General features: G+C 47.0%; 3 protein-coding genes and 1 long non-coding RNA gene across 7 annotated transcripts; 2 read left to right on the top strand and 2 right to left on the bottom strand.

The window, feature by feature from the left end:
• The first annotated feature begins 15047 nt into the window (after nt 1-15047).
• Nucleotides 15048-16829, top strand: LOC120695634 (zinc-finger homeodomain protein 9-like). Its single transcript, XM_039978829.1, has one exon. It carries the CDS (start codon nt 15309-15311, stop codon nt 16350-16352), a length of 1044 nt encoding a protein of 347 aa, XP_039834763.1. The 5' UTR covers nt 15048-15308; the 3' UTR covers nt 16353-16829.
• Nucleotides 16830-25241: 8412 nt separating this feature from the next.
• Nucleotides 25242-27160, top strand: LOC120695633 (vegetative cell wall protein gp1-like). The gene is made up of 2 exons (XM_039978828.1): nt 25242-25714; nt 26935-27160. Exons 1-2 carry the CDS (start codon nt 25249-25251, stop codon nt 27078-27080), a joined length of 612 nt encoding a protein of 203 aa, XP_039834762.1. The 5' UTR covers nt 25242-25248; the 3' UTR covers nt 27081-27160.
• An 11106-nt stretch (nt 27161-38266) lies between these two features.
• On the bottom strand, nt 38267-43196 carry LOC120695341 (zinc-finger homeodomain protein 1-like). Its single transcript, XM_039978617.1, has 4 exons — nt 42969-43196; nt 39883-40267; nt 38994-39055; nt 38267-38621 (listed from the first exon to the last, which is right to left on the bottom strand). The coding sequence occupies exons 1-4, from the start codon at nt 43194-43196 to the stop codon at nt 38529-38531; spliced, it is 768 nt and encodes a 255-aa protein (XP_039834551.1). The 3' UTR covers nt 38267-38528.
• A 411-nt stretch (nt 43197-43607) lies between these two features.
• Nucleotides 43608-45809, bottom strand: LOC120679443. Of its 4 annotated transcripts, none has more exons than XR_005677201.1 (3): nt 45657-45809; nt 44507-44581; nt 43608-43864 (listed from the first exon to the last, which is right to left on the bottom strand). It is a non-coding gene; the product is annotated as an uncharacterized LOC120679443 (long non-coding RNA). The 4 variants fall into 4 exon arrangements; XR_005677203.1 differs by having other exon boundaries at nt 45691-45809; XR_005677199.1 differs by having other exon boundaries at nt 43730-43772; nt 43865-44581; nt 45691-45809.
• Nucleotides 45810-56311: the final 10502 nt, after the last annotated feature.

Below are 56311 nucleotides of genomic sequence, written 5' to 3'. Positions count from 1 at the left end.
GAATAAATGGGTTTGTCATCTTGGAATCCTGCAAAATTCCTCACTCCATAGGAATTTTGGAGGAAACTAATGAAACTCAAGCTTTAACCCCTTTTAAAGTTCTTCTGATTCATGTATGTTCATGTGCTGCATCCAAATGTACGTTCTATTAGAAATTTTGTGTGTTTCTCAATTCCGCAGTATTGCAAGTGACACGGAACTGCATTCATACTATTTTCTTATTTCAACATTTTTGGAATCCTAGATTCGGAGAAGTGCATCATAACGTGTAACCCAAAATTCCCTTACAACAATAATATTTGTTTCGGGAATGCTTTTGCTCAGTAATGTATCTTTAATGGATAAATAAAATCCGAAAACAACCCATAAAAATAATAAAATAATTTCTTAATATCTAGGTTCTAACAAAAATCATGCCGCCTACGATTTCTTATGTGCCATGGCCTTTGAATGGCCAAAATGTAGAAGGTATAGGTTGGGATTCAAACATAGACATTTAAAATGACACTCGTAATCTTGAATAATGCAGTATAATCAATGTACATCAGTAACATATCATCATACAAACTCCGTTGCTAGAGAATGATTTGTTAAAGTTTGCGACAACAACATAAGAATTATCTATAAATGCATACATAGCCCCCTTAAGATGCGAATGAATGTTTGAATAGACGGTCAAACAAAAACAGCATTTGGTCATGGATTACTCTACAATTAAAGAATGTCTGCTTCTTAGCTACTACGGTTCGAGTGTGATGATATTCAAGAAATTAATGTCATTCATTTAATTCTTGTCATTGTGTGATGACATTGGACTATTATAGTTGGTGACAGCTACATAACAGCCGCATGCAGTGAGCCCCAAAAATGACGGAGCGGAAGGTTAGGCGATTGAGGGGCGATCTGGTCGTCGACGTCGAGATCTAACTGCGGTGGTGATCGGTGTATGGCCGGCGTTCATCGCTGGGCCTTCCCCCGGGGGTCATCCTTGGGACTACCGGAACGTGTTCCCGGCTGGGGATGCTCGGGTCTGGATCGGAGTGTTTGTGCCAGGTTCCCGAGAGGTGGTGGTGGTGGTGGCAGTGACACTTCTTGATTTTCTCCTCGGTTCTGGCTCACTTCTTGCTCATCCTGGGGAGGGTTCTGTCCATCCGGCTGCACTCCCATATCAGCGACTGGAGGGATCCGGTTGTGGGAGGCCCTCATGACGCTCCGGGAAACCATCTGCAGATCGAGTGGATTGGGACTAAGATTAGGTGATGTTTAAGTTGTTTAATTCGTATTTTTGAAAAGTCAGAATCTTCTTTCTGCCGAAAAGCACACAAACAACAAGCACACACATAAAACAAATAACAAGCACAAACAACTTTATTACTACAAGGGAGGGTACAACACGGGGCAAGACCAAACGCGTACTACACGTCCGGGTACACAACTTCCAAAGAAAGAGGGGCACAGATCTACTTCGGACCACACGGCTTCACCCCTTGACGGTTGCTAGCACTTTAGGCAAACTCATCGGCTTGAGTGGGTTCCTCCCTCGGAAGGGAACTCACGTCTTCCGGGGGAATGAGTGGTCCTTGCTCGTCGTCCTCTAGATCACCATTTTCCCGGGGTTGCGTCGTGGCTTCTCTTACGGCGGCGGCCGTAGACCTTCCATGGTTTTCGGGTGGGGCTTGTGGGTTTCCAAAGAGTGGTCCCCATCCTATGACGGGCGTTCCGAGCAGAACATGGTCTTCTCCTATTGCCGGGACTGGGGTTCCACTACTAGCCCATTCTTGCATACGCTGGTCCCGGGCTTGCCTGAGGCTCTCCTAAGCAACTGCTTCACTGCTGACTACGGCTGCGGCTCTTGCCTCGGCTTGGACTGCTCGGATCTGTTGCAGTCTTACCGCGAGCTCTGCTTGCTCGGCTCGATGGGTCTGTTCCCTCAGCAAGTTGGCTTGTTCGTCAAAGAGCTGATCCAAGGAGGCTAGGTAGGTAGCCACTTGGTACAGGAGAACTTCTTCATGGCGGCGCCGTTCCAGGCTTCTCATTCGAGCTTCCCAAACTGGAGTTCTGATGGCTGGTGGAAAGAACCTCATTGGTGTGGGGGCGAGGTGTCTTTCAAAAATCCGGCACAGGTATCGGAGTGCTTTCCTGACGGCTAGGGGATAGGTGTCCTGGTGCCTAAACCCGGTAGCGGTCACTCGCCATGACTGGATGTCGGGGTAGCAGTCACTTCTGGCGATGACTAGGATCACCCTGCAGCGGAGAGTGCCATAATGCTCGTACTCTCTGTTGTAGTACCTTGGGCGTTCCGTGACTCCAAGGCTTTCCAGGGAGTTGATCAAGAGGCTAGGGAAGCCAGGTGCAGCTTGGCAGTCGCCCTGGGTCCATCCTTCCTCAGCCATCTGAAAACAAAGATAGGGTAAAGAACTTGCACAAATATTTGAGGTACACAAAAAGGGGGGTAGATGATATTTATTATGGCAATATGGTGGGGTACAACTCCATGGTTACACGATTATTAGGGCAAAGGCTCTAGCATGGGGTGCTACTCCTATCATGGAGACTCTTTCTCGATCCTAAGAGGGCGCTTCTTCAGTGAAAGATATTGTCCCATCATGTCGTCTTCGGTCTGAGTACCTTTGTCCCAGTGAGTTTCTTCGGGTTCTTCTTCTTCGGTCTGAATGCCTACATCCCATTGAGCCTCTTCGGGTTCTTCTTCTTCTTCTTCCTCTATCCATCCACCTATTCCTCTACGAGCCTCGTACTCTCGCATTCGGGCTTGGAGGGTGGCTAGGGAATTCTCGGCGCGTGTGGCTCTTGCCTGTTGCTCTTCCAGTTCTTCCTCTTTCTCTTCCATTTGGACTTGGAGAGCGGCTAGATAATACTTGACATGTACGGTTCTTGTCCGTTGTTCATCCAGCTCTTGAGTTGCCTTCTCTGCTCTATGGACTTGTTGCTTCAGTTGTGCCGCTTGTTCGCGGTAGAGCTCATCCAGGCCGGTGAGATAGATGGATAGGTGAGAGACCATGTCTTCTAGGTCTTCTTCTTCTCTTCCAAGTTCTCTCATCCGGGCAATCCATGTGCGTTCTCTTCCTTCAGTCGGCGGGAAAAATCCCATAGGAGTCCGCTAGAGGTGATGCCTGTAGATCACGCGTAAACGTCGTAGGGCTTTACGGGCGGCTTTTCGATAGGTGTCCGGGAAGCGAAAACCAGTTGTGGAGATGAACCAAGGATCCACATCTGGGTAGCGGGTGCTTCTTGCCACGAAGATCATCAGGTCGCACCGAAGAGTACCCTTGGAATCGTACTCCCGGTAGAGAAACTCTGGCGAGTCCATAACTCCGATGCGTTCCAGGCTGAGTATCAACAACTTAGGAAGGCCGGGCTCTGTGAAACAGACTCCGCCGATCCATCCATTATCAGCCATCTGGAACAGGGCAAGAACCAGCGGTGAGTGTTTATGTGAAGAAAAGGTTAAGGAAGGAATAATCCTAGTGTGAATGGCCTACAACAGGGTTTCGCTCCTAGGGTCACGTCCTACGGCCAACCTATGGCTCTGATACCACCTGAAGCGTCCCCTCATAAGAGAGAACTTAAATGTGATACAAACATCAGTCCTAGGAGGCTGATGCCACATTTATTACATCAGATGGTTCATTACCATACAAACCTCCGAGGAGGACACTCGATATAGATGATAATAAAAAGTAACCAAGCTACGACATAACACCAGACCGCAACCCACATGGGGTCTAGCTCGGGCTCAGAGTACTGTGTCAGTGAAAACATCTCGGACAGGGCCGGTTCCACAGGCAAGGTTGGGTGTAGAACGATAACCCTACTCGGCGTCGTCTGGTACGAAGTCTGTGTCTTCTTCTGTAAAAAGTAAGAATGGGGTGAGTACAAACGTACTCAGCAAGTCCAACCACACCCACGGAGGGGGTTATATCAGAATAATATGCACAGGTAAATCAAGGGTAAGGTTACGGTTTAATTTGCGGAAAGCTAAGTTTTATGCAGGGGTTTGTTTAATTAAAACATTTCAGAAATCAGTTTTTATATTGAGTAACACGGAGTTCAAGTTTTAAACTGCTACCGGACTCACCGTCCGTCGTAGCACACGGCACAACTGCCGGACATACTTCCAAAACAACTCACACCAGCCCATCCCAATGAAACACTAGTTATGTGACCACACCGTAACTCGCCCAGTACCGTGGGCACGGCTATTCGAATAGCTTTTTAACTCTGCAGAGGTGTGCAACTTTACCCACAAGCGGGTACCACAACACAAGCACCGAAGTGTCGGTGTAGATCCCGACATAGCCATTACCCACCTTAGCTAAACCTGACTAGCCATCACGGGATGCACCAAGGGGTCATCGACCGTTCACTTAGGTATAACCAGGCATAAGTCACTCTGGGCTTATCCCTTCTCCTTAGTCACCCGTTTCTCTCAGCTCTCTTGATGGCTATCAAATTAACTAGTGGGATTTATGCTAAGCCGTTGCCCATTCAACGGTCGAGTGGTTTGCACGAGAGTGGAGTTAGGTGAGATGACACACCAACTCGGTCCTTAGACACGACAAGATGGATATCTCCCTTCTTTGCCCTGCCACATTGGCACGAGCACACCAAATGGCAAATCCGTAGAAATGCCATCCATCCCGTCCAACTTTCTTTACAAAAGCACCACATTTATCCCATCCCACATACGCACACATTTTCTTTATAAAATGAATCATATTATGAGTAAAGTCCTAAGCGTTCTAATATCGATTAACGTCCAAGCAAAATCAGACATTAATCTAGGTGGTCAAGAAATGGTCATCACAAATCAAGAGGTGGCTATCCAACCGTGTTTTCATGCAAGTAAAACTTATGCAATTTATAAAACAGGCCATTGGGTTGTGTTTATAAAAACTAGGACAGAAACATGCATCAAATGATGGGATTGAACTTGCCGTCTTCGTAGCCTTCGGGGAGGTCCTGTCCTTCGGGCTCGGAGTCGCGGAACTGGTCCTCGTTCACCGGCTCGCGATACTGCTCGTCAACGGGCTCTCCTTCGTTCTCACCGTGATCTACAGCGCACACAAAGAAGCACACCATCAATACACGGAAGATAAAGATCTATCGTTGAGCTCAAATCGGGAATACATAAGATGTAGGGTTCGAAGTAATGTTTTTGGGTGGGTCCCTAATGGCATGGTCAAAACTATGTTATGAGAGGCGTGGTAAAGTTTTAGGTTGATCCGAGGTCGTTTGGTGCATGAAATAATAGGTCAAAGGGTTAATTAGGGGGTCCGAGGGTTCATTTGCAAATCATTTTTGAAATGGAAAGGACTTGGTTGTAATTACTGGGAAAGCTTGGGTCATTCAAGAAAAGGGTAGGGTCCTAATTTTTATTAAGTTTATATTGTGGAGGGTTTGCTTGGAAATATAATAAAGGCTAGGGCTTTATTAGTAAAAGGCCAAGGGCAGGGGGGTTCTTTAGCAAATAGCAAAATGGGGAGGGGGCCATGGGCAAATATGCCCTCTCTTCCTCCTCCTTCCACGCTGGGAAATAGGGGAGGCCGCCCAGGGCGTCGGCGGCGCTCGGGCGGCGGCCCTGGGCCTCGGGGGACGGCCGGAGTGAGGGAGAAAAGAGGGAGGGCGACGTGGGAGATTGATTCCCTCCCTTGATTTGGGAAAATGGTGGCCTGTAGGGGCGGTTCCACGGCGGCGGGTGGCGGTAGGCGGTGGCGAGCTTGGGGGCGGCGCCACGGAGCGCGGCGGCGGCCGGGAAGTGAGGGGAAAACGGAGAGGGGATTGAGGAGGCTCGTGTGCCCTACCTGGCTTGGGCTAGAGCGCAGCGGGGTGGGGTGCTCTGCGATGGCCTGAGTTTGGGGCGGCGGCAATGGCAGGTGGTGGCGCCAGAGGAGCAGGGGCGGCGATGGTGGTTCGTGGTGGCCAAGGGCGGCGTGGAGGCCTCTTTATAGCCCAAGCAAGGCGGTGGGGGTTTGGCGGAACGCGGCGGAGGCCGGCAGGCAGTGCGACCGCGTTAATGGCGTCGCGACGCGGCGGCGCTAGCGGCGAGGCGCACAGCGGCGATGTGATGGCACAGGCAGCAGTGGCGAGCACAGGGGGGGTAGTGGTATGCGCGTTGGCGTGCGGCAGCCCGGCGTCAACCCGAACAGTGGCGAGCCTGCTGCTGAGGCGACGGCGGCGTTGAAACACGCGCGACAAGGCGGGCTCGGCCGGCGAGGAGGCTGCAGCGAGGTGGGACTCGGCGGTGAGCGGTATGGCGTGGTGCCGGCGGTACTGTGTGGCGTCAACGGCGGTGTGCGCGGGACTGGTGGCGTGGTGCGGTCGGTGCCGTGGTGAGCCCGGGCATGGCGCGTCCTGGTGCGTTGCGGCGCGGCGGGCGCGTGCGGGGAGGAGGAGGAAGGCCGGGCCGGGCGTACCGCGTGCGCGCGCAGCGACGTTCGCGCGGTGGGGCAGGCGAGCTGGTGCGTGCGAGCGCGGCCGGAGCGAGGCGCGTGCAGGAGCGGGGTCCAAGGGGAGGCGTGCTCGGGTGGAAGGCGTGGCCGGGTGGAGCAGGAGGCAAAGGGGGCCGGGTCAAGTGCGCTCGGCAGGGAAGAAAGGAAGGAGAGAGGAAAGGAGGAGAAATGAAAAGAAAATGGCAGGAAGAAAAGAAAAAAAGGGAAAGGAGAGAAAGAAAGAGAGAGAGAGATTCGCGCCGAGATCACGGCGTCGATTGCGGAGCCGATCGGTCGCGTTCCACGGTCACCCGCGTGTGCTGACGAGGCCACAGGGAAAGGGGTCGAGATGCTGGAGATCGGACAATTGGAACAGGGAAAGATTCCGGAAATTAGGGCGGACTTTGAGCTCAACGATGGAACACTTGGTTTTGAAAATAATTATCGCACGATTTAAGTTAGCGGTTTTTTGGGATGTTACACCCATCATCCTTGAGTCCGATTGCCTGGCGGTCGTCAACTACCTGTCCAAGCCCTTGTCCCAGCGCTCGCCCTCGTGCTTCATTATCATAGAGGCGGTGGAGGTAGCAAGCAGAATCCCCGGGGTGGTTTTTCGTCATATTGGAAGAGCTTGTAATAAACTAGCGCATGAATTAGCCCAGCTAGCTAAGAGGCTAAACCATAGTGCAGTTTGGCGTGAGCGCTGTCCTGTCAGCGTCGAGCACATTGTTGCTCAGGATGTAAACATTCAAGTTATTCAGTAAAGCTCTTCCTTTTCGCAAAAAAAAAACAGCCTCATGCACACGGTGACGCTGTAAATTAATTGTACCTCATACCAACACTCAAAAAATAATGATGTCACAATTGACAAAGCTTGACTAGAACTTTAGACTAGATGGGAACAGGTAAACCATGATCAATTTGATTTTTCGCATATGCAAAATGGAGAGATAAAAATAACCTTGGAGGGCAAAATTAAAGAAGACTAGGAGCAATGTGTCGCACATGATGAATATTTTCTCTACGGTCATGGTCAAAAAAAAAACAGAGACATCGGTCGTGCTTTTCCTCCACGGTCACACTAGCGTTGATTGTTAACCCCAGAGGGTCTGTATGAACAGCGAATCAACTGTGTGGACAAATCCAAGTCTGTATGTCGTCATCATCTATCTCTGAAGAAAATATCAGTGTTAGATATCTAGGCAATTTTCGGTATATTTTAATTCCAAATATTAACATCAATTTCATGATATAGATGAGTGATAATGTGTGTACAAGATATATGCATGTGTTCATGTTATTCTCACTAATAAGCATGAACAAAGAATTAAACCAGAGTAGGTTTAGTAAGTACCCCAAGGCGGGACCAGTGCCGGAGGCACCGGTTGCGCCGTTACCAGCTGGAATAGACATGCTATTCGACTGGTCTTGCTCGAAGTAGCCGAACTATGTCGATGCAGGAAGATGTTCGCAGTGCAGTCCCACGAACGGTTACGCCGGGAAGTAGACGAAGTAGTCGTTCGCACAAGCGATTACGCCGGGAAGTAGACGAAGGAGTCGTTCAGGGAGCGAGCAGTCGCGTCAAGACGCTCCCCAAAAACCTAATTGCCCGCGTCCCGTGCAGGACCTTCAGCGAGCAGAGGTTCCGGAGGCCCTGCTCTCGCTAGACCTGTGCGCGCAGTGCTAGCGGTAGGGAAGGCAGAAAGCAGCTGAGGGAGAAGGGAGAGGTCTCCTGAAGAGGAGTACCTGGATGAGTGCTTGAGATGAGTGAGGATGAGAGAAGAGGGTGCTGGTTTATATAGGCACGATATGCCTCAGGTTCAACGAATCTGGACATCATGAATGGCTTTGATGAGTGGCAGTTAATGTGCCTCAGGTTCAACGAACTTGGACGTCGTAAAGAGCCTTCAATGTCCGGTCATTAGTGACGACATTAACCCTCGGTCTTAATACTCTTTACTGCAAAACATCCTTCTCATCTCAGCACATCACGTCGCACCGCACCGCACCACACCGGCACCTGCACGCCACGTCCGGCCGCGCACGCGCGGCCACGGTCCGGCCCGGCCCGGCCCGGCCCGGCTCGGCGAGGCGAGCGAGCGCGCGCGCGCGTGTGGTTCACCGTCCTCCTCTTACCGGCTTCACAAGTGGTGTACACGAAGTCCACCTTTTAAGTCGGTTGAGATCCTCCTCAATTCCCGGTACGGAATTAAGCATTGATTCCCTAGCATTAATAGTGGGCTTTAAATTCTTTTAATGCTTTAGAAGTAATGGGCCAAGCCCATTACTCCAACAATCCCCACCAAAAAATTCAAACCACACTAGAAATACCCTCATTCCCTCATTGATATACTAGTATTCGACAGAGACTGTTAAGTTGAACTTCCATCTAGGACAAAGGCTACACTTATTCACAACTGTGCAATGGACTATGCCTTGAATTGCCAGTTTTGTGCAAACAAGTTTGACCAGAGCCCTACACTGGTACTAGGCTGCAAAAGCATCCCCGCGGTTTGGAGCTTATAAGTCATACTCCAGGCCCTTCATGAGTTTCTAGAGAATACCCAATTCTCATAGACCATGACCAGTGGTCAAACTCATATAGGTGTGTTCCTTTCAGATGTTCTGTAGGACAACATCTTTGTTTCAAAAAAACAACTCATTTGTTTAAAAGAAACCACCTGGCACACATTAAGGTATAGACCAACCTGCCATATAGATTAGAAGAGAAATGCACCTTATACACGGAATGAGCCCATTTCACAAAGGTTCTCTTCTCACAGTCAAACTTTAGTTTGTTTCACGATCCTAATTCACGGGATCTCCGATCACATAGGACAGGTTTCCACTATAGAATGACTCACGTGGGTCTCAAGCCCAATTCCATAGATGCATTGTCTATCACATTTCGTGAAAGACCCTTTGTAAACTGATCTGCCAGATTTTTAGCCGTCTGAACATAGTCCAGGGCTATAACTCCGGAGTTTCTCAATTTTCTGACAGATTTCAACCGCCTTTTCACATGTCTAGATGACTTCATGTTATCCTTTGAACTATTCACCTTGACAATTACCGTTTGATTGTCACAGTTCATTAGGATTGCCGGTAACGGTTTTTCAACTATCGGCAAGTCCATAAGGAGCTCACAAAGCCACTCAGCCTCAACAGAGGCGGTATCTAATGCTGTGAGTTCTGCTTCCATAGTTGACCTCGTTAAGATGGTCTGCTTGCAAGACTTCCAGGAAACAGCTCAACCACCAAGTGTAAACACATATCCACTTGTGGCCTTTATCTCATCAGCATCAGAAATCCAATTTGAATCACTATACCCTTCTAGTACCCTTGGGTACCCGGTGTAGTGAATTCCATAGTTCATTGTCCCCTTCAGATAGCGCATTACTCTTTCAAGAGCCTTCCAATGATCATCTCCCGGGTTTGAAACAAACCAGCTCAGTTTGCTTATAGCAAATGAGATGTCAGGTCTTGTAGCGCTCGCTAAATACATTAATGAACCAATGATCTGAGAATATCTCAGCTGATCTCGCATTATCCTTTTGTTCTTTCTAAGAATTAAACTGGCATCATATGGTGTTCAGACAGGTTTATAGTCGCTATAACCAAAGCGACTTAACATCTTCTCCACATAGTGAAACTGTGTAAGAATCACCCCACCATTGATCTCTTTTACCAGTTTTATATTAAGGATAACATCAGCTTCTCCCAGATCCTTCATCTCAAAATTTTGAGATAAAAACTCTTTGACTTCCTTAATCACATTAAGGCTAGTGCCAAAGATCAGTATGTCATCCACATACAAGCACAAAATCACTACTTCAGCCCCACCATAGCGATAGTACACACATCTGTCAGCTTCGTTCACAACAAAGCCGGCAGAGGTCAAAGTTCTATCAAACTTTTCATGCCACTGCTTAGGCGCTTGCTTGAGACCATATAAAGATTTTAACAACTTACAAACCATTCCTTCTTGACCCTTTGATACAAACCCATCCGGCTGATCCATATATATCTCCTCTTCTAACTCTCCATTGAGGAAAGCCGTCTTAACGTCCATCTGATGAACGAGAAGACCATAAGAGGCTGCCAGGGAAAGTAACACTCGAATTGTGGTCAATCGGGCAACTGGTGAATAAGTGTCAAAGAAATCTTCTCCTTCTTTTTGGGTATAACCCTTGGCCACAAGCCTAGCCTTGTACTTTTCAATAGTACCATCTGGCCTAAGCTTTTTCTTGAACACCCACTTGCATCCAACCGGTTTACATCCATAAGGACGTTCAACGACCTCCCAGGTTCCATTAGACATAATAAAATCCATCTCACTCCTTACTGCTTTCTTCCAATAGTCAGCATCAGGAGATGAATATGCCTCTTCAATGATTCTGGGTGTGTCATCTATGAGGTATACAATGAAATCATCACCAAAAGACTTTACAGTCCTTTGTCTCTTGCTCTTTCTCGGAGCATCATTGTTATCCTCAGGATTTTCTACAAGTGTATGTTCATTGTGTTCTATCGGCTCAGCAGAGCCATCATCCTCGATGAACTCTTGCCTAGATGAACTTGTTTCATCTCTCATGGGAAAAATGTTTTCAAAAAATGTAGCATCTCTGGACTCCATTATAGTACCAACATGCATGTCAGGTACTCCAGATTTCACTATTAAAAATCTATATCTAACGCTGTGAATAGCATAACCTAGAAAGATACAATCCACAGTTTTAGGTCCAAGCTTACGTTTCTTGGTTATTGGCACACTCACTTTTGCCAAACAACCCCATGTACGTAAGTATGACAGTGTTGGCCTTTTCTTCTCCCATTCCTCGAATGGAGTTATCTCTTTATTCTTTGTAGGAACACGGTTTAGGACATGACATGCAGTCAATATAGCCTCACCCCACCATTCCTTGGAAAGTCCCACTGTATCTAACATGGCGTTAACCAAATCCGTTAGAGTACGGTTCTTTCTTTCGGCAACCCCATTTGACTGAGGTGAATAGGGAGGCGTCCTTTCATGAATAATACCATGTTCCTCGCAGAATAAAGTAAATAAATTTGAGAAATACTCGCCACCACGATCTGACCTAACTCTTTTGATCTTTCTCTCAAGTTGGTTTTCTACTTCAGCTTTATAGATTTTAAAGTAGTGTAAAGCTTCATCTTTTGACTTCAACAAATAGATGTAACAAAATCTAGTACTATCATCAATCAAAGTCATGAAATATTTTTTACCACCTTTTGTCAACACTCCATTCATTTCGCACAAATCGGAATGAATTAATTCTAAGGGTGCCAAGCTCCTTGCCTCCGCGGTCTTATGAGGCTTACGAGTTTGTTTTGATTCAACACATACATGATACTTAGAAGTTTTGACAAAAGTGAACTTTGGAATTAAGCTCAAATTAGCTAAGCGCATCATACAACCAAAATTAACGTGACAAAGCCTCGAATGCCAAACATTTGTTTCATCAACGTTAATAACATTGTATGCAAATTTTATTACAAACATCTGACAAAGAAAGACGGAACAAGCCTCCGCTTTCATAACCTTTTCCAACAAAAGTACCAAACTTAGACAAGATACATTTATTGGACTCAAAGACTAATTTGAAACCATCTCTACACAATAGAGAGCCGCTGAATAAATTCTTCTTGATGGTGGGGACATGCTGCACGTTCTTCAGCTGCACGGTCTTCCCCGAAGTAAACTTCAGATTTACCGTACCAACACCAAGAACATGCGCATGTGATCCGTTCCCCATCAGCAAGGAGGAAGTCCCGCCGGTCTGGTAAGAAGAGAACAAAGAAGCATCAGCACAAACATGAATATTACCACCAGTGTCAACCCACCACTCGGGTGAAAGACTGAAAGAATAGTAGGTAATAAATTACCGTACCCCGAAGTTCCTCCAGGCTCGCTAATAACTATGTTGGCGGAGTCGTTGCCTTTGCGGTTCGGACACTTTGCAGCAAAGTGATCCGTACTAGCGCACACATAGCAAGCTCCCGTCTTCTTTTTCTTCTTAAAAGTGGTTGTCTTCTTAGTCTTTGGTTGGTTCTGCGGTGGCTTTTTCTTGTTCTTGTGGGAGTTGTTCTTCTGAACAAGATTGGCACTTGAAGCACCAACAACTCCTTTCCCACGTATGTCCTTTGCTCTCGCTTTCTCCTCAACATCAAGAGTCCCTATGAGTCCATCTATTGTGAACTCCTGTCTCTTGTGTTTTAGAGAAGTAGCAAAGTCCCTCCAAAAAGGTGGCAGCTTAGAGATTATACCTCCGGCCACAAACTTATTGGGTAACACACATGGGGACTCTTTGCTGCAATTTTTGAGATCTTTTGCCAGAGTATGTATTTCATGAGCCTGTTCCACTACAGAACGGTCTTCGACCATCCTGTCCTCAAGGAACTGCTCCATGATATACAACTCACTCCCGGCGTCAGATACTCCATATTGAGCCTCAATAGCATCCCACAATGCTTTGCCAGTTGGCAGCCGGATATAAGAATCCACCAGGTTATCACCGAGAACACTTAATGATCAAGCCTCGAAAGAGAATATCAGCCTCATCGAACGCACTCCCTTCCTCTGGAGAGAATTGTTCAGGCTTACCCTCTTTCACATGGATCACTCTCGATAGTGTTAACCACAGTATAAGCCGCTCTTGCCAACGTTTGTAATTTGAACCATCAAAAGGTGGTGGTTTGATTGATGCAGCAAAGCTAGATACCGAAAGCCTATTAACACAATTAGGTTTTTGGATTGTTAGATATCTAGGCAATTTTCGGTATATTTTAATTCCAAATATTAATATCAATTTCATGATATAGATGAGTGATAATGTGTGTACAAGATATGTGCATGTGTTCATGTTATTCTCACTAATAAGCATGAACAAAGAATTAAACCAGAGTAGGTTTAGTAAGTACCCCAAGGCGGGACCAGTGCCGGAGGCACCGGTTGCGCCGTTACCAGCTGGAATAGACATGCTATTCGACTGGTCTTGCTCGAAGTAGCCGAACTATGTCGATGCAGGAAGATGTTCGCAGTGCAGTCCCACGAACGGTTACGCCGGGAAGTAGACGACGTAGTCGTTCGCACGAGCGGTTACGCCGGGAAGTAGACGAAGGAGTCGTTCAGGGAGCGAGCAGTCGCGTCAAGACGCTCCCCAAAAACCTAATTGTCCGCGTCCCGTGCAGGACCTTCAACGAGCAGAGGTTCCGGAGGCCCTGCTCTCGCTAGACCTGTGCGCGCAGTGCTAGCGGTGGGGAAGGCAGAAAGCAGCTGAGGGAGAAGGGAGAGGTCTCCTGAAGAGGAGTACCTGGATGAGTGCTTGAGATGAGTGAGGATGAGAGGAGAGGGTGCTGGTTTATATATGCACGATATGCCTCAGGTTCAACGAACCTGGACATCATGAATGGCTTTGATGAGCGGCAGTTAATGTGCCTCAGGTTCAACGAACCTGGACGTCGTAAAGAGCCTTTAATGTCCGGTCATTAGGTAAAGAGCCTTCAATGTCCGGTCATTAGTGACGACATTAACCCTCTGTTTTAATACTCTTTACTGCAAAACATCCTTCTCATCTCAGCACGTCGCACCGCACCGCACCGGCACCTGCACGTCACGTCCGGCCGCGCCTCGTCCCCGGCCCGGCGAGGCGAGGCGAGCGAGCGCGCGTGCGCGTGTGGTTCACCGTCCTCCTCTTACCGGCTTCACAAGTGGTGTACACGAAGTCTACCTTTTAAGTCGGTTGAGATCCTCCTCAATTCCCGTTACGAAATTAAGCATTGATTCCCTAGCATTAATAGTGGGTTTTAAATTCTTTTAATGCTTTAGAAGTAATGGACCAAGCAAATTACTCCAACAATCAGTACTTCATTTGATTCTTGTAGTTGTAAAATTGCATTGAATATCCTATAGTTGGTGCCAACTGTATAGCAACGGCTTACATATGCCATACCATGACGTCGTTACAGCTATGGCTCACACCGAGGTTCCAACAAAAAAAGATTTAAGAGCCCGGCGTCACTTAGTATCATCACCACTTTCCTCAAACGACACACCACCGTTGATCCTCCATCCAACGGGTGTTATGCGTGCCTTGCGTCGCTAGCGACCTGCAAAATCCCAACGGATTCGAGAGCCCATGTCGTCACTGATCTATCTCTAAGGCCGTGTTTGGTTGGACGTTGTAAATTTTTTGAAAAGATATTTTTTTATATTTGAAGTACTAAACATAGACTAATCACAAAAATAATTACAGAAATCGTCTGTAAATCGCGAGACGAATCTAATGAGCCTAATTAATCCGTCATTAGAGGTTATTTACTGTAGCATTACTGTAGCAATTTAGCATCTAATTACAGCCTAATTAGGTTCATTAGATTCGTCTCGCGATTTACAGGCAGCAGTCGCAATGTATTTCGTCTAGATTTAAGTCTCCATGCAGGTGCCGGAAATTTTTTTTGGAATTTTGATTTTTACATCTAAACACGGGCTAAGATGGAGTATCGTTGAAAACTTTGTTTTTTCTTTTCTGGCTCACTAATAACACGAGTAAATGAGCTTCTCTCTCCTCCTCTTCCTTGTGGCCTTGTGCGGAGAAGACAGAAGAGCTTGCTCTCACTCCCCCCCTTCTCTCTCACTGGGTCACTAGCCTTCGCTGCAGCTGCCGCTGCCCTTTTTATTCTTATCTCCTCGCCCTCTCTTCACCTCCTTACCTGTTGTTTTCCTCCTCCCTCCCTTGACCCGTCGTCCCATGCTAAAGCCCAGGGTTAGGAGCTAGAGGTAATCTCTCACTCTGTGTGTCTCTCTCTGCCCCCGGTCAAGCCGAGTGGGGGCGGCGCATGGAAGCCATGGACGTCAAGTACAAGCCCCTCATGTTCCCCAACGGCGCCGCCGTCAAGAAGGTGAAGCCGGCGGCCGTGGCGCCGGCGGCGGGGGAGCCGCTGTACCGGGAGTGCCTCAAGAACCACGCCGCGAGCCTGGGCGGCCACGCCGTGGACGGCTGCGGGGAGTTCATGCCCTCGCCGGGAGCCAACCCCGCTGACCCGACGTCGCTCAAGTGCGCGGCGTGCGGGTGCCACCGCAACTTCCACCGCCGGGCGGTGGAGGGCTCCCCGCCGCCGCCCGCGCCGCTGGCGCTGCCGGCGCCGCCCGTGCTGCCGAGCGTGCTGCACGGCCAGCCGCACCGCGGCGGCGAGGAGACGCCCGATGACCGACTCCCGGGGGCCGTCGACGACTCCGACTCCGACTCGGACGGCTCCGAGTACGACGAGGAGCGGTCGGTGTCCCCGCCGCACCACGTGCCGGCGCCGGTGGCGCAGCAGCCGCCCCCGCCGCCGTACTTCCCGTCGGGGCCGCATATGCTGCTCTCGCTCGGCTCCGGCGCGCCGGGGGCCGCGCTGGCGGCCGCGGCGCAGAGGCTGCCCTCCGCCCAGCTGACGCCGTCGAGCGCGCCGCCCCCCGGGGCCGCGATGCCGAGGAAGCGGTTCCGCACCAAGTTCACCGCCGAGCAGAAGCAGCGGATGCAGGAGCTGTCGGAGCGGCTCGGGTGGCGGCTGCAGAAGCGCGACGAGGCCATCGTCGACGAGTGGTGCCGCGACATCGGCGTCGGCAAGGGCGTCTTCAAGGTCTGGATGCACAACAACAAGCACAACTTCCTGGGCGGCCACAGCGCTCGGCGCAGCGCCTCCTCCTCCGCCCCCGGCGCCGCCGCACCGTCATTCAACATGTCTGCCGTCACCCTTCCCCCTCCCCCTCCCGTCCTCACCTCGTCACCGCCCTCCGCCAGCGGCTTCAACATCAACGGCGCCGCCTCCTCCGCCCCCACCGCCACCGCCGGCCACCCGGACAACGTCAACGGAGCCTCGTCGCCGCAGTCCGCATAAACTAGAGAGAGAGGAGAGAGGGAAGGGAGAACGGAGAGAGAAACATGTAGCTTAATTTCAGTGATCATTTCTTTTTCTTTTTTTCCCTTAGACTTTCCATCTAAGAAATTAACCCCAAGAAAGCATGCGCCGCCGCGCGCCATGCCTAGAAATCCAAGCTTCCTTCCCCTGTATGCCCTTGGGATCCGATGATGATGTTGATGCTGATTTAGGATTAGATTATCTCATCCTATCCCATTCCATCCCAACCAAAAGAGGCAGGCAGTAGCCTTGTTGGTTGTTGTTCTTGTCCTCTTTGATTGAGCTCATTCAAGAGCCGTGCTCGGAGGAGCAAAGCAGGGCGAGGAGGGTTCTTGCTTCTAGACTCCTAGGATCCCATGCTGTTGTGCTGTGACATGTTGCGCGGAACGGAAGCAGCCTCCCCTCTTGCTCCTCCCAGCACTGTTCCTCCCATAAATTAAATTGACTTGCTCTGTACTTGTGATTGCTAAATTAGGAGTAGGATAGTGGCTAAGCCCATGATTAGCAGCCGCAGGGCAATTATTATAATGCCCCTGCATGCATGATTTGGTACTAAGATTCTGTTAACGTGGCCTTTTGGTTAGACCGATGAAGCCAAGCTAACCCAAGCTCAAGACACCTGTACTTGTTGCAATGCTCGCCGCGCTCCATACCAAAGTACAGTACTGGTCACATCAGTAAGTGTAGTTCAGGGAATGGCCTCGTCTCCAACTCTTCCTAAACCCCTTCCACTAGTCTGGCGGAGGGCAGGCATTGAAGCCATGAAAAGTGCTCGCTTCGCAACAACTCTAGCGCCAAAAGCGCAGAGACGACGAACGAGCACAGGAGGCAGCCATCAGATCGGGTCCGTCCTAGTACAGTTTTAGGGACTGTTCTGATGGGTTAGATAAGATCCAGAGCTGGTTTTAGGGACTGATCTGATGGGTTTGATAAGATCCAGAGCTGGGGCACGCGATTAGGCAGCGACGCATTGTCCTAAGGATGTTCAAGCGCTAAAAAGGGCAGGGCAGGTAAATGGCGGGCGCTGTTGGGGCCTCGTACCGCCGGCACTGTGGGTGATGGGATGGAATATGAGGAGGGTGGCGATGCTTTTTGTCGCGCTGGGAGGGAGGCGCTCCAAAAGCTGCCGCCATTGACGCTGAAAAGGCCGCTCGGAGGCCATGGGGATGGGTCTCGGCCGGCCGGCCGTGACAAGCCAAATCATGCAGTGAGCTACTAGTAGCTGCCTCTGCGCTCGTGATGGCATTAGCCTAGGCATGGCGCCCTGACAGCGCTGGCGCAGGCAGGGTGAAAAAGATGCGCGTTTTTTTTCTTTTCATTTTACGTCTTCGCCGGCCTGCCTCTGCCTCGCCTCCGTTCAGTCCCTTTGGCTTGGCGATCTTTCCTGCTCAATTCCCAAAGAGCGCAATCGATGATGCACCTGCGCTGCGGCTGCTAAACAAACGCATGATTTGGTCTCCATTATAACATATCTGCCGCATTGTGGTGCCAGCGCCTCTTTTTGGTTCTTTCTACAGAACCGTCCATTATAACATATCTGCCGATGGGGGGAGTCCCTCTGCCGTCTGCAGTGGTACCTCATAATTGAAAATAATTATGGTTTGCCACAGAAATTGGGGCATTGTTTTGTCCCTTCTCATGTAGTAAATCGAATCAGCAGTGTATTTTTCGGCAACAATGTTCTGAAGATAACATTTATAAAAAATATTTTTGGTAGAAAGATCTATATATGAAAGGCTTTTATTGAAATGTACTTGATTTTTTTGGTTGTTGATGGTTACCTACAAAAATGTGCAATTTAGAATACATCGGAATGAACCGAGTAGATTGTAATTAAGGGGAGTCACGGTTCAAAATTTTCTGTCACGAAAGGGTGCGTGTACCTCGCAGTGCTGGATAGATAATGAGCACTCCATCATCGAGAGATAACGATTTTTTTTTTATTTTGGCCGGATTTATGGATTTGTTAATGTGATCGGTGATGTTGGTGCCTCTTTAAGGGGAACTCATCATATGGATGCTCCTCATCATCATGCTTTATCCTGTGCTCGTGATGGGCTTCAAAGATCTGCTTGCTGGGTTGTTGGGGTTCATGAGATGGCCGAAGAACCCTAACAAAACAATAATTAATCCCAGCCCTGCAGCACGCCTGGTGCGTTGCCAGCTGAGATTCCTCATTTCCCTATCTTGATCTACCTTTGGTTAGGTTCCCCAAATGAACTGTTGTTAATCTGATGAGAGGATGTTCCTACTATTAGAAGGTGCCTTCCCAGGTAATCATGCTACACCTGGGATTATAATAGTGGAGATTTGATGCTGGCATGGGGCATGGGGATTGCACATGGAAGCTGGATCTGCATTTGTTTAATGGGATTGGAACATGTTACTTTGTCCTTTCGTCACTTGTTTATTCAGAGGGATAGGGTTACCTTTACCTGGTAAAAAAAAATAAGCACAACTAGAGCCTCTCTGGAGCACACAGGTTCAGAATAAAGTTGACTGCCCGTTTTCTCACATTCTAAATGACCGTTCAATTTCTCACATATGCTTGTTTAACCACACTTAGGCTAAAGATGATCACAGTGTTACTACTGTTTTCCACGCTTTCGATGACCACAAACAAATAAGAATGTCCTATTCTCCAGATTGGATATGACTAGATCTGTTCATATATATTAATGCTTTTATAAGGTATTGATTCAGTATCTAGTAGTATGTTCTGAAGCTTTATTAAAGGGACATCTTGGAGACTAGAAAGAGTAAAAAAAATAACCCGTAGGAGTAGTAATTCCTTGTCATTAAAAAGTTAAAGCGTTACCTCTTTCTAGGATCCACACAGCACCTAAAAGGCTATAAAACTCCTAAGATTAGTGAGTATTTCAATCATCAGTAAACGATTTAGTACTCTTCAAAGGTTTTTTTTTGATAATACGTATCTGTATTCTTAGATAAGGAAAACATACAAGTACTCGTACGCATACAGAGACGTACGTAGAGGATACAGAGAAAGCTGATACAGCCAAACTTCACAAAGGACTGTAACCAAAAAAAGAAATTACAAAGAAGCCCCTGAAACCTTCGTGAAACCCTTGCAGCCGACCTCGTCGTCGCCAGCTATCGCCGTCGAGGAAGAAGCCGAGCTTCACCGTGAGCTGCAGAGGACCCATCGCACCCTGGCTTTTGAAGTAATACTAACATGCTGCACACTCCATCAAGCGCTGAAATGTTAATGGAATCGATGCCCACATGCTTTCCTCTCACCCTTTCTTATCGTTATCCATCCCAGCTTATATTAACAAATAGTATATAGTATAAACTTTATTCTAATGAGCTCCGATGATAAGCTCACTGATCTCACGCTGAAAAAGAATGAGCTGCTGCTAGATTCTCCCTTTCCCGATCTGATCACTCCAAGCCCAATCAAGCAGGGATTAAGGTTACCTAATCAAGCCAATCTCAGCTACTAATCTTTTTTTTCCTGGTCCAGGTGCCGTGACGTCACTGCGGCAGCTTATTAAATTTGGAGGGGTATACTACCACCAGTGCTGCTGCTCAACGGTTCTCTCTGTGCCTGATGCCGATTAAATTTTGCCTGTGAGATCTGCGATCGCCTTGCATGGACTCTTGCCCGTCAGTGAGCTGTCACCGGTTTGTTTAAGTGGCTCTTGCCTGGAGCAGGGTGATCTGGCCCCTAGTAGGCCGCAGTGATGGTGGAGACGGTAGTTGTAGTGCCTTCCAAGTAACCACTGCAAATTGTTCTTTAATGGCGGCGCGGCTTCCGAGGAGGTCAATTTAGGAGTCAAACTTGTTTTCTTACTGGAGTAAATTAGGAGTAGTGTACTGCTAGCCGGCGGTTTCACATGTGCAATGGTAGGACGCGAAGGCCGTTCGCTTTGGAGCAGCCGTGTACTACGGTGTACCCTCCGGCAAACAGTCCAAATGTAATTTTTTACGAGGTGTACTTAGGCCGCGTTTAGTTCCCAAAAAGTTCCAAACTTTTCCGTCACATCGAATTTTTCAACACATGCATGAAGTATTAAATGTAGTTAAAAAAATAACTAACTACACAGTCTGACTGATTACCACGAGATGAATCTAACGACGTTAATTAATCTATGATTGGACATTAATTATCAAATAAAAACGAACACATGCTACAGTGTCGTAACCCAAAAATTTTCGCGATCTAAACGCGGCCTTAGATTCTAGATAAGTTTGTGTATAATTCATGTCAACCCGGGTTTTAGGAGATATGCCCACTTTACTCACTTGTGAATTCTTTTTTTTAACAAAAAAAGCTTCACTTGTGAATTCTAGAGCATAGCAATCTCACAAACTTTAGCTCTCCACATATTTTCTAACACTATTTTTCTAGCACATGCATCGTACAGGTTGATGGATGAATAGTGACAAATTTATTTAAAAACTCACGACTTGTCCTAACATGTCTCAAATTGAAGAGGTTGCGTGAGTTTCGACTTTGTAGAGGTGGAGTCTTAGAAAAATTGGCATGCCTTTCAAGTCTGCTGTCCGACTCACCTCAATGGCCCGGCTGGTAAAAAAGGCTCCAAAGGAATATCTCGTATAAGAACCTAATCCGCGAAATTCCTCAATTTTCATTTTTGAAAGAGACCTTAACGATAGCCAATTTTACTTGTGTTTGCCAAACAATTCTCTTTTTAGAGGAATATTCATGCTTACTGAAAATAGTTCTATGGAGATGATGATTAGCCGCCAGCTTAAGCAAGGGTCGACCTGTACTCTGTGTTGCTCCATGACCTGCCATACATGATGATGGAGAGGAGGCATCCCTCTCTGCGAGTAATAATCCGGCGCTTCACCATCAGCGTGAACTCGGAAAAGGGCCGATGAGATTCCATCTTCCGGAATGATGACAAGACCACTTTTCCGCAGCGCCCTTGACGTGGCCGCTACAGTGTCAATCGCTCTTCGCATTCACCCCCCTGTCAAACTGTACATGTCGTCGCAATGCGCACAGCTTCACACCACATGCTCCACTTTCGAGCTGCCTCGGGTTTATCCGTTCCACTCACGGGCCTATAAAACATGCATTTTCCACGGGTTGGTTATGGTATGTTCGAATTGGAATAGTAGTAAACGGTTTTTTATTTTAACCGATTTTCGTGTAAACAAAAAGGTTAATGCCATAAGTGCGTATTACTAATTGATGAGCCGGCCATTGTTCTCTCCCTTTCAAAAAAATTTCTCTCTGTTCGGCTTATTTGCTTTCTGTTTATTTCGGCTTATTCTTTCTCACGACTTTGTCTCTGTGAAATGAAACGAAATGGAAAACTTTTTTCTACATTTTTTTAACATACTAGTTCAACTTCAACACGGACATGATCAAAACGTATCTATCTTGTAGTATTATTGTTGCACAGGTTTGACCTGTGACTAACTACGGGCACGGCAGCCGGCCGTTGGACGGAACGGCTATTAGCTCACGCCATGAAATGAAAGTGGCTTTCTCAATCATTGGAGTTTGTTGGAGTTCAGTGATTGGCTGCTACGCTGATCGCCGTGCCGGGGGGGGGGGGGGGGGGTACGCCAGCGCGAGATAGGCGAGGGCTAATAAACGCGTCTCCCCGTTTCGGCATGGATCTCTGGTGGTATTTGGTACCCTCGCATACGTGGCCTACGGACCGGGATCAGGCGCGGTTGTAGTAGCGACTGCAATTTTAACAGTCACGGCACCGATGCCGTCCAAATATGATCCGACGGCTTCGTGTAAAATGGTACTATTCGTCTTCTTCCTTTCTCCCACGCTATTCTCCGCTCTCGACGGGGGCCATACCTGTGGTGGAGGGGGAGGGCACCGCCGCTGTGGTACGCGTAGGATGTCCCGATGTGAAGCGTCCCCTCATAAGAGAAGATTTAAATGCGTTACAAATATCAGTCCCAGGAGGCTGATACACATTTATTACATCAGATGGTACATCACCGTACAATCCTCCGAGGAGGTGGACACTCGAGACAGACAATAACAAGAAGTAAAAATGCTACAGTGATACCCCAGAGCACGACCCACATGGGATCCATCTCAGGCTCAGAGTATTGCGCCAGCGAAAGCATCCTAAACAGGACCAACACCACAGGCAGAGTTGGGTGCAGGACGGAACCCCTACTCAACGTCTTCGGGAACGAAGTCTGGATCTTCCTCTGTAAAAATTAAGAAAGGGGTGAGTACAAACGTACTCAGCAAGTCCAACCACATCCACGGAGGGGGTATAAACAGAATGTAATGCACAAGGTAATTCAAGGATAAAGCTAGAGTTTTATTTGCGGAAAGCTAATTTTTATGCATGGGTTCTTTTGAAAGAAAAGGATTTTTAAAGCAACTTTCTTGCACCGAGTAACATGTAAGGTTGATCCACACAGGATCCAAGTTTAAAATTTGCAACCGGACTCCTCATCCGCTGTAGCACACGGCACAGCTGCCGGACACTTTTCCAAAACAACTCACGCCATCCCATCCATTCCCAGAAGAAACACTAGTTGTGTGACCAAACCATAACTTGCCCAGTATCGTGGGCACGGCTATTCGAATAGATTTTAACTCTGCAGAGGTGTGCAACTTTACCCATAAGTGGGGTACCACAGCACGAACACCATAGTGTCGGTACAGATCCCAGCAAAGCCATTACCCACCTTAGCAAGACCCGACTAACCACCACGGGATCCACCAAGTGGCCATTGACCTATCTCCGAGGTTTAACTGGGGCATAAGTCACATAGAGTTTATCCCTTCTCCTTGATCACCCGTTGCTCTCAGCTCTCCTGATGGCTATCATACTAACTAGTGGGATTTATGTAAGTCGTTTCCCATACAACGGTCGAGTGGTTTGCACGATAGTAGAGTTAGGCAAGATGACACACCAACTCAGTCTTTAATTGTGACGAGATGGATATCTCCCAACCTTGCTCAACCACACAGGTATGAGCACACCATTCGGCAATTCACACAGAAGTGCCATCCATAACGTCTAAACTCATCTTTCGAAAATTCCACATTTTCCCTTCCCACACACTCACACGTTGTACCATGTTTAAGGTCCTAATCGTTCTAGCAGCGATTAACGTCCAAACAGATCACATTCAGACATTAATCTAGGTGGTCAAGGAATGGTTATAACAAATCAAGGGGTGGCTATCCAACCATATTTTCAGCAGGCAAAACATATGCAGTTTTGTAAAATAGGCCAATAGGTTGTGTTTATAAAACTGGGACAAAATATGCATCAAAGGATGGGATTGAACTTGCCGTTCTCAAAGCCTTCCGGGAAGTCCTGATCGAGGTACTGTCCTTCGAATTCAGGGTCACGGAATTGGTCCACGTTCACTTGCTTGCGGTACTGCTCGTCGACGGGTTCTCCCTCGTCCACACCGTGATCTACGACGCACACAAGCAAGCACACAATCAAGAAAAAGAAATAAAGACTTTATCGTTGAGCTCGAATTGGAAACAATTAAGATATGGAGATAGGAATAATATTTCTAGGCGGTTTTCTAATGGCATGGCCGGAATTATGTTAGAAAAGGCGTGGTAAAGTTTTAGGTCAATCGGAGAATGTTTGGCGCATGAAATGATAGGTTAAAGAGAGGTTTAGGGGCTAAACCGAGATCAGGGGCTTATTTGTAATTAATTTTGGACTAGAAAGGACTTGGTTGTAATTTCTAGAAATACACGGGTTACTCTGAAAAGGGGCAGGGCATATTCAGAATTATTTCTATATGGTGGAGGGTTTATTTGCATATAGAAAAAAATATGAAGGGTTTCTTTTGGAAAAGAACTAGAGAGGTGGGAGGGTTCTTAATAGAATAGAGAGAAAAGCAGGGGCCTAAAGGCAAAATTGCCTTTCTTCTTCCTCCCTCCCGTTCCACTCCCGTGAAACAAGGGAAAGGAGGGGGCGGTGGTGTAACATCCCAGAGTTTTAAAATGCTAAGCAAGAAATATTAAATATGATATCATGCATAATCAACCAAGAAAATGGAATCGAATACATTTATGTGTGCATGCATGTGCATGTGTATAGATGCATAGATCAGAAACCGTAAATAATTTTTAAACTAATGTAAGTATACATATAAAAACGAATAGGCGTCTCTCTAAAATCATGTTAAATCAAAGTCTTGTTGAGGTCAAAGAGAGAAAATAAAAATTTGAACATAAAATGACAGGTCCTTTGAACCGTAGTGTTCAAAGATTTAATTTATCTGTCAAATTTCAAACTAATCTGCTTTGAAAATAATTTCTAAAATATAGCTCAACTGAATTTTTGCCCAAAACCAAAGTTGTAGGTTTTCAAAAGACGAACAACTTTTGTGTTCAAAGTTTTTCGAGTTATCACACAAAAATGGGAGAAAATTTTGAATTTCAAAGCATATGGTAACTTTTCAAATGTACTCAAGTTTCAAATTTTATCTTTCCAACGAAGTCTCAAATGAACTTTTGCCTGAAACGAAACTTGTAGATCTCGAAATTTTGAACAACTTTGGTATTCAAAAGTTTTTCATTTGAGGCCATGTAGAAGGAGAAAAACTGAAATTACAAACTGGAGTTTTGAATTTCGCTTTATTTACGCATTTGCCCTCACTCCATCTTCCTCTCTGTTCCTCGCCGTGAAGACGCCGTTCGCCGCCGGCGCGGCCACTGGCCGCCGACGCGTCGCGCCTCCGGCCGAAACCGCCTTCCCCGTCCCCGGTTTTGCCCCCATACCAGCTTCCCTGGCGCCTTGCACGCTCGCCACGCGCCCCCGTCGTCCTTCCGCTCGACACGCCGTGGACGCCGTCGCCGTTCTCGACGTCAGTGCTACACGCGTCGCCGCGCCGTTCAAGCCGTCCTCACCCTTTCACGATGCCAAACTCAAGTTCGCCTCTTCCTCTTCTCGCGCTAGAGCCAGAGCTCGAGCTCCCTGCGCCAGAGGCGCCACCCGCCATCGCCATGGCCGCGGAGCTCGGCTCGTCGTGGCATCGCCCCCTTCGATTCCTTTTTCCCCAAATTAAACCCCCAGCAGCCTTCCTCGCCTCCCCACGAGCCTCCCAGGGCCGGCCGCCCCTCCTAATCGCCGCCGGCGAGCTGCCGCCACGGCACCCCATGGCCGCCGTCGCACTGCTCCCGTGGAGCTCCCCTGTCCGACCCTCCTACACCACAACCGAGCCCCCAGACCGCTTCAACTCGCCCCCAGGAAGCTCCCCGACCCCTCCACCACCGCCCCAAGCCACCGGAACACCGCCGCCGTTGCACAGACCCGCCGCCGCCCATTGCTTCACGCCGGCGAGCCCCGTCCGGCCATCCCCGCGAGCCCCGAGACCACCCACAGGTGCGCCTCGACGTCCTCTCCCTTTTCCCCCACATCTCCCTTGCCGCCGGCGAGCAAGCACTCCGAAAACCCGGCCGTTTTGCCCTCCTCTGTTTCTGGTCCGACCAGGGACCCCAGGTTAAAAGAAGCAAAGTTTCCAGGGGGCTAAACGCAAAAATGTAAAGGAACTTCAAAACAGCAAACTTTGAAAATTTGTATAAAATCGTAGAAAAATAAGAAAAATACAAATCCAAATGTTTTGGAATCCTTGCAATAAGACCCACAACTTTTGTTACATCCAGTTTTGAATTTGACCAATAGTTTTATCTCTATATTAAATATTAGTTTTATACACCTTTGTATGTATCTCCTGTTGTATTCCTGAACTAAGGCTAGTTTTTGGACAGTGTGCTATACCCTAGATGAGTAGCTTACTGTAAAAATTTGATGACATTTTGACAAATCTAGCTATATGTTTCATTAGATCTTGGTTTATGCCTTTGTTAAATAAAATTTAATCCACAGGGTTCTGTTTTAATTTTCCTGAGCTGAAATTTTTACAGAAGCCTTACGTTAGTTCCTAGATGCTAGAGAAAAATTTTGGGAATTTTTAGTAAGGTATCACTAGTCCTTTTTATTTATTCATGAATAAACTTTGTAAATCAAAAACCCTAGTTTCCTTCATTAGAAAAATCTCATACTTTTACTAGAGCTCTCCCTTGAGTACATAATCATGGCAGTAAAGTTTGAGCCCCTGAAACTCAGTATAATTGCTTGTATGACTTAAACTTGATTAATGTAGCGATCACGTGTTTTATTTTTCATGCCTTGTGTACTGACCTTTTAAATCTGAAAAATTTATAGTAATCTCATCTTAGGTTAGTCAACGTTCAGTTAAGCTTTCACTGCCATTAATTGCACTATTTGACCTATACGATTTAGCCTTTAGCTAGGAGGAACTTTATTGTTGGACTATACACTAGTGATTTAGTCTTTGTTAAAGTGCTGGTGTTACATGAGTTAGTAAGATTTTGAAACCACCCCGTTCTTTTATGAACTAAGTTGTATTAAATAACCAATTTATAAATGACTGCCCAGGAAATGTTAATTAAGAAGTTTCACATCCAAACTCACCTCATGTTGGACTGCAACTTTATCGTGAAGGAAAACTATTAACACCTAAATCACTAAGCCACTCGGAACTTTGCATTCATACGTATACATTGTTGCATTTCATTTAGGTACGATAGATGAACCACGTGAAGGATGTGATGTTGGAGTCGAGCCAGAAGACGGTGAATGGTGGACACATCCAGAAGATGGACGGATGGATCCCGATGTACACGACCGAAAGAAGATGTTCGCCGAGCAGTTGTTCTTTAACTAACACTGACCTAGTGTTAATTCCAGGCAAGCCCCGGAGCATGTCCAACTATTTTAAATTTATGCAACTTATTGTTGTTCCTATCTATTTGTGCATTTAAGTTTACAGAAGTTGACTGGAACCTTAGTTGCATGATCCTAGGTACCTATGCTTGAACACTAGTATGTGTAGGTCGCTAGTTGGCTATGCTAATTATTCGGTAGAAGTCGAGTGATTTCCTGTCACTCGCGAGAATTATAGGAGTTGATTGTTTAATACCTGCTGTAACTATAAGGCTTACGGGCGGGGCTGTGGTACTTGTGATGCCCCGTCTGTTTAGTGAAATTGGATAAGGCCGCAGTGTGTGGTAGTGGTGGTTAAGCGTTTGAACGTACTAGACACATGCCGAGAATATGATAATCGGTAAGCTTAAGTACCTGATTGGACCGGCAAGTGGACTTTACTTTCACCTTCTTTGAACGTCGTTTCTCATGCGCGCACATGCGGGTGCAGAGTCGTCGTACTCTGTAGTCGAGGACGGTGACCCTGATCCACAACCCGGAAAGAAAGGGGAAATGTTGCACGTGTGACTCTGGGAGTAACCACGTGACGTGTGTTTAGGTCTGCCTTGCAAGGTTAACAAATTCGATTCGAATCGTCCGCTTCTCACGGTTTGGGACTGCTTAACCCTTTTGCCACATAGAGTAAGAAGTGAAAGATGAGGATGATGAACATGGTTGATTGGAAAATAAAAGATAATTGTTTTCACCATGCATGCCTTTGGATAGATGCTCACCTAGAATGGTTAATTGAACTAGAACCTGAAAGCTAAAATATAAAATTAAGGATCTACTCTTTACTGCTTTTCGGCAAACAAACCCTCAAGCCAAAAGCCTTGCATGTCTAGATAAAGGGCTAAGTATACCCTTAGTCGGGTAAGCCTTGCTGAGTATTAGTATACTCAGCCTTGCTTGTGGCTTTGTTTTTCAGGTGGTACATCTGAGGGTGTGGCTGACGTCATGTACGGGCTTCATCATGACGTCTTGTTTCGTCGCTAGACTATCGTTCGTTTTCCGTCAAACTTAAACTCTGTTATACTTTTATGAATTCAAACCTGGTTTGTAATAATAATTCAATTTCATACTCTATGCTGTAAAATTTGTGGAATGTTGCATTCTCTGGACTGCTTTGTCGATCCTGTTCAAGTGGTTTAATCGGGATTTTACCCGACAGCACTGCCGGATTACTCCGTTTTAAGTGCGTGTTAACCCTGATTGTTGTTTTGATGATGGTTAGCGCGCTTAAGCCGGATTAATTTAGGCGGGGCTGCCACAGGTGGCCGGCGGCTCCGGGCCACGATGGCGGCCGAGAGGAGGTGGAAAAGGGGGAGGGCGACACGGGGAATTGATTCCCGGCCGCAGCTCGGGCGGAGGTGGAGTGAAGCGGCCCGGCCACGACAGCCGGCGGGCGGCGGTGGTCGTGGTGGCGCTACTGTGGGGTCCGGCGGCGATCAAGGAGGAGGGAAAAAGGGAGAGGAGGGCGAAGTGTAGGGTCGAGATGGCGGACTAGAGGGGGGGTGAATAGTCCTTTCTAAAACTAATTGCGCCGGCTAACCGAAACTTATGCGGAATTGAAACTATTCGCTTAGCCAAGACTACACCCCTCTAACTATAACTCTAAGGCACCTCCAAAAAGATCCTACACAAAGCAAATGGAGTGCCAAGCTAGTAATAGCTCTCTTAATAATTCTAATACCAAGTCACACAAGCCTAAGCACTAGTACTTCACAAACCGGGGGAGCTCCTACACAATTCTAATGAGCAAAAGCACAAAGCCAACCTAAGCTCACTAGATGCTCAAGGACAAGGATACACAATCCAAATCCAAGAGCTCAACTTGCTTAGTTACACAATCTAAGCAAGAGCAACTAATTAAGCTACACAAGCTAACTAGATACACTAGGAACTCTACTTCTAGCTACACAAGCAAGAAGATGATTAGCAAGCTACACAAGCTAACTAATCACTAGAGAGCAACTACACAAGCACAAGATATATAAGAATGTAAATACAATGCTTGTGATTTGGAGAATGCAAACCACCGAGAAGAGTAGACAAAGTTGACACGGTGATTTTTATCCCGAGGTTCACTTGGTTGCCACCAAGCTAATCCCCGTTGAGACAAGCTCCAAGGTTGCCGCCGATCCTCTTGCTAGTGGTGACTCTCAAGTCACACTCTCCCACGTGGAGTGCTCACACCGAGCTCTAGCACATGATCCGGCCGGACCACTTGTTACTCTTTACGTCTCGCTCAACTAGAGTTGCTCTTCGCGGCTCCCGCGGGGTGAGCACAATACCCCTCACAAACTCTTCTCCGGAGCACCGCACAAACTTCTTGCGGGCTTCAACGGAGTCTCTTGCCACCAAGCCGTCTAGGAGGTGGCAACCTCCAAGAGTAACAAGCACACCGGCTTGCAACACGATCACCTAGTGCCACTCGATGCAATCTCTCAAAGCAATCGCACTAGAATCGCTCTCTCACTCGATCGGATGATTACTATCAAGTTAGAGTGAGTAGAGGGCTCTCAAGCACTCTCACACATGGACACCAAGTCCCCAAGGTGCTCAGCACTCACAAATGGCCGGCCACACCCTCTATTTTTAGAGGGAGGCCCCAAACTAGCCGTTACACTCAAATCCCGTGAAAACTGAGTTTTCGCGGACTGTCCGCCTCACAAAAACCGGACCGTCCGCCATTTAAAACCAACGGCTAGAACTGCAATGATTATGTGTCAGAGTCGACCGTTAGAGCCCCGGGCGGACTGTCCGCGCCCCTGGGGCGGACTGTCCGCGGTTCAAAACTTCGAACCAACCGATTTGCAAACGTCTCTGACTAAATCTGGAAGTTACCGGCGGACTGTCCGCTCCCCAGGGGCGGACTGTCCGCAGTTCAAAACGTGAGCACACACAGAAACCGCAGTGTTTCTGTCCCAGAAATTTCAGTAGGAGGCGGACCGTCCGCCCCCAAGGACCGGACGGTCCGCAGGTCATTTTGGGCACCCAAGACAGAACAACCAAGTTTCTGCGCCCGTTTCAGCTTTTAAAGGCGGACCGTCCGCCCCCATGGACCGGACGGTCCGCAGGTCATTTTGGACCACCCACAGAGCCCAAAACGGTTCTGTTTGAGCTCAACCGAGATAACGGCGGACCGTCCGCCCCCCAAGGGCGGACCGTCCGCAGGTCTAGGGCGGACCGTCCGCAGGTCTATTTCCAGCAGAAATGTACCTCGGTAAAACGGCCATAACTCTTAGCTCCGATGTCCAAATTAGGTGATCTTGGACTCTATGGAAAGCTAATTCAGAGGGCTACACAACCCAACTAAATACTTGATCCAAAACACAATGGATCAAAGCAGTATTCCACTCCAAGAGACCACCTAATTTCCGAAGAACACGGAAAAGCCTATCTTGCTTCCCAAAGTTGATCAACATCAACTCCAACTCTTTCTCCTTTGCACATGTGCCAACACCACCACGTGAACAACACCATGTGCATGTGTGTTAGCATTTCACAATCATTTTCAAAGGATTTTCACTTGATCTCACCACGCCACTCGATCCTAGCAACATCGCAATGTTAGATCGCTCAAGTGGCACTAGATGACCGATATGCAAACAAGTTTGCCCCTCTTGATAGTACGACCATCTATCCTAAATCCGGTCATGCACTTCTCTACACAACCTTTGACCGGTGAAATGAAATGCCCTACAAGTCATACCTTTGCCTTGCGCATTCCATTTCATCTTCCCAAATGTTGATGCCACACAAGCACCAAACTCCATCAAGCCTTTTGATCATCATCATGAGTCAACACTTGGCTTGATCTTTCTTAAATGATATGATCCACTCCATATCATCACATGACCTCTTTGGTCCATCGATCTTGACCTTGCTCGCTCTTCACCGTTGCCTCGGTCCATCGGCGCTAAATCTTGCCCAAGCTTCACCGCCTCGCGGTCCCTCGCTTCAAAGCCTTGACTTGCCCTTCTCCATTGCAACCGGTCCATCAAGCCAAGCCTTGTCTTGATCTTCTCCACTTTGGTCACATAACTCCATGTCATGTCTCATATGCAATGAGCTCCTCGATCACACTATATGAGCATAGCATCATCCCTTAGCCATTTCTCCTTCATGGCATATGTCGCTCATACTAGTGTCTTTGTGTGGACTAATCTCCTGTGTATCTCAACATAAACACTTATTAGTCCACCTAAATTGTCACTCAATTACCAAAACCAAACTGGGGCCTTTCACGAAGGCATTGCATTGCCCCTCTCACCTTGGGTCGGGATGGACCGAGGGGGTGGAGCTGCTCGGGGCGGCGGCGGGCGGAGCTGCTCGGGGCGGCGGCGCTGGGATGCAGGAGCTGGGATGCAGGAGCGAGGGCTAGTGGTGGTGGGGAGCGGCGCTGGGGGGCCTATTTATAGGCAGGATAAGGCGGCGGAGGGAGCGGGGCGCGGTGGAGGCGGGGGAGCTCGGCGGGCGACCTTAATGGTGCTCGGTGGAGTGGCAGTGCGATTCGCGGCGGCGACGCGATGGCTCGGGCAGGGAGGACGCGCAGAGGAGGACAACCACGTGGAGGGGCAGGTTGCTGTGCTCGGCGTCAAGCCGTGCGGCTCGAGTGGCGAGGCGGGGTGCTGTGCGGCCGGCGGCGTCGCTGTGCGTGAGCAGTGCGGCTCGGGCGGCGAGGCGGCGGCGCTGTGCGGTCGACGGGCGGCACGGCGAGCGGCGCGGCCGCGTGGAATGGGTGCTGCGTACAGGCTCGTGCGCGTGCAGCGCGTGGGGGCGGCAGGACGAGTTGGCATCGGCGAGCGGCGCGGCCGCGTGGAACACGTGGGGGCCACCGGGAGCATGGGTGAGTGCGCGCGTCGAGGCGGCAAGGGAGCTCGGCGTGCGCGGCAGGGATGGGGCAGGCGAGCGGGGCGCTGGGGAGGGGAGGCCGGCGTCGAGCGCGCTCGACGCCGTGCTTGCGCGTGCTGGAGGGCGTGGCAGAGGAGAGGGAGGAAAAAGGGAGAATGAGGGGAAAAAGGAAAAAGAAAAAGGATGAGAGAGAGAGAGAGAGCGCGCGCCGGCGAAATTCGCGGCGGCGACCGCGGGGTCGGTTGGCCACTCGCGCGCGGCGACGGCGACGCATGCGGAACGAGGAGAAAAAGGGAGATGGAATGGTGATTGGATTCGGGTGTCGGGACAGAGATTCGATGGGAAAGGTTTCGGGAGATTTGTGGAGTTCAGACAGGAAAGGATTGAGCTCAACAATGAAAAGAGATTTGAAAATTATTTTTAGCGCGTGATTTATTTTGGTAAATTTTCAGGCTGTCACACGATGCCAGCGCTGGAGCGCGGCGGGAGGGGCGAGGCGGCGCGGAGGTTGGTCCTGCGGGTATAGGACAGCCCGTTTTGCGGGCACGGGCGCGGGCGAGCGGCGTTGGATCTTGGCGCCGGCCCGGCGCTGCGGCGAGGAGCTACTCGCGGACACGGCATCGCGCTTGTTATGTCACTACTGGAGCAGCACCTTGCCGACCCCGACGGCGCTCGGGGAGGCGGGGTCGGAGAAGTCGGAGTAGTGCTGGTGGTGGCCGTGGTCGCGCGCAGGGCTCCAGTTCGGGACGGCGGCGGGGGACGAGGAAGCCGCGGCCTGCGTCGGCAGCTGCGAAGCGCAAGCGCGCAGCTTGGGCTCGAGCGATGTCGAGGCCAGGAACGCCGCGATGCGGGAGCTGTCGGTGGTGACTGCTGGCGTGGCATCGTCCTTGCTCGATCTCGGGGCTGGCGCGTCTGGCGGCTTCCTGCTGCCGCTATCATTGCTGCCGCCGGCGATGCCACTGGGGAGCGGGAGGTAATCTAAGCTGGCCTCTGGAATCTGCCGCAAAATCAATCAAACAACATTAGCAGCGGGGGAGCAGCGTGGGAGAAAAGAAGACGAACAATACTTTTTTATACGAAACCGTCGGATCACATTTGGGCGGCATCGGTGCCGCAACTGTCAAAGTTGCAATCGCTGCTACGACTGCACCTGATCCCGGTCCGTGGCGTACATATGGCTTTAGCCTGCTACTGACTGGTGGGCCGCGACAGGAGGCGGTGCGTGTTGGGACCCACAAGGCCGGTACGGTAGTACCTGGTCAACGGCGCAAGATGGTTGAGATCAAGGGGGGCTGCTCGATCTCAAAACAGATATGTGGTGGAAATGAAACGCCGTTTTGACTTGAGACTGGAGAGAGAATGAGCGTCAATAAAGGCACCCAGCGTACGATCAGTGTGCTTTGAAGGAACATCACCAAATGCTGGTTGTTGAGCAAGCACCAACTGTCTTCAACGTTGAAAGCCCAGGAGCCTGGCTGTGAGAAAACTCTCCTCGCAGAAACTGGCTTTAATTGATTTTTTCCATTAAGCATATGTAGTTATAGGCTTATAGCAATGTTTTCATAAAAGATAGTAATTACTAAGATGATATTCCCTCCGTTCCAAAATGTATGTCGTTTTGGCTTTTTAGTATTTGCTATGCACTTAGATATAACATATGTCTAGGTACATAACAAAATATATAAATCTAGAAAAGTCAAAACAATTTATATTTTGGAACGGAGGGAGTACATGTTATTTTTCTTGTACCTGCTACTTCTTTGCTAGTAGTACTACTAACATATATGGTGTGGTATGGATAAACATGATCAAACAGATGAGAGGTAGGTTGGTTCCATATGGTTATTTCTTCTTATTTTTTTCTTTAGAACTAGTAATTGGACAAAACTAAGCTTAAAACGGAAGCAAGAACCTTCTGGACCATTCCTGTAATTTGGAACTTCATTTTCATGAGTTTATTTAGCTAATCATTGAGGACCATCCACATGACAAGTCGCATGCATCATGCATGGGACCAATAAACTCCATGCCGCCTTTTTAATTTGTCATGCATGGCAAAGACCCAAATCTTCAAGCCCTAAAAGCGCATCTAATCTAGTGATGGTGACGGAGCCTTGCAAGCCTTGGCTGGCTGGCCGGCTATCAAGATTAGATGATTGGGAATTAGCACCAATCAATGTGCTCTTACCCTAACTCACTACATAGCATGCTGCAGCCCTAGCTAGAGCCTTCCTAGATACTCCTACCAACGTGTACGTGTGAGCTATATCAAAAAGTGTTGCTTCTCACAGAAGATTTTTCTCTTGTGTGGTGTGTGAGAAGTTTGAGCAAGAAAAAGCCACAGCCACAGGGGAACAACAGGGGGGCTTTTCAGAAAGGTGAGCTGCCATACTTATCTATCTTCAAGATTATTTTGCACGATATAATCAGGAACTCAAGTGCTGATGCAACTCCTCCCTGCCCTCCAAAATTGTCCTTCACAGAGAATTAGTGCTCTAAATGCGTGTCATGTTTTATATTACTAAGTTAATCTATCTAACTGTTTGGGAAGTGTAAACAATGCATAACCCTATCTAGGTTCAATTTAAATTGAGTTTGAGTTTCTTTCTTGTTAATGAAAATACATAGTAATGAAAAGACCTAATCTAAATTCCAAAAATAGAACGGCAGAGAAAACACTCATGAAGAGAGTGACAAAAAAAAGTGAACCCAGCAGAAAATCCCTCCGTTTGGAATCCATCCAGGACGTACAAGAAAACATCAACACCACAAACTTTATTTACTATATATAGCACTCGATCCATAGTGGTGACTGACCACATTAATCTATCCGGATTAGACGTGATCTTGATTAAGACCTAACATTTTTCTCTATCTGTTTCTGTACCCTATCCGACACATCAGGTTACCTAGAGTCCTAGGATTGCAGAGAGCTAGCAAAGTAACTGGACTAGCTCCTGCAGACAGTTCACAACAATGTTCATCCATTCCATCAGCCCCAGAGAGAGAGAGAAAAAAAAACAGAACAAATAGTACAGTTTTTTTTTGGAACAAAATAGTACAGTTTTTTGGCGACGACACATGGTGCCTGTCCAAGCTGATTACTGGTTCACGTGGTAGTTGATTACTAGTCAAAATTGCGCACTATTATTCTCCCAATAATTCAGCTCATGTTTCACACACAACAGCACGCAACTGCTGGTAATCAGATTTTTGGAGCGATGTTAACACCCAAACACTTGGACCTGATCAGCCAATGGAGATAAGCCTAACTTTGCTTACTTTTCCCGATCATTATCAAAGCATACACCGAAATGCCGCTCTCGAAGCGGTAATTGTCTTAATCCTTTTCCCAAAGTCATGATACTGGGTATGGTCCCGTTTTAACAACTTGGAATCTTGGAATATGTACGCATGGAGTGACTTCCAGGTTTAGGTTTATCCTTTGATGCTTTTCTTGAAAGCATTTGCTCGTTAAACAAATTGCTTCTTAGTACTTTTTTATACTTTTATTAGTACTTCTCTATTATTGAACAATCAATAGGCTTGACCTCTTTTCTTGTCTCCAAAATAATACTTGCCTGTTCCAAATATCTAGGGTGATCTATTTGGATCGTAGAAATTCCACCAGAACTTCATTAGAATATATTATGAGAAAAACGTTGAATTTCATATACTGCAGACTACAAGACACCACCGTAACATATTAATGTGATAGTAAAGTGGGGCATGCACAAACCATGGAGATCACATGAGGGCCTTGGATGTCAAACTGCAAGTAACTCCTAACAATAGTACATCAACTAATTCCTGCTGGTACATGCCCACTGCTGTAACCACATGCACCATCAGCCTCTCCCCCATTTGATGCAAGGGTGGGGGATGCATCTGAGGTATCTGGCTGGCAATGGCACAAAATCAGCATGATTCCATTTATTGAGTGCATCTGCCATTGCAAACAATAATGTATTCCTATTGCAGATGGAGTAGAGTAGGGGTCTGGTGAAAGTTGGGAGTGGGGAGAGAAAGAGAATGATGCTGCTACCCTGGGCAGCTAATAATCAGTGCAAAAACACCCTTCTAAGATGCACTGCAGTCCATGCCCATCCCTCTCTCTTTCACTGAGAAGACGGTACACAAGTGGAGAATAATGGAGTGGAGAGGAGCAAAGGAAAACCGTCATTGATGGGTGCCTCTGTGTGTAATTGACTGCCTCTGCTCTGTCTATGTGTGCATGGGTGGCACTCATATCATATCTGTGTTGTATAGGGGCTTTGATGTCCTCCACAAAAAGATTCCCCCAGCGGATAATATGGATATGGGGGTGTATATAATTGTGAGCCTCAGGTCACCATGCCCACTTGACAGCTTGGTTATTTGTTCCGAGTAAATTGCATCTCCCATATGCCCGATGTTACTGTAGCTACATAAAGTACAGTAAAAATAAAACTGCTCAGGATGCGGGCCGTCAAACTAGACCTTGTCAATCGATGCCGTAAAAGTTACTTTTTACGGTTTTATTTTAGAGATTGTGTCGACAGTGCTAGTTATTTGTGAATTGTGATTCGAGAGAGAGTTGTTGCAAGCTACTAATCTTCTAGATTTTGGGTTCACTGCGACAGTAACACTTGGTGCTCTGGGTCCACAAAAGAGGTGTTGTATCCAATAATTGAAAAAAATAAAGTATTATATGAGGCATAGGGTGGATGGAATGGGGATGGGGATCTTAATCTTATCTCTGAAAACTCCATCAAAGTTAGCCGAAAGTGGCTAACCTTTTCTATCATTTTCCATCTTTATTCCAAAGGTGATAATTAGCCATACTAACATCCAGGAAAATAAACTCATCAGAAACAGTTGAACCGAAGATAGATTACACCGGTAGAAAACAAGCAAAAGGTCCATCCAAAAATACCATCAGTTTGAAGAAGACCCGGTACCAATGCTAGCTGGTACCTTTGAGGTGGACGGGAGCCTAAGGAAATCCTGGTATTAAAGGCTAAACATAGACACCGGGTGGAGTTATTACCTGGTACTAATCTTTTAGTACCAGGTCTACAGTATGGCCGAACTTATCTGAATTTCTGTTTTAGGTGATGGAAATGGGGCTTGCCTCGTGTCAAAAAAGAAGCCATTGGTTCTTTACTAACTACATGAGTGTTTAATTCTTAGAATGTGCATATGTTAACTTCCTTTAAAATTAGAGGCACATAATCATCACTTATTCTATTTACAAGAGACGATGTGAATCTCTAGTTTTTACAAATAAATAAGGCCAATAGTTTTAGTAATTATATATGCTACTAGGATTATTCAAGTGTCCAAAAAAATTTATGAACTGTTTTCATGTCCTAAAGATATCCTAAAGCTGAATGAAGAAATATTTATCCCCTTAATTAAATTTGGTACTCAACGATTAAGTTTGTATCAACCCTTATAGAATAATGCATATAATTACGTGTGCATTTGTTTTAAGAATCAATCTCAGCATGTGTCAGTTTATTAAGTAGATTTTGTTCTCTTGTGTTTGGTTGTGCAATTTTTTTCCTACAATAAAATCTTTGTAATGTTATTTCTAATGTAATGCTGATTACATGTGCAAAAATACAAGCCATACTTTTTTTTTATGTTGCTCAATTTAAGTTTGCATTGGGCTACAAAGTTAGTGGAGTTTCTTTTGGATAGCAGCCTTTAAGGATGACTTAAGAAGAACTTCATGATCTTAACTTCTGCAGAGTGCCTATATGATCCTACAGGGCTTAAATTTCTTCAAATGGAGCAATAAACGCTGCCATAAGCAATTGCATGATATTTACATAGGAATTGTGAATCTATACTTTTTCTGTGCCACAAGAAAGCTAAATCTACAGTATATCCACATCATCTCACTAAAAAGGTGCTAGCTCTTGCCTCTTGCTGAAAGTAAGCAATTGCACTTCTACCTGACCCTATAACCGCCGGTTTGGGCACCCGTTGGATTAGGGTCGACAATGATGAGGGAGCTCATCACCATCAGGTGCTCAACCGGCGGTACTGCCAATTAAAAAAAAATCGCCCTCCACATCCGAACCCCCCCCCCCCCCCCCCCTGCTGCAGGGCCTCTTGTCGCTCCTGCTCCTAGCGCCTCCGCCTGCCGCTAAATGCCACCAAGCGCCGCTGCTCGCGCCCTGTCAAGCATCCTCCGCGCGCCTGGCACGCCGGCCAGCCACTTCTACCCGAGACTTGTGCACGCGGTATAACCACGTATATACAACAAAAATTGTTTCAAGCATGCCATAGCAACCTACGATAGAATCCACATACAAATGTTGCACTTTATATATCAAAGGAATTCAGGAAATTTATACATCAAATGTTGTTTTCAGCACTCCAAGATCTTTTTCCCAGCTGCTTGCTGGACATAATACCAAGCACACTGGTTAAATATGAACTTTTGTGGTGCTGACCTGCTGAAATGTCCTTACAGGGAGAATATTCCATATTATAAGATTATACATCTGACAAAATATTCAGAAAATTTAAGGGTATTACATACAAACATACATAATTTCTTCTAAGAATCTGACCTACTTTCTCTTTGGCGGTTTTTAAAGAAATCGACGGCAATAGGTCGCAGCAGCAGTGTGCCAGAAGAGATTCGACACGCCTGACTCAAAAAGAATACATAACATGTAAAACCGGGTACGATCTCTAAGTATCATGTTACTTTTTGAACGATTAAGTATCATGTTACTGCTTCCTAACATGCTAGTAGGATGAGATTGTAAACTACACAAAGAGATCATAGTCCATAATAATCATAGTCAAATGGAGTACAATGACATGACAATTTACATAATTTAGGTCACACTTGAGACGTAAATCAAGAATAGTGAAATGCTAAATTGCTAATCCAACACAAATAAAACTAAAAAATGTTCGATATAACCCTCGAAGCGCAAAATAACCTTTGTTTTAAAATACACTAGTCATTTATGTACTACCACAATAAATTAAAAAGTACAGGATTGTGACAAACCTCACTGTGCCATACTGCATCAAATGTCCGGGGATGCATGTCACTGAAGAAATCAAGTGAAACTGCAAAAATAAGGGAGTCTATTAGCTAAAACCAATATAGTTATGTGATGATCATGGTAGCATATCTAATTGATGTTTCATTTAATTGCCAGAACAGGAATGGAGCATTCCAATTTTGTAGAAACCAGGAAATGCACAATGCTTGCAAAAAAAGATATTAATATTTCCAAGAAAGAAATACTAGTTTAGAAGCATTAGGCTAATAGGCATAAAGTTTATTCATGCATGGCAAGGATTAGACATGACCCTAAACATTTGGATCTATTGTTCATAGGTTAGATGGACACATACAATGATATGAGAATATGGAGGAAAAAAAGATACCCGACAGAGCAAGATGTTACAGAAAGCTAAAATACAGTACCAAAAATTATCATAGACATGCTCAATCGAGTGAACTAATTAATAGATTGCTAACCAAGCAGTTCTGCAAAGCAACTCACCCTGAAACCCCTTATCATCATATCCACTAATTCTACCAACAAGAACCTCCCCATTACAGGGCTCGAACATCAGCAAACGAAATGAAACCTATCCAAAATAGGAACAAGGAAATCTGAGCATGATTTGCAACGCGTAGGAAGCCTCAGGGTTGAAATAAATAACTTCCAAACATCAGATATTTTTATAATACTACAATACTGGAAGAAAGAGCCTTGCCATTAAAATGGTGTGTAATTCTAGTTACAAAGGGTCATTCATGTGTCATAACTTGTGCTGGAATCAAGTCATTAGCAGATAGAAACACTGAAGCAATAGATTACAAATTCGCATTAAAGAGATAATCTAACACTGTTTTTCAATAAAGGGAAGAACTGGATCTTAACATGAAACTAAAAACCGTCGCCTCGTCCCGCGGGCCGCTGCCGTCGATCCACCGCCGCGGCACCTTCCTGCGGTCTTTGATCCGCCGCCGCCGCACCTTCCCGCGGAAGTCACCTCGTCCTTCTGGGAGGAACGGAGGGAGACGGCGGCCGGGAGTGGCGAAGCCGCGGGAGGGAGGGAGATGGCCGGGGCGGAGCTCACGGAGCAGGGGCCGGGTCCGGGGGGCACTGGCGCGCAGCCACGCGGGACGGGAGCCAGATGCGGCGTCCGGCGGCGAAGGTGCTGTGGCCGCGTGGCGGCGACCGGCGGCGGGGGGAGGGGCGGGGCTGGCGGAGGCAAAGGCTCGGGACCTGGGCGCTGGCTGCTGGGAGGTGGGGCGGGAGCTCCCTAGGGTTTCTTAGTGGGCTATTGGGCTGCTCATGGGCTGAATATTTATCTGTCTCGGTTTTCTTGGTTAATCGAAAATTGAGCTGAATTAATTGAGTAAATTTGGTTCCTAAGTTCCAATTATTTCGGTTTCGGTTCTAATTATTTCGGTTCGATTCTCGATTAAATTTGCCCAGCACGCCTAGGACCACGGAAGCCAAACGAGGAGGGAGGCGGCAGAGTGGGGTGCACCGAATGGAGGATTGGAGGCGGCGTCGGCGCACCCCTTGCCCGGTGGGCTGCTCCCAGCGATGAACAATGGGGCAAGCGTAGTGGGCCCGTTTGTTGAGGAGGCGGCAAGCCAGCGCTAGTAGGACGGATGATACGGCGCCGCCGATGATGGCTATATAGTTTTACCTGAGACACTAACTGGACTTATTGGGTTATAAATGGGCCTCATAGTTTATACGGGCGGCCAAAGTCGGTGAGTGAGTCGAGCGAAAAGGTTACCAGAGTTTCAGTAGCACATGAGATCCTGGGGTCGACTCACCATGGAAGCGAATATTGGGATTTAACGGCGTTGTGCATTCAGTGGTAGGCGACGTTCCCGTCGACAGCGAGGCACATGTGGTTACTTTGTCAATCTCAAAGATTTACCGGCTCAGTCTTCGAAGATGCTCATAAGGATGCGTTTGTGTACGTGTGTTCATAGGGGTGTGAGTGTACGTGCGCCGTGAGTATTTGAGTTGCATTGTGTAATCTAAAAAAAAGACAAGCTTGCTAGGAGGATATTAGAGTTTGGTGGGTCAGGCCGAGGGGTACTCGTTCCATCTCATAACTGAACACGTCATGGTCATTTTTATCCTAAGACTAATGTAGAACACCGCATGTTTACACCGAGTCAGCAATGTATTTAGATGGCTCTTTAATTATATATTCTTCCCAGTCGAGTTATAGACCAACTCTACCGATATCATGGAGAGATAAGGCCAGTCTGAGTGCTAATGTCATAAGAGTATCACAAGTATTAAAGACTATGATACATCAGCAAAATTACTGATTTGGCAACAGAGTTAAGAGGAGAGAGATAACCTGGGTCATCACCATGACCTTCTCATGGCACAGTTGCCAAAATCACGACACGGGGATGACACTCCCACTGACACTTGTCTTTGTTGAATTTTAGAACATTTGATCACACAACCATTGCACTATTTTATGTTGTAAGTTATCTGTGAAACTGTGCCATGACACTGTGTACTAAAAGTGACTATGTCATTTCAGTAGCTAATATGGCACTCTCGACAACTGTGCGATGACACTTCCCACTGTCCTAATGATTATAGTCATCATCTGAAGAAACTACAACGTTGAAATGCATGTTTTCATTATCTCAAAGGAGAACAAATTATCTTCATGTTAGACCTTGCATTGGGAGAGAGTAGTCAACAGTATAAGGACCAAATCTTGACGCTCCGTTGTCTCCCATGGACCAAATGACACCAAACACGAAACATTTTATCGGGCTTAAGATGAATCATTTACAACCTTATAAGGACCAAAAGTGAGCTTCTACCGAGACTTCTACCGAGGCGTGGGGGTGGAGGTTGGGCGATCGAGCTGTGATCGCTGCTTTTCAAAGACGACGCTGTTCATGTCTTCATACGTTCAAAAAAGAGCAGATCCGAGGGTGAGCCAAAAAGCAAAAGATAATACAGGAAAAAAGAGGAAGGCCTAGCTACGCCTAGCCTGTAGCTGTGAATTGACCGCCATAAGTGCTGTCGCCCTGCACATTTCATGCTGCTGTTTGTCACAGCCCAGCCCAGCCCAGCCCAGCCCAGCCCAGGCGCGACAAGGAGAATTCATCTAACTTTTTTTTTTTGAGAGAACTCATCTAACTTCTCCTTGCAAATAAATGTGAGAATAACAGTCCTGTCGACCTGGCGGCACAGGGACCTGAATCTGCATCCGTTGGCGCCAGAGAGATGAGCTATGCCTCGTGCTACTTGCTGGAACCATTGACGTCATCTGCTCGTACCTCTTGTGTGCTGTACTTGCAGCTTCAATTGCCGTATGGCAATGCCAAAGAGCTCACCTTCTTCCAGCTCAATGCCCGTCACTGACGCAGGAACTTCATTCACATCGCATTTTGCAAAAAAGCAGAACAAAGGAGGTTTGAATTATGCAGGAATTGAGGAAAGTTCTCACGTTCGAAATTGGGTCTCGGTCTGTATGCACTATTGCGAAAATTCCTTGTTAATGATGCACAAACAGCATGTGCAGGCCCTGAAGAATTGAAGCCTGCGCCCTTGACTTTGATTATAGAGTGAAAATCCTCAGGAGAACAGAATGCCATTCTATTTCAGATAAACAAGCTGGCAGAGACAGGAAAGTGACGAAAACTGCATTCATTCACACACAGCAGTAGCCAGAAAAGATACTATTGTCACTGTGGATCCCCAAAGGGGAGAAAGAACACAAATCTCATGAAATCGGGTGCCACACAAAGGTTCAGAGTGAAAGAATAAGTAGATAAATTTGAGCTCCAAGTTACAAAGAATCACAAGGGTCCTAGACAAGCACCAGGCAGCTTGTCGCCAGAGACACATGGGAAGGGGACGAATTGTTGGGCATTTGCCATTGCAGAACAGCAGGAGGACTCCAAGCTTGCAGCACATCCCTACTCGGTCGACGATGTGTCGGATCCGTAGTCCCATGCAACCTCATACACCTGCACCCTGCGGTGGAAGCTGCGGTGGCAACCACAGGCCGTGCACTTGAGAGCGGTGCCAGTGCCCTCCTCCCCTTCAGCGATAAACTCACGGCACCCGTCGATGGTGTAGCCTCCTGTGCTTGCCGCATGGTTCCGACGGCACTCCCCGTAGCGCACGCTGCAGCAGCTGAACCGCACAATCGGCTCACACCTTCGCACGATCAACAGCCTCTTCATCGTCAGCTTCCCCACTTCTTTCCAGCCAGCCAGGCTTTGCTTTCAGCACAAGATGCTCCCCACCTCTTCATCACGCACCATATATATTTATAGCCATCTTTCCTCCTCCTGTCCTGCCCCTCCTCCTAAAGGGATGTTACTCGTGGACCTGGTGGTGGTAAGGCACGCAAAAGTTTCACATGATCATTCACTCATACCTGTGGAGCAGTAGAAGACCGAATTGGGCTGGCTGAATTGATGGTCCAGCAAATCCACCTCACAATCGCAGAGCTGAATAATTCTTGGGCCATTAAGGCAACCTTAGATTGGAGTCCCATTCTGCCCTACCTCATTCAGTGGCCTCCCCCCCCCCCCCCCCCACATCTGTATTTCTCCCTTTTCTCCCTTTCATACCATTAAAGTGACCAGTGAATGATACTTGAATCCTAAGAATCCCAAAAGAGTATGTCCCTTTGATAGAAAGCACGCCATCAGCATTGCATGCCAGCTTAGAAATCTAAGAAGCCAGGGTGCTTGGCTTTGCTCAATTTTTCGGCAGGTCACAGCAATGCAGCTGCCTAGTCCTCGTCTCCCTTCCTGTGCGATAGATTTCCTTTACTGTTTCAGCATGTGAGATGTACGTGGACACGAATTTATAAATTGACGCAGACTCTTAAACAACAATTCACCTGAGCATGACAACAGGAAGGTAGATCAATCATACACAGGGGGAAAAAATTTGGAGTCACAATCAATCTATCCATGCAAAAGGAGATCATATCATTATCAAGACATAACTTTTTTATATATTTTTTATCTGCAAAGCAAGTGTCTTAGTATTATTATCAAAGACAACCAAGGAAAGCTGAAACAAAATTAAACAACCTACGTGGTTCAGGAGTCAGGACCAAACTTACGACAAACATTAAGGCCTTGCAGGCCAGCACAAAACGCTATGACCTGTGGCTGGTCCTAACTTGAGTGGGTACAAGGCCACCGTGCATTAAGCTTTTGTAGGTACTAGGTCATGCATCTACTAAAAAAATAGAGATTTAAATCATCTGGCAAATGGAATAGACAACATAAATCTTTAAATTTAATGATACGGAACATAATGGAAGGGACAAAAGGATTGCCTTGTAAATTATAACATGTAGAGTATTGAAAATGCATATAGATGCAAAGAAAGACCTAGGCATTCCATAGTAAAGTAGACGCCTGATGGAAAAACAGAACCATGGGCATATTACTATAGTAAACGAGTCACATGATCAATGTCAGACTATCATCTAGCTGTAACACTGTACTCATAGATCACTGTTCAACTTCACCTAGGCTTCCTTCTTTTGCATCAGCCTTTGACCGAAAATGAAGGAAGTAGCATGCTATTGCTCAATTATATGGTCCTGAGTGATAAAAGGAGATGGGGAAAAGTCAGTGATAAAAGAAAACAGCGACATGCACCGGAAAGTGAACTATTTAATGATATAAACGGGTTAGCTAGATTATTAGAGTACTAGAGTTTTCTTGATAAGAAAGGCAAACAACAAGCCTACACATTCCATGGCTAGTGGATTTACTACTCTGTAACTTGCATAAGTTTCAGGCCATCAAGTTAGATAGGAACTTAAATGCAGATACACATAATCATGCAGCTAAGAAACCAGTAACAGGATAATCCTTGCTAACAATGCTTAAGCATTTTGCTCTTTGCTTGCTAAAGGCTGAAACATCACATGCGATAGCTGATTAATCGATCACTGAACAATTTATGAAAGATAAGTTTTATGACCTCATAAATTGAATAGGCGCCCCATACTAACCAGATGCTCCTTTCTCTAATCGATTGGATATATGGGATCAAATGTCAAATGCACTGATCACGTTATGTAGCTGAATAGCCCATCATATAGAAATATCACCACTGTTTCTTCTGTCCAATGGAAGGAAGAACTCACTCCAATGTGTTTAAGAAACATATCGTCTTGCTCATTTCCCATCAATGAATAGAGATTGGGTTGGGTTTTGGAGGAATCTTCGCAAACAGATGCTGAGGTTACATATAAATTACAATCTACAGATGTGAGATGTCGTAGGTTCAATGTTTAGGCTAACAAAACATATTATCTTGAACTACAAATGGAAGAAATAGACGATTCATAATGCACAATTGCACATAGATCATGCTAATAAATTCCTACACCATATTGGTCTTTGAAAAACAAAACTAGCGTACCATAGTTAGTCAGTTAGGGATACAACACCTAGCTTGGTTGAGAGCAAACTACTTACCAACTAGAATTAATAAACACTACAACATGCCCATTAATCCTAGAAGTGCCGACTACCCAAGCACCATATTTGGAAAAAATCGGATTGCAAACGCAACATCTAAACCACACAACAGCCCAAATATTCAGATAACGCACGCCCATAAACATCTGTAGCACAGAAGGAGCTACACCAAGGGTAGGAGTGTACCGCTGGGAGGAAAGAACTGCGACAGGGAGATTACCGGCAGGTTCCACCGCCAGGCGGCGGCGGCGGCGGCGCCGTCGCCGGAGCGGCGGGGGTTGGGGAGGCGCAAGGTGGTGGTGGGCCTTCTAGGGTTCGAGTTGATACGGCTTTATTGGGTTGGCCCCGAAACAGAAAGGCCAACATGGGCCAAATTCGGCCCAGTAGGTTCCGTTGGTAGAAATGGCCGTAGGCTGTACTAGTTGGTCGCATGGCTGACTGAGTGAAGAGGCTGTACTATTCGGTCTTTAGAGATACTATCTCTGTTCTAAAATATAAGTATTTCTAGATTGGGTCAAAGTTAAATTTATTTAATTTTAATTATTAATATTTTTACTAATAAATTATTTTAAATATAAAAACCTTATATATTATGATAATTGCTTTCATAACGAATCTAATAATAATATTTTTATTCTATAGGTTTTTATAAATCATTTACTATTTATAGTCAAAATTGAAAAAATCTAACTTTGACCAAATCTAGAAATGCTTTTATTCTGGGATGGAGGGAGTATACTCCTAAATTGCACTAATAATATCCGGCCAAACTTGTTCCAAGAGCATTGGCACGAGTGGGCCAAAATCTTATTCGTTTATTCCTAAATGGTAAGCAGTGACAATATACAGTTACATTCGCTGAAATATTGTGTTAAACTTCACTATTTAGTTGCGCCGTCGTCTTCTATCAGACCTTGAAATAATCAAAAGTCTGAAACCTTGCTGTTTCTTCTATTTGTTTTATTTCCAGACAACTGGAACTCCTCTCTGAAGGGCAGCACAAAGTGAGCTATTCGTTCACCCTTTTTTTCCCCCAAGAGGGCGTCACATGTAGAACGAACGAGGGGCACGAATAGCATGTGAGATTGATCATCGATAGATCGATCACGCGTCACGGAGAGGCGAGGAAGAAGCTCTTGCAACCCAACCACATGCGCCGCGTGCTCTGTGATCAGCAAACCGCGCGCGTACTTGCTGATTTTTATTCAGGTTCGTACTGCTCGTAATGGGCTCTGATCACTTCGCCGTTACATGCATATGCAGTATGCTGACAAGATAAGATGCGAGTACGTTCGCTTCGATCTTTTAGGCCCAGTAGGTTCCGATGATACGTTGTTATATAATGTTGAGAATAGTTTGTCGTACATACAAAAATTAAAAACCAAAGATTAACGGCTATCAAAGACATGCATCTAACAGATTTGTACGTATCATCCTGTCATATCAGGTGCTTGCATGCATACAAATAACACAACTGCAAAGAATCAAGAGGAGTCTTGTAACGCCGTTAACAGTCAACTGCCATGTTGATTCATTGCGATATATTTCCAGAACATAAACCATTTGCTTTTAGCTCACAAAAATTCATCAGGGGATAAATAGAGCAACAATACGTTCACATGGCCTTCAGAATAGCAGGATATACTGCCCAACCGAGATGAATGGCTTACTTATGGTCATGTTCATGCACATACCCAAATAGATAATACAGAATAAAATGAGACGAGCAATTTATTTGACCATTTTCAATCTGGAACAAAAAATTTCAGACCATTGTCATGTTTTTTTTTGAAAACTAACCATTGTCATGTTTCACCATGATCAAGTTTCAGCAATATGCATTTGTGCCACTCCTGTCACGAAATAATTTCTACCTTCTATGCACTTTTTGCAGCAAGTGCTCTACAAAGTAGCAAAAAGAAAAATTACATTAATTAAATAATTACCAAAGCACAAGTGAAGAAGTAATGACACAAAGCTTCAAGCATGCTTGTCAATATTACTTTTCTAAACACAAAATGGAGACAAGAACATGTGCAAGCTGCTCCAAAATACAACTGAACTGTATAAAGAAGCTTTATCACTGCAACTAAACTAAATAGTATAAAGAACACACAATATTGTTTATGCCCAAATTGAGACATACCTGATTTTTCTCTTTAGCCAAATTAGGCAAACATCTAGATTTTTGATCTTCATGAATACTTCTCTGTTTGTATCAAATTCAAAGAGCTCCATAGCATATGACTTCTCCTCATTTGTTAATTAATTTATAGAATTCACTTGATCAGCACACTTCTCAAAACAAAATTCCTTAGCACGTCTTTTCTTTTCATTCAGAGCTTCCAAAGTTTTGCTTGTTTGGCTCTTTTTAAACTCCACATAATCCTCAAGAACATATCCAATGTGACTTTGCTTACGCTTTCTCTCACTTCCTCCTTCACTTGGAGCGGATTGAGTTTCATTTTGTTCATTACGTGCATTTGAGGTCCCTTGGCCGTCACTAAGATCACTAAGATCATTGTGAAAGTTTTATTCAGAGATACTTCTCTTAGCTGGAGCAGCCATAGGAACAACAGTTGGAGCAGCCATAGGAGCAACAATAGGAGCATCAGCAAAGAGGATCCTTTTGCTGAATTGAAGTGAAGTTTAGATTCCCTGTGGCAATACTTCCTTCCTGTACAAATAAAATATAATTCGTATCATATTAGGTGCTGAGAGTAATAGAATAATTGCTAAAAATACCATATTAGGTCCTACAAACAACATATTAAGTCTGAAAAGTAACAGAACTTCACCTTCATATAGTGCTTCTAATAGGTAAAAGAGGATAAATGACTTTTTTTCCAAAACTTTGTTACTTTCAGATGATTCTATTGAATAAAAAGTATAATTAGTTCTCAATATTTTCTTAGACAGTATCGGTAACATAAATGCAACATTAACTATATTTTATATACCAAATAGCTTACCTTAATTAACTTTTCCTAGATTTTTGGTTCAGCAAGTATCATGCACAAAAATTCATTCCAGCCATTACCACTTATCGCTTCGATCTTTTTGAAGAACTGGCTGCCTCCTGCCAATGCCCCGAGCCCCCGACGACCATGCTTGTACTAACTGCGGTCGCCGCGATCCCCACATCTAGGGTTTCATGGGCGCCCATCAATGGGGCGCGCGAGCAATGCAAGCGATCGCCCTCAGCCTCCGATCCATGCAGTGGCGGTGGTGATGGAGCTAACAGGCTAGCTACTGCGCTAGGTCGCGTACGCGTAGGCCGCCGGTGCTGACCTCTGGTCTGCTACAGCTAGCGCGCCAGCACAAGAACTGGACCAACTGGCATGGCCGGCCGGTAATCGATCAAATCGCCGGGATCCATCGCGTGAAAGATCAGGAGTCGGGAGTTAGATGACGGACGGATGGATCGATGAATGTCGCTTTGTTTATTTGCATGCTCTAATAATCGATCTACTGATAGGGTGCGCCGCAGCCGTTGTACGGCGGCAGAATTCAGAGTTGATGCGTTCCGGGACAACTACAAAGGGATCAGACGAGCTGGGATCCATCAGGCAATCAGCCCCCAACTGTGCCGAGGATCTCACGAGGCAAACGTACCTAACGGATCGGCCACTGAGGCCGACGACTAGGCGCGCGAGAACCACGACGTACGGGGGTCGCACAATACGTTTAATTTCTCTGAAGACGAACTCGCGATGCAGGTGGATACACGTGACGGATCGTCTCTGAAGAAACCGTGCGTCTGAATAAACCGTAGAGAAAGCTCGACCGATCTCGATACGTACGTGTACGGCCTGCGCCCATGGATCCAACGTATACATACTAGCTCTCTCTCTCTCTCTCTCTCTCTCTCTCTCTCTCATAAATTCTAGTGCTAGTGGTGTCGAGGCTTTACGTATGGTACCACGCTGATATATACCCATCCGTATATGTATCCATGTGTGTACGCGTACTACGTACCGTACCGTGCTCGTCGCCTCGATTATCCCCACGCACGCACGTACGTACAAGCACGTACGCTATTCAATGGGCGGAACATTACGAGCGGAGCCGTGCACGCGTACGTACGCTCGTCTCGCGTGCAGCACGGTACAGTACAGTACAGTATACAGTACTTAGCATGAACTTGGCTACATCCAGATCGAACGAGTTAATGAACGATCCCCACCAATTGATCGATCGACCAATCAGTGTGATGATCGAACTTGGCTATATATATGCGTATATCTTAATTAATTATATATCTGTTATTGGATCTCAACCTCATCTCACCAACCACTGCGACAAAAGAAAGCTAATAAGCACCCGGCAGCTGTACGTACACGCCTGCTTAGGGCAGTCCCAACCCAGACTCTTCCATGGAGTCTAAGTCTCTTATTTATTGTGTTTTGCTGATGTGTCAGTATATTTATGGAAGAGAGAGGGAGAGAAATCAAGACTCCAAGTCTTATTTAGACTCCAAGTCTTCACACAAATCAAGAATGAATGTGAGAGAGACAAGTGGACCATATAAACTAAAATAACACACTTTGCATTGGAAAGTATAGTTTCTTGTGATGGAGTCTTTAAGGCTTAGACTCTATGAGTAGAGTCTGCATTGGGACTGCCCTTATTACTTAACTGCCTGCTGTCCTTATCAGCAACACGATCGTCGAGGCTTAATTAATTTATGAATTCGGCTTGCACAAATCAGGTTCCGGCGCACGGATTGTCCGTCCTCTGGTCAATGAACTTGTCCCCCTCCCCCCCCCCCCCCCCCCCCCCCGCACGCGTTTGGCGTCCAATTCCATCCATCGATCGCGTCAGCGTCGGGGCGTTTAATGCCATGTCCTCGAGGGCTCAGCGACGGCGGCGCTCGAGCGAGAGGGGCGGCATTAAAACTCTCGATCGACCGAGTTTTGCAGCAACTGATCCAAGATCACACCGCACCAGCTTTAGCTTTTCTCCTCCCAATTTCAATTCAAACCGTATACGTTCATGCACGAGTGTATCGATAACGTTATGGTCTTCTTGTTATCCTGCACAAAGGCGATGTGATTTGTCTGTCAGTGATCGATCGAGCTCCTCACGTGCGGCACCTATCTACGCCCAATGCTCCCGCGGCCCACGTCCTAAGCCTTGTTCGGCTGTGAGATTCAGTCAGCCACAACAATATTTTCTTCTCACACCAAATCAGCCAGCCAGCCAGCCGAACAAAGTCCGGTGTCCGGTGTGCTAGATTTGCATTTGCAGACGGGCCGGGGGATGATGTCAGATCGAAAATAGCTGCAGTATGCATGTCAAACTGATGTATTTTCTGATACCACATCACCGGCCGAGAGTCGATCGAGTCAAGCAGCTCTGTTTTCCAACGGGATGACAGTGCCAATGCGCCTCGTTTTTCCCGGGGCTGGGCCCTGGGAACGAAATGGACTATGTATGTATGAACTCTAAACTCTGAATTGAAGCAAACAGCCCTAGCCTGCACGTAGACCTGGGCATCCTCCGGTCCGGGTCGGGTTCGGGTCGGGCCAAAAAAAGCCCGGTGTTTTTTCTAGCGGCCCGTGCCCGACCCGACCCGGTGGCTGGGCCGTAAAATTGAGCCCGCACCCGACCCGACAGTCAGTCGGGTCGGGTCGGGTTCGGGTCGGGTCGGGCCGGGCCTATGTAAAATGTCGGGTTCCTTCGGGTTTTTCGAGTTTTGGGTCAAAATTTTTAGCCCGTGCCCGGCCCGTCAGTCATACTGGGTCAAAAATTTTGACCCGAGCCCGCCCATCAAACTCTTCGGGTCGGGTCGGGTCGGGCTATTTTCGGACGGGTTGGGTCGGGTCCGTCGGGTCGGACAGCCCATGCCCAGGTCTACCTGCACGTAAGGCCGGAGAGAACTGCAACACTGCAAAGGCCATCACCATCAGCAGAATACTCCATTACTCCTATATAAAATCAATCTACTAAGTACTAATAAGCACTAGCTTTGGATTAGCACCACGGATCATTCATATATAGCCCTAGCCTTGACGCAGTGCATGCGTGCAGTAACCACGTCCGCGTGTCAGCGCGAGCCAATTGACTTTGGGGTACCCTTGACTTTGCTACTTATATTTATATACTCCAGTTGACTTTGGAGTACTCTTGATGCATAGTAGAACCAACTCAACATTCATGGTGAGCAAGCCGGGCCGGAACCCGGAAGTGTGATGAATGACCGATGATGATCCTGCTCTGGATCGGATCGACCGATCGATACCTTGGATGGATGGGCGCAACTGCTGTTCTGGTTCCTGTAGATTCTTCAGGAAAAATGTGAAGACGGCACAGACTGGGACTGGGAGAGATCAGATCAAAGCTAGGCACAGGACACATGTCACACGCGCGTCTGCCAATCGATGCCGTCTTCGATCTCGTGTTCTTCAGCCTTATGATTTACAGTACAGGCATGTAGCTCGGTGAAGAGTTAAAGAGGAGGAAGGGAGAGAGGGGTATACAGATACTGAGATACAGTATGCAGCTGCAGCATGGATTCAGCTGATGATGAGCTCTGATACTGCTGGTGCTGGTGCTGGCTAGCTACACTACCATACCAATAAAGTCACCTCACATGCGCAGTGGTGGAGAGGCCGCGCATTTACTCCGCTTTCGTTTTCTCTTTTGCTCTGCAGCATTCAATTCCATCACTCTGATTTCTTCTGGCCTATATGCTCCTACTACATGTTGTTTTATCCTTCTCTTTCTCTCTCCTGACCTTTGACCACATCTCCATTCAAGCTTTCTTCATCAGTAGTAAACTACAACTACCAGTGTTTCAGGTTCAACCATGTATTTTTAGTTAGTACGGGGGTTCAAGTTCAACCATGTGTTTTTTTAGCTAGTTGTTCCTTCTCCATGCATGCAGCATGCACTGAAATTTTTGAGTGAGTAGTAGTCCTCCAAAGTCTGTAGAATACATATGTAAGCTTATATAACTAGGATTCAGAAATATTTTAAGCATTCACATGCCTCAACACTGAACCAAGAACCCATGCAAGAACGGTCGAAAAGAGCTGAACCTTTCCGCCATGAGGTCATGGCTTGCATGAGATCGAGCGCCACAGCTTTTCTTTTCTCTGTCCCTTTTTTTTACAGCTTCTGTTAGGTGTGGCTCTGGCGCGTGCATGCATGCGTGAAGCAGGCTGCAGGGGTGTCAATGGCGCCCTACGAAATCTGCAAGCGCGCGCGAGAGCCGGCCGGCATTTACTCCGCCCCTGTACGTTTCCAAGGCCGCATGGCATCGCACTCCGTCCGGGTCTCTTGTTGCCTTGCCCTTTACTCTCTCATCCGAGTCATCTCTCCGGCTCCTTTTCTTTTTTCCCCATCCATGGCTGCCGCTGCCTCCTGGTGCAGATCCATGGGGGCCTGGTGGTACATGCGATGCGATGCAGGGAGTCGTCATGGCAGTCATCCCGCTGTCTCGCACCAGTGCTGGCGCCACGACCGGCAGATTCGGAGAGATGCATGCTTGGATATGTTTTCTGTGTGTTTCAGAGCTGGGGACTTGAATGCTGAAAGGCCTCTTCAGTTTTGTCATAGCAAGGGGTAGTTGACATGAAGCAAAAAATAGTCACCGGAAATCCGCAAACCAGCTGATTCATTCTTAATGTGACTCAAATGAAGGTTCATTCAGTTGACGAGATGAACAAGGATGAAAAATCCGATGGCTAGAATTTTCAGTAGGCTGTAATGGTTGGGCGAAAATCCATTCTACTTAATGTTAAATTGTTCGAGTGGTACGATAAATTTGGTGGCAAAAGCAGAATCTATTGATCGTGTACGAATCAATAGTTAAAGATCGTTGTATAGGTGGCCAAACGGGCGGCCCGGCCCGGCCCGGCACGGATCCGTTTAAGCACGGCCCGTTTAGGTACGACCCGCTTAAGCACGAAAATATTAACGGGCCGTGCCGTGCCTGCCCATGGGCTGAAGTGCTGGCCCAGGCACGGCCCGAAATTGATTTAATCGGGCCGGGCCGGTCCGTTTGGCCTGGCAGCCCGGCGGCCCGAAAATGTTTAAATATGGTTTGATAATGGATAACATAGTATTTAAACGGGCCTATCGTGCTACCCATCGGGCCGATCGGGCCGCACTTTTTCGGGCCGTGCCTGGACGCGTCCATGGGCCGGGATTGAGGCCCAGGCACGGCCCGGCTATAGTGCCCGTGCCGTGCTCGGGTCGGGCTAATATGGGCCGGGTTTCGGGCCCCCATGGGTATCGGGCCAAATGGCCATCTATAGATCGTTGTAGGAATAGAATATCAAAGAAATTAAGGCAACAGAAATACGAAATGTGATTCACTTTAGTATAGAGGTTTTTAACCGTTCCAGATATAGTAGCTGTAGAGGTTTCTCTTAATTTCAGTAGGAATTGCAAACATACACTACTGGAAACCGACGTATGCCGAGTGCACAATATCGAGCACTCGGCAAATAGACAACACTCGGCGGAAAAAAACTTTGCAGAGTGCCAGCCACGTGGCACTCGGCAAAGCCACACTTTGCCGAGTGCCTAAATCAAGACACTCGGCGAACGCACCTTTGCCGAGTGCCACGTGGGCAGCACTCGGCAAACAGTGTCACGTGCGCCACACACGCCCGCACACGCCCGTTACAACGGGGCCGCCGTTATTATTTGCTGAGTGCCTCACAGTGTGCACTCGGCAAATACAATCACGTGCGCCGCACACGACCGTTACCTTGTTGCCACCCTATTGTCACGAACGTTACACTGCGCGAAGACCGCTACCGTTATGATTTGCCGAGTGCCAGGCCGGGGACACTCGGCAAAACTTTCTGTGCCGAGTGCCAGCTGTCCGGCACTCGGCAAAGCTCTGTGAATGCCGAGTGCAATAGGTCTGGCACTCGGCATTGAAACTCTTTGCCAAGTGCCGACTTTAGCTCTCGGCGAAATAACAAAAAAAATTTCTCCAATACAATCCAAACTTTTTTCTTAACTACTATACTATACAAAACACTGCATATTAGAATTTGGTATATTTTTCGTTATGTTTACTATATTTAGTTAATTTATTTGGTTAAAAGGATATTTTGGGAATAATACAATTTTGAACTGCAAAATATAGTATAAATGAAGTATAATGAATGGAAAAATGATATTTATGTTATTTAGTCCAATTTGAGACATTTTTAAACAATTGAAAGAGAAATTTGAACATCTTGGTCCTGAAACGGGACAAAGTACTGGATGGACAAAATGGTTTTTAATTTATAAAAATCAAAAGTAATCAGAAATTCTTGAATTTTGTCCTGACATCATGGTTTCATATAGGGAGTCTGTGGTAAAAATTTGAAATGGATTTGCAAAAGTTGTCATATATGTAGTTTACGAAACGAGCCATCTCCGAAGAAGTTTCAGAGAACTCAGAAGGATTCTTTGAGATTTTGAGTCAGAATGATGTTCGAGTTGTAGTTTTACTTGTAATTTTTTTTGTAGTCATAAGATATGAAGAATTGTGTCATTTAAAATTTTGGCGATTTTTTGAATCCATTTGACAATTTTTATTTTTTTCCCAAACTAGAGTATTTAAATTGAATTTGAACTAAAAGTGCATGAAATAATGACATTTTTTGTTGTAGCATGCTAACTTTTTTGTATATGCAATAGACTGCATAAATTGGTTCATGTTAAATTTGGGTTATTTTTTGAATTTGTTTTGTAATTTTTAATTTTTTTTGAAATGAAAAGAATTAGTTCATATAAATTTAAATATAGCTAATAGTGATTGAAATAATGGAATATTTTTCGTTAAAGCATGAGTAAGAATTGTTGTGTGAAATGGGCAATGAAATCTTTCATTATTTGAAGAAATTTATGAAAAATTGAATAGTATTCAAATAAATTTCTGGAAACAAATTCAAAAATGCCACTTTGCCGAGTGACCTGATACGACACTCGGCAAAATGTGACTAGGCCGAGTGTCCTGCCAGGGCCCTCGGCAACAGCTGACTTTGCCGAGTGCCCAGATCTGGAATCGGCAAACCTTGTCTTTGCCGAGTGCTAGATCGGAGCACTCGGCAAAGTCACGAACACTTAGCCGTGGCGGTGCCCACACACGCGCGCGCACACACACAGACAACGCCCACACACCCCGCCCCCACCGCCGCACCCGCACCACCTCCCCGCCCGCGCCGCCGGCCGCGCCGCCTCACCGCCCGCGCCACCGGAGGCCGGCAGCGACGCATACCCGCCCCGCCCCTACCCTCGACGCCGGCTCGCGGCCCCCGGCTCCTCCCGCGCCACCTCGCCGCCCCCGGAGGCCGCAGCCCACGGCCGACGCCAACGCCCGTTCCCCCGGAGACACGCTCACACACACGCACGGCCGCCGCACCCCGCCGCCGCCGCGTCCACATCCCCGCCCCATAGGCCGTGCGGGCTCCTGACGCCGACGCCCGACCGGCCCCCGACGCCGCCTCCCCGCCCCGACAACGGCGTCCCCGGGGCCCGGCTCATCCCCGGCCCGGCCCCCGGCGCACCGACCCCGCCCCCAAAGAGCCGCACCGCGCCCCCGGCGCCCGACCCCGCCCTGGGAGCGCCCCGGTGCCTGTCCCCGACACGCGTCTACACCCCCGGAGCGACCGGTCCCCGCCCCCGCCCTCGGTGCGCCGCGACCCCGCCCCGGTGCCGCCCGTGACGTGTTCGGCGAGAAGTCGGAACGGCGAGTCCGCTCCACGCCGGCCATGACTACACCGCCGACCCTCGGTAAGCAATGCAACCGCCCCCGTTATTGATAATGTTCATAGATTACGGAACCGCAACCTAGTTAGGCGTCTCCCGTTCGGAAGAAATACAATTGA

This window comes from Panicum virgatum, chromosome 2K (genome assembly GCF_016808335.1).
Source record: "Panicum virgatum strain AP13 chromosome 2K, P.virgatum_v5, whole genome shotgun sequence".
Taxonomy (NCBI): domain Eukaryota; kingdom Viridiplantae; phylum Streptophyta; class Magnoliopsida; order Poales; family Poaceae; genus Panicum; species Panicum virgatum.
The sequence above is the reverse complement of the archived record's forward strand: the minus strand, read 5'-3'. Positions and strand labels throughout refer to the sequence as shown.

Bases quoted from the DNA above. Each gene is read 5' to 3' on its own strand.
- LOC120695341 (XM_039978617.1), bottom strand. From the start codon at position 43,196: ATGAAGAGGCTGTTGATCGTGCGAAGGTGTGAGCCGATTGTGCGGTTC. The intron at 39,056-39,882 runs GTTAAGATCCAG...TTATTTTTGCAG, and splicing joins GCGACGGTTTTTAGTTTCAT to TTTCACTTGATTTCTTCAGT. The intron at 38,622-38,993 runs GTTTGTCACAAT...TTTTTGAGTCAG, and splicing joins ATGCAGTATGGCACAGTGAG to GCGTGTCGAATCTCTTCTGG.
- LOC120695633 (XM_039978828.1), top strand. From the start codon at position 25,249: ATGCCAAACTCAAGTTCGCCTCTTCCTCTTCTCGCGCTAGAGCCAGAG. The intron at 25,715-26,934 runs GTGCGCCTCGAC...CATTTCATTTAG, and splicing joins AGCCCCGAGACCACCCACAG to GTACGATAGATGAACCACGT.
- LOC120695634 (XM_039978829.1), top strand. From the start codon at position 15,309: ATGGAAGCCATGGACGTCAAGTACAAGCCCCTCATGTTCCCCAACGGC.